General features: G+C 39.1%; 1 protein-coding gene and 1 pseudogene across 3 annotated transcripts; one reads left to right on the forward strand and one right to left on the reverse strand.

The window, feature by feature from the left end:
• Window positions 1–5059: 5059 nt before the first annotated feature.
• LOC134340128 (ceramide synthase 6-like) lies at window positions 5060–34172 on the reverse strand (annotated as a pseudogene).
• Window positions 33942–59697, forward strand: rundc1 (RUN domain containing 1). Of its 3 annotated transcripts, none has more exons than XM_063037008.1 (6): window positions 33942–34053; window positions 43983–44419; window positions 49186–49344; window positions 50939–51137; window positions 51581–51691; window positions 52323–59697. In XM_063037008.1, exons 2-6 carry the CDS (start codon window positions 44054–44056, stop codon window positions 53177–53179), a joined length of 1692 nt encoding a protein of 563 aa, XP_062893078.1. In that variant the 5' UTR covers window positions 33942–34053; window positions 43983–44053; the 3' UTR covers window positions 53180–59697. The 3 variants fall into 3 exon arrangements, with proteins under 3 accessions (XP_062893078.1, XP_062893077.1, XP_062893079.1); XM_063037007.1 differs by lacking the exon at window positions 33942–34053 and adding an exon at window positions 34108–34258; XM_063037009.1 differs by lacking the exon at window positions 33942–34053 and adding an exon at window positions 34275–34491.
• Window positions 59698–69331: the final 9634 nt, after the last annotated feature.

Raw genomic sequence — 69331 nt, forward strand, 5'->3', positions numbered from 1 at the left:
GCTTCCTCCATCTGGTCAGAGAGCAGGACTATGTCATCTGCAAAATCAAGATCTGTGAGCGTAACTGGTCTGACCCTTTTGGTTCGTCCTGGTTTTATGGTAAAACCAAGCTTGTCATGATCTTTGGTAGTTTGACGCAGAGCGTAACCAAGGACGATTATAAAGATGTCGGGTGCCAGAGTGTCTCCTTGCAGCACTCCAGCTAGGAGTTTTGAACACTGCTGTTTCCCTGTCTGGTGATACGACTTTCGCCATGGTTTTGGTATAACTGGACTCTATTGCTCTCAGTAGATGGTCTGGCACTCCGTAAGCTTTCAGGATCTTCAGCATTTTACCTCGGTGAATGGAGTCAAAAGCTTTGCGGAAATCGATGTAAATAAGCACGGCTGGTAGGTTGTTCTTCTTGACTTCCTCGATGATTCTACAGAGAGCAAGTATTTGCATCACTATTGTGCGCTTCTGCCAAAAACCATTCTGATTGAATCTTAGCTTAGGGTCAATGGCGGTGCGAATCCTGTTCAAGATCATCCGATTGTATAGCTTTGCTAAGATGCAGGTCAAGCTGATACTGCGGTAGTTATCTGTCTTCGTGAGGGATCCAGACTTGGGGACTGGGATAATGTTTGAGAGTGACCACTGTTCTGGTTTGTCGCCTCTCATCAGTGCCGTATTACATATGTCCAGCAAGATGTCGTCTAGGTCGCAATTCTTCAGGGCAACTGGTGGTATCCCATCTGGTCCAGTGCTCCTGCCCTGTTTGAGTGCATATTTGGCCTTCTTCAGTTCCTCAATGGTGAATGGGCCGTCATCGACGTTGAATTGCGTTAGTATCGTGGGTATGTCCTCTTCTTCTTCTGTGATCGTTGGAGGGCTTCCCAGCAGGTTCTTAAAGTGGGTAAACCATAGTCTAGACACGGTCCTCTGCTGTTTTATCACTTATTTGACCTGATGGGGACTTCTTCCGTCTGCTGATCTTGTTGACTAGGCGCCATGCTTCTCCATACTGCTTGTCTTCATTAGCAGCCTCTACCTCTCTAATCCTCTCAGCTAGTTCCCCTTCCTTCAACCCAACTCCTCTATGGTGACCAAGAAGTCTTCCAGATCTAGTCCCGTTAACCTGTGTTTGGCACAAATCCCTCTGAACCTTTCCTATTCACAAACCTGGCAAAATTCCTTTTAACTCGGGTAACTATCGACTTAATCTGGTAGTTCATGTCATATATTGACCATCCTCTGTTAAGAAGCGGCCCTCAGGCCCCCTTTAAGTCTCTCCTTCTCACCTTTAATCAATGCAATCTAGTTTCAGGCTCCTAGGCTCCAAGGAAAGAATATAAAAAGATATGGGAGTCAGGAATGAAATTAGAAATCTTACTTTCACATAACAGTGGTGGAAATACTTCACCTAAAAGCTGCTAGGTCAAGTACAGATGACACCGTTTACATTACGGCAGATCAGGTTACGAAAATTTGCCCTTATGGAATTTACAAATCACAATCAAAATATCTAGGTTTTGCATTACGGAAAACAATGTTAGTTTCCTCCACCCCTCTCCCCCAACAAAGGGAATGACTCCAATAATTTTACGGCATAAATCAAGATTTTTCATGGCATCATCCAGCAGGAATACAGGCCCTTTGGCCCACCAAGTCCATGCTAACCATCGAGTACCCATTTTATACCCATACCACACTAATCCCATTTTGCTCTCCCTACATTCCTTTTGGCTTTCTATAGTTTTTACCACTCACATACACACCAAGGAATAGTTAAAACAGCTACTTAACTTGCCTTTCGGATGTGGGAAGAAACTGGAGCATTCAGGAAAAAAATCAAAAAAAATTCAAGAATACTTTTCACTGAGGGTGACTTAATATTTTTAAGGAAGTGAAAATAGAAGTTGTCACTGTTCCTGCTCTAGGGTTAATAAGACCATAAGACATAGGTGCAAAATCAGGAATTTGGTCCATCGAGTCGGCTCCACTATTTCATCATGGCTGATTTGTTATCCCTCTCAACCCCATTCTCCTGCCTTCTCCCTATGACCTTTGATGCCCTTACTAATCAAGAACCTATATACTCAATGACTTGCCTAATAAAGCATCTGTGGCAAAGAATTCCACAGATTCACCACCCTCTGTTTAGATATATTCCTCATCTGTTTTAAAGTGACGTTCTTCTATTCTGATGCTGTGCCTTCTGGTCCTAGAATTCCCCAACATAGAAAACATCCTCTCCACACCCACTATATATAGGTCTTTCAATATTCAATAGGTTTCAATGAGATCTCTCTCATTCTTCTAAATTCCAGTGAGTACAGGCCCAGAGTCATCAAATGCGCCTCATACATTAACCCTTTCATTCCCAGGATCATTCTCATGAACTTTCTCTTGACCCTCTCCAGTCAGTCACTATGGCACTCCTCCTCTTCCCTCTTCCTTTCTGAACCACAGAGTCAGTCTCAGTCCTAAAGACCTGGTCCCTGCAGCTTTCCCCTGGTAGCTTGTTCCCCCTCAACAGTATCCAAAGCCAGTGTTATTAAGGGGGACTGCCACAGGGGTACCCTGCACTGTTGGCCGATTCCCTTTCCCTCTTCTGACAGTCACTCAGCAGCCTGGAGATGACTACCTCCCTGTAGCTCCTATCTGTCACCTCCTCATTCTCCCGTAAGAGCCAAAGGACATCCAGCCGCAGTTCCAGTTGCCTATCTAGGGAGTTAGATATGGCCCTTGTGGCTAAAGGAATCAGGGGGTATGGAGGGAAGGCTGGTACAGGGTTCTGAGTTGGATGATCAGCCATGATCATACTGAATGGCGGTGCAGGCTCAAAGGGCCAAATGGCCTACTCCTGCACCTATTTTCTAAGTTTTCTAACACAGTAAGTGCAGCCTCTGCAGGCAGCTTTCTGTTTTAACTACCAGCAAACTTGAGCACGTTCCTGCTCTTCTGCTAGTCAGCCCATGGATTTCTGTATTCATGCTATCGGCCCAAAGTCCTTGACATTGGTTGGGTAGCTGGGGGTATGGTGGGAGAGTCTGGTGAGAAAATGCCAGCAGTTTCCAAAATGTTTTTATCCAGTCATAAAATCTTAGGCTGTGAGCAGCCTTTCTTTACATTATACATCCAAAATGTTGGAGGAACTCAGGATGTTTCTGGCTGAGACATCCTGATGAAGGCTCTCAGCCCAAAACATCAACTATTTATTCCTGTGCATGGATGCTGCTGAATTCCCCCAGCATTTTGTGAGTTACTCTGGATTTCCAGTATCTGCAGAATCTCTCATGTTGACTCTTCCTTTATATTAACACAGAAATGACTACCTTCATTGTCCACATTAACCCGACAGGCAGTATCGATTTGTCAAAGGATTGCACCAGCTACTCAGAGGGCAGTTATTGACTTGAAGAGCAAATATTCGTTTCCACAATGTCATGTTTTACATAGAAAGCAAAGAATTTTGTTGAACTTTTGTGGCCAACTGCCACATATGTAGATTCATTTTAAATTGGGAACAATTTCTTCAAGTATATAAGTTTTATATAAATTGTTTGACTAGAAATTCAGTTCTATAATGCTGTGTTTTCTCCAGTGTTATGAGACTGAACAAAAAAATTCCGTGAATAGAATAGAAAATTATTTTGATTTGAGAAATTCAACAAGGTTTTTGCTGTCATGAGTCACCTTTACAATGTTGATGTGAGTTCCATGTCAGAGACTGACAGAATTATGCCATTTACCCTGAAGAACTTGGACCTCATTAACCTAAGGATCCCCATCACTGGGCAGTGTCAGCCCAGCATTACCTTTTGCGTACAGCTTCAGGACAAGGTATCTGCAAGTGAATGCAAACCGAACACCTGCGAACTCGACCCTACAAACAATCTACTCTGCATGTTCCACTCTTCAGTTCCACCTTACCCCCCCACCCTGACCCCACAACCAATCTCCTGGCTGCAAGTTCCCCCCACGCCCCACTGTAGTGCAAGACAAGTCTTGATCTTTCCCAGCTCCTGCATACCCACACCCACAGACACACTCATAAGCTGCAACATCAACAAAGTCCTCAATGTCCTTGAACAATACCTGAGGAGAGGAGGACCAGGCAACACATTTACAAATGCTAATATGGGCAATATTGCATTTGCTGACCCATTACATCAAAGTCAATTAGCAGAATGACCACTGCAATTTCCTCACCCTTCCCCATTTTATGCCTTTAAGATGTGCTAGAATTTGGCAAGGTTGGAATCCTTCCTCAGGAACCCCTGATCAGCTGGATGACAGAGATTTCAGCAAATCAGGTGCACCTGGGTGTATGCTTGTAAAGAAATCATTTCACCTTAATAAAACTTGTTACACCCTGATGATCCAGCATACTTGGACTAACCCAAGGAAATTTTCATTTTATCCTGTAGAAAATCTCTTCTTTTATGTAAACAATTGCCTTGCAAACATAGAATATTGCTTTCCTTGTTATTCTCCTGAGACATGTGGGGACTATTGTTCCACAGGAACAGGCAAGCATATGCTTCTTTATCCATGTGAGTGAATGAGTCTCGATGGTTGCTTGCCAAAAGTTCCATACAGTCATTGGTGGATAACAACTTACATCTTCACTTCCAGTGTCAACATAGCTCCACTTTCCATCTGAAGTCAGATACAGGAATCTCAGCTATATTATATTCCTGTTGTCACTCCCATCCAACCCCCACCCCTCAGAATAGAAGACTGAGACTACTTTTATAACGTCAAAACAATTTTTTTCTGATGTAATGATCCAACTTCAAAAACTCATTTTTACCTTGCTTATAAAGCAAATGACAAAGCTTATTCTTATTTAGAAACATATGCCTAAAGAGTTTATTTAAAAGTCAAAAGAATTTAACTCATGCTAAAATATCCACATTATTATTATTATTATTATTATTACTATAGTAATTTGGACCTTAATGATGTCGTATAATACTCTGATCTAGGAAATACATATATTTTTCATATCTTTGTAAACAGCCACAATGAATATTTTTCAGTCATTTATGTTGCAAACACATATGTAGTGAATAACAGTTTTTTTCTTTTTTTAAATAAAATGCTTCCCATTTCCTTCATAACTTGGACTTGCATCCTGAGAAAGTGTGGAATATCTTGGTCAGCCATTTCAGAAGGCTATTATGATGCTTTCTCATGGGCATTTTGTTCAGATTGCTCCTCCTCTTCAGAGCTACTTTCTACATCACTTCTCTCATCTTTAGATACCTGACCATAAAGAAAATCACATTTTAGATTTCAACCAAAAGGCTTTCATGAATGTTTTTCTGGTGATTTAGACATGAGTGCTTTAAAATAAATGATTTATCACTTAACTATGTTATAGATATTCTTAAGTACCTTCATGGATCTTTATATACTGTTGTTATACTTTTGCGGTAGACCTTGAATGCATCAAGGAAAAGTGGTAGTGACACATTGCCACCATGAGCAGGTAAGCAGCAAACAAATCAAATAGGAATGCTCTGTTGCAAGGTTAAAAATAAATAAGGAGAATGGTAATAGGACTGATGGGATTGCTCTGTAGTGAGCTAGCAGGGATCTGTGAGCTTAACAGCCTCCTGTGTTATAATAAGCAACCACAGAGATACCATAGGACCAATGAGCAAGGAGCTGAAAGACATTGACACATTCAAGGGCTTTGTACAGGAAGCATGAGGTTAGAGCTGGAGAGAATCTGCCCAGGCTTTGAAAATTAAAAATATATATGGATGCTGGAAATCAGAAAAACAGAAAATGATTAAAACACTGCACTGGTTCTTGGAGATAAGAAGTATGAGGGAGGAAATTATTTAAACATATTAAGATCTTAAAGGGGCTTGATAAGGTAAATATTGAGATGCTTTCAAAGTTCAAAGTAAATTTATTATCAAAGTACATATGTCACCATATACTACCCTGAGATTCATTTTCTTGCGGGCATTCATCATAAATAAAAAGAAACACAATAGAATCAGTGTAAAACCACACACCACAGAGTCGGTCAAACAATCAAGGTGTAAAAGACAACAATGTGCAAATACAAAGTGAGAAGAAAATAATAATGAAAAATAAATAAGCAATAAATAACAAGAAAATGAGTTGTAGAGTCCTTAAAAGTGAGTCCACACTGTAGGTTGTGGAATCAGTTAAGTGTTGGGGTGATTGAAGTTATCCCCTCTAGTTTAGGAGCCCGATGGGTGAGGGGTAATAACTGTTCCTGAGCCTGGTGGTGTGGGACTTGAAGCTCCTGCATCTCCTTCCCAATGGCAGCAATGAGAAGAAAGCACGGCCTGGATGGTGGGGGCCCTTGATAATGGATACTGCTTTCCTGTGACAGCACTCTGTGTAGGTGTGCTCAATGGTGGGAAGGGCTTCATCTGTGATGGACTGGGCTGTATCCACTGTTTATTGAAGTTTTCTTTTCCATTCAAGAACATTAGTATTCCCATTCCAGGTTGTAACGCAACCAGTTAGTTGTATTCACGAGTCACAAACAAGGGAACATAGCTACAAAATAAGGGCTGGTCATTTAATAGTGAAGAATTAGAAATTTATTCTCTCAGAGGTGATGAACCATAGAGCATACAGCACAGAAACAGGCCCTTGTCTATGCCAAACTGCTTTTCTGCCTTGTCCCATCAACCTGAACCTAGACCATAGTCCTCCTTAACCTCTGCTCTCAATGTACATATCTAAACTTCTCTTATATGTTGAAATCAAACCTGCATCTACCAGTTCCTCCAGCAGCTCGTTCCACACTCACACCATCCTCTGAGAGAAGAGGTTCCCCTTAAATATTTCACCTTTCATCCTTAACCTATGACCTCTAGTTCTAGTTTCTCCCAACCTTTGTGGAAAAAGCCTGCTTGCATTAACCCTGTCTATACCCTTCATAGTTTTGTATACCTCTATTAAGTTTCTCCATGTTCTCTTGTGCTTGAATCTCTGGAATTCTCTGACCCAGAGGTAGGTGGAAGCCAGGTCATTAGATAGATTTAAGATGGAGATAGATAAATATTTGAAAGATTGAAGTCAGAGATATAATGAAATGGCACAGAGATTTAGGCCAGCATAGATCAGCCATGATCACATTGAATAGCAGGGTAGACTTGAGGGCCCTGATGGCCTACTCTGCCTTTATTTTCCTGTGTTCTTGTCTTCTTATGGCAACATCTATAGAAAGGGACGTTCCATTCCAGGTCACCACATCAAAACCATTCTGATGCAAGCTTCTGGATGTCTCGGAGCAGACTCGATAGGCCAAATGGTTTAACACTGCTCCTATGTCTTATGGTAGTGCTAACTGCTTTACATTGCATAGATGGTGCCTGACCTGCTGAGTGCCTCCAGAAATTTGGTTTTATTTCAGAATCTAAAGATTCTGAATTAAGATAGATTGTCTGTTAATTAAGAAGCTGAGGACTCTTGTTACCTTCAACTTCCTGTGGACAGTTATGATGGAGAAAGATGAATCACAATGTCAAATGACATTGGATCTGAAACTGGAATGAAGGACTCACTGATAATGTGTTAAAAACCTCAACTATATTGTCTTCTGAAATGATTGAGAACTACTGGCAGAATAGCGGGTTTGCGATGACCCTCCAACAGCTCCAAAGATGAGGTTGAAGCATTGGCCAGGAAGAGCAAAGGGTATCATTTTTAAATCCAGAGAGAAGAATAAATAAAAAGTCTTCCCCAATACAGATACACCTTTCCATTATCAGTGGATGTGTTTACTCTGCTTTACAAATGTACAATGACAACTCAGTGTAATGAAGTTCATGTTTGATTTTTCATTTTCACATCTGTCCATAAAGGTAATCCACTAAAAATTATAAACTCATCAATATCCAGGGAAGATAAGTTACCTTTCCTTTATGAAATGCTTTAAGCACCATACGGATGATTAGGTATGACCAGTAGATGTGCATAATCAGCAGTGTGATAAGAAGAAGATTTATAAAGCCCCAGATTTTAAATGGTCCAATGATCTCCCAGCTTTCAAAAAATACAGATCTGATGCTCCTGTAAAATAAAATGTACCTTTAATTTTGAAATAGTTCAGATATGCAAGAAAAATTTAAATCAAAATTAGACAATGGGTGGATTTTGATTCCTACTAATCTACCTGAAAAGATCTTTCATCTATTTCATAAATTTATTGAAATCTGTGAAATGACAATCAGACACATTCCGTGAAGTTAGGGAAATCTACCCTTCCAGGTTACCGCACATACAGTGACAATAATGTATGCCAATTATTTGCTTCTCCCTATTAGTTAACTGAAATGAGCATGGGTAAAATGCCATTTCCAATCAAAATGAGAGTCCCATCCCTGAATGAGGCACAGTGACAATTTAAAAATAGAACAGGGGGCACAGCCTCAGAATACAAGGACATCCCTTTAGAACAGTAGCCAGAGAGTGGTGAATATGGGAATGCATTGCCAAAGACAGCTGTGGACACCAAGTCACTGGGTATATTTAAAGCGGTTTGAGAAATGGCACAGCAGACTCGATGGGCTGAATGACCTAATTCTGCTCCTATGTCTTAAAGTATTACATAAAGTTATTTAAAATAACTTTAATGCATGCTATATTTTTGCTACAATTAAAGCTGTGGCAGAAATCATTGGGCTCTTGAGATTAAGGGGTATTTTCAGTTCCTAAAGAATGCGTATGCTCTTAAAGTGGAAGGACAGATTCTCATCATTCCCTTTTCACCTCAATTGCTGACAACATGGAAAAAAGGGTCACAGGCATTCTTGCAACAGTTGTTCACAGGCATGTAACCTAAGGAATGACATTAATACGAACTCATTAAATAGAGCAGCTCAATAGTATCATGCCTCAGAACGAGTGAAATACAGAGCTAATATGATACATGAGTTGTTTTTCAGGGATGAGATCTTGTGAATTTCATTATGAACAAAATATGTATGTTACAAGCTATCCCTAAATTTGTGGAAAATTTTGAAATTCATTTACTTTTCTCATTGAGAATAATTGATGTCATTCCATTTGTGAGCAACTTGGGGTGGCTATTTAGATCAATGTGAGAACTACAGACTCTTCCACTGACAGATAGGTAATAGCCAAGAGGACAGGTGAATGGGGAGCTTGAGAGGTAGTCCACTCCTGCCATTCATACAGAGCTTCTGGGTGCTCTTAATGTAAAGCATCTAAATTGTCATATCATCTCGAATGCTCTTTCCAGAACGAGGGGTCACAGTTTGAGGATAAAGGGGAAGCCTTTTAGGACCGAGATTAGGAAAAACTTCTTTACACAGAGAGTGGTGAATCCGTGGAATTCTCTGCCACAGGAAACAGTTGAGGCCAGTTCATTGGTTATATTTAAGAGGGAGTTAGATATGGCCCTTGTGGCTAAAGGGATCAGGGGGTATGGAGGGAAAGCTGGGGTGGGGTTCTGAGTTGGATGATCAGCCATGATCATACTGAGTGGCGGTGCAGGCTCGAAGGGCCGAATGGCCTACTCCTGCACCTATTTTCTATGTTTCTTCACTTTGAGCAGTTGTGGCTCAGAAGCACCCAGGAAGCAGTGGAGACACTACACTTTTTCAGGGTAACCATGTTCTCTTTCCTCCTGGTCATCTCTTCTCATGACAGAGCTCAGATGGAATGACTGTTCATTTCGATTCAGTGGATGACAGAACTCCTAAACCTCTTTCACTTTATTATTTTGGGAAAAAAGGCACCATTGAGCACTCTCCCTCCTACATCTGACTGATATGTAATCCTCTGTGACTGGCTTAGTTATTTAAGGAGATAATTATCTCTTATAATCATCTTTAATGAAACTTTAATTATGACCTAAAACATGTGAAAAAACATGTTCCAGTACAAGTCACACATTTTTATTATGCTATTCCCAACCTAATTTACTTGGATTAACCTGACAAATAATATCTGAATTGTAATATGATGTAATTAAAAAGTGGACATGCCCAAATTATTTACGAATTTCAACTTCACTGAAGCAAATTTTGCAAACTAATTAAAATATTTTTTCCATTTCAGGTAGCATTCAAATATTTTATTTCAAAAAATTTATTCATAAGGTTTGCAGAAATGTGCTTCAGTAATTGTCATGTTCACAAAGTCCAAAAGAGACCATCTTAGTCAATCAATAATAAACTTTGGCTCTAATATTAGTCTGCGGATGCTACTAAATTTATCTTAACCTGTGTCTTTGACATTGCTCTCTCAAGCATTATTTATACAAAGGGCAATGAGCGAAACATCTTTAGTATTAATCCATCTTACTTTCAACTGCAAAAACTGAACGTTTAAAGTAAATATTGTGTTATGAGCATCTCAAATTTAATCCAATTACATGCAATGAAGATCTGTTACAATAGAAATATATCCTGTTCAAATGCAATAAATTGCCCTTGTTCACGTGTACCAGGTTCAATAGTACAAAATTTCAGAAGCTGCATAATTGTTAGAATGACACTTTTCACATATGATAAATTTCTATCTCATTGCCTTATGTGGTCTTTTATGCCAGTTCTGCAGCTGTTTGATCTGCAGAACTGGCATAGAACTTGAGCTATAGAAAATGGACTGTCCCAACTTTTCATTGAGTATGTGCTGAAGTAGCTAATTTCAGCCTTAGCTGGTGTGGGAAAAAGTAAGCACTTTGCTTTGAGTTTTGATCACTGAAAACTCGATGTATCCCTGTACCGAGTGAGATAAGAATTAGGCCCAATCTGACGTCATGGTCAAATAACCTAACAAAATTCCAACTCACACGTGAAAGCTGAACAGTAGCAAGGGTCTATGAAACCATATGGAAAGCATGCTCGAAAGAGGAAGCTAAGAATGAAAATTACATGGTCAGGAAAAAATGACATCCTGTATAAATTAATGATCTTACTTCCCTATAAGTAATATAAATTCAGCTGTGAAAAAGTTAAGAGGATATTACTCACGTGATTGGATATATTACCAGACGGGTCACAATGAAGACCACAGCGAACATCAAGAAGATAATGTTGCAGAGTTTTTGCCATTTAGCATAGTTTGCCATTTTAGCAAGCTGGATTTAAAGGAAAATATAATTGGTATCGTGAACCTATCAACAGATTTGAAAGAAACATGTCCATATCCAAGTGCAAAAGCATACAATTAGTAAGAATTAGTTATCCTTGGAATAAATCATTCAAATCATAGTCTGAGATGAATGGTTCTGATTGCCATATTACAGGAAGCATATCATTGCATTGGAGACAAGTTTCACAAGAATGTTGCTTCAGAAGGAGAGACTGGATAGGTTTGATTTAATTTCCAAGGGGTAGATGAGGAACTGCTGGAGATAAACAAAATTATGAAGAGAATAGATATAATAAGAAACTTCTCTCCACAGCAAAGATATCTAAAATTAGAGGGCATTAATTTAGGGTGAGCAATAAGAGGCTTAGAAAAGAATCAAGTTAGAACTTTTTGGTTGGAATCTGAATGCACTGCCTGAGTTGGTGGTGGATGCAGGTATTCTCACAGTATTTAAAATATAACCAGACAAGGCTTGAACTACTAAAGCATGCAACAGTATGGACTAAGTGCAGGTAAATGGTTGAAGAATAGATGACTGCTTAGTTGGTATGCACTTGGTGGACTAAAGGGACCATATACATGCTCTATGACTCTATAATGCATGGCCTTTCAGTAACCAGGTGCTTTCTGGACAGATGACATTCCTCATGTGCTTAAACCTAGGGTGCAACAAAGATTCTGATGGAGCGGCTTTCAGTTTTGTCCATTTATGGTGACAGAACTCAACACTACAGCCTGCTTTTACCTTAACTGTTTGTGAGGCAGCTAATTTCATTTCATTATGTAAATAATTGTCTTATGGAGGAACAAGGGAGAGAAAGATGATAGAGCTTAGGAAGTAAGTTCTAAAGCTCAGGTATTTGGCTGTTTACAGTGTTGTAATTAAATTCAAGGACGATCAACAAGCCAGCTTTTGAAACTGCTATAAAACTGATTACCATCTGGTAAAGTTTGTTATGAAAATTAACTAGCGTTACTACTGTATCTCAAGTAGGACACTGTTTTCGCCATTGACAATATCTTCAGATTCAGCAATCAAAGCCAAAGATCGAAGTGTCCTGAAGATAAATTAGCCAAAACCATCCAACAATTACAGTAATCCTTTTTTTAAAGATCCTTTTAAAGGGTTGGATAAGGAAGTATCCATTGGTCAAGAAACTAGCTGGTTTGCCTGGAATAAAGTGACATTCACACAAGGCTAATTAATTAGAAAGAATATCAGATAAAACAACAGATCAAAATAAATTTATCAAGCATTGAAGAATAAAATATTTAAATACTTCCTATAATGAAAAATCTACCAAAGACACAAGTTAAGATCAAGACTGAAATTCAACAAGAAAAATGTAATTGATCCACTCGTAGAAGGATAATAGAAAAAATAAGTATAAAACTAAGAGGAAAATTAGAAAATCTAACAGAATATGAAAAGATGGACAATCCACAAAAAATACCAAGTGCTTTTATGAACTGATAAATAAGCAATGTGAAAGAGGAACAGACCTTAATGAAAGGGTTCTAATCTATTTGTGTCATGGAATGTCAGAAATATTTAACCAGCATTTTGTCCTGCTCCTTAGCTTTTACCACTCCTTTTGAAAAAGGAAAATCAATTGGAAGTTCAAGTATCTGAGAACAGGTAGACACTATAAATGCACATAAATATTTAAGCAATCCAAGCTTAAGCAAAATGCATTGTAAAATATTGAGGAAGACTGAGGAATATGGCAGCAGAATCAGCTAAACATTTTTCACTAATGTTTATAAAATAGAAATCAAAATTTTTGGACAGCGGCAAATAATACATCTACATTCACAAAAAATGATAGAGACCAGACAGAAAATTATAAAAGTTATGCTAACTACAGGTGTGTGTGTGGTAATCTCAAAGGGCAGATCTTTACTTTGTACAGAAGTGCAAAATGATTTATAGCACGTTCATGGCCTATTTATATCTTCCACAGTTCAACAGAGAAGCAATTAGGTAATCTGGTTTGCAATCACCCTATCTATATTATAGCCTCTGCTGGAGGAACTCAGTGGGTTGAGCAATGTATGATGCAGAGTCACAGCCCTTTGCCCCACAACAGATGCTGCTCGACTAGTTGAATTCTTCCAACAAAGTCATTTTTGGCTTCAAATTTCAGCATCTGCTGGCTCTTGTTTCTCCACCCTATCTGTAGCTTTGCATGAAGACCAGATTAATACTACTGTTCATAATATGGGATGAAAGTGATGAAGATTTATATGACATCTGAGGAAAGTCAAGAATGGGGACATAGCAAGTGTCCAATGTATTAATTTGCCCCAACAAGAATCTAAACCATCAGCTCTGTGAGCTTCGCTGCTCCACGACCCCATGCTCACTAAGCCTCACTACCACAGCCACATGTCTTTCCTGGATATTTGTCTCTACTGCCATGTTGTCCCACTCGGCTTCCAGCTCCATCTCCAGCAAGGATCCAAGGTATTTTCCTATCAAATTCCAAAAACTTCAGCCCTTTATCACCTGTTGTCTATTAAATCCCAGCTTCTGATTCCCACTCTCACCTCCTTCCTCCCCCCCCATCAGTCTATCACCCCTCCCCACTTCCCTCACTTGAATCCAGCTGCCAGTTCTTGCTCCATGCCTCCCTTCCACCTTTTCATACTGGCTATCTCCCCTCTATCTTCTATCTTTCAGTTCAGATGAAGGGTCTCAACCTGAAATGTTGTTTGTCCATTCCCCTCCATAGATGCTGCCTGACCCACTGAGTTCCTCCAGCACTATGTGTGCAGTTACAGTCACCAATGGTCTGTAAAAACAAAATCTTTATAAGATACCTCAGCTGAACCAGAAACACAAGAGAATTTGCAGATGCTAGAAATCCAGGGCAACACACACAAAATGCTGGTGTGAACAGCAGAATATTGAAAAAAATCTTGTAGGTTTTAGTATGATGCCTATAAAATAGCCAGACATCAGGAATGGATATTATATTTTATTTTCCTTCTTTCAATTATTTAATATGATTGTATACAAAGTCCACTGTTACAGGAGAGTTTGGCCCACTAGGCCTGTTCTGCCCTGTGCTTTTCTATCATTTAACCTGACCTGCAACATGCCCCATTCACAAGGTGTCCCTTATTAGCTGGTAACTATAGAGGGTAAATAGAAAAGCCTATAATAGGTTAAATGAAAGGACTGAACATAAATACTTTTTTCTCCACAACTTCTTCTAGAATATATTTTGCTTCACTACAGCTGGCTTTCTGACAGGATTGTTACTGTTTAACAAAGTTGGTTAGATAAGAATCTGAAAAGAGATGGACAACAGAGAGAAGGGTTAGGGTATCCATTTAAATATGAAATAAAGAAACAAGTGTAGGAGTCGATGATCTTCTTCTACAACACTATTTCTATTTTTTTTTAAGTATCTTAAAAGGATGTATCATCTTCATTTTGGTTGAATGATAACAACACCGAGAACAAGTTAAAGTAATTTAACAATTCAGATGGATGCAGTGTGTCTGCTATTTTAAACAATGGTTTTGAAGAACTGCTTTCATCACTCTTTTAAACCGTAAGTGATATATATAAATGTGGATGTAATGTACACCCCTGTGGGAGTATCTGTAGAGCATTAGCGGAAAAAAAGCTGAGGGGAAATGACATTAACTGAATACAAAATCTGGCTAGTTGATGCCCATTCTTACACTTACCTCTAGAAAAATGTCAGCAGCATCATGCAAGAGGAGGATAATTGTTCCTACACGTGTCATGTTAGCAATGTAGGCAGTTGTCAGCAGCAGAATGGTGACATGATGATGGATGCACATAACAAAAAAATCCTAAAAAGCAGCAAGAAAAAGTTACCCCAGATTATTTGGATCTTAGATCGCTTTAATTTGCTTTTGTGAAGATCTTGAGTTTGATACCATTTCTACAGCTCTTGGCTCAGATAGATATGAGCGACAAAATGAAAGCTGAATTGCAGCATATAAGTTGCCTGTCTAGTAAGGTACTGAAGGAATGCAGGATCCACTGAAAATTTCCTTAAAATTCCACTAAAACTTTAAACAGTTAAAGCCAACCTATTCACTCTGTTGATACTATTCATTTAACTACACTATCTGATCCACAGTATACAATATATCATAAAGTAAGTAAAGGCATCCGTTAGTCTTGCGAGACCATGGATCTGCGCCTGGAAAGTCTTCACTCTCCAGGGCGCAGGCCTGGGCAAGGTTGTATGGAAGACCAGCAGTTGCCCATGCTGCAAGTCTCCCCTTTGCACGACACCAATGTTGTCCAAGGGAAGGGCATTAGGACCCATACAGCTTGGCATCAGTGTCGTCACAGAGCAATGTGTGATTAAGTGCCTTGCTCAAGGACACAACACATTCCCTCGGCTGGGGCTCGAACTCACGACCTTCAGGTCGCTAGTCCAATGCCTCAACCACTTGGCCACGTGCCCACACACAAATGCAAATAGTAATAAAGGGTGCAGCAACACTGAGGTTAAATTGTTGAATTAATAATTCAGAGGCTTGGACTAATGTTCCCAAGTCTCAGCAGTATCCGAATTTAAGCTCAATTAAATCTGCCATAAAAAGTAATGTCACCACAGTAACCCTGACTCTACTGAGCCTACCTTGTTCAAAAATTTCCTCTTGGAAAAGAAATATGCCTTCCTTAACCGCTCTGTACTATCTGTGATCTCGACCCACCGTGATGTGGTTTGCTCTTAACCCACTGAAATGTATAATGACAATTAATGATGCCTTCATTCATTGGATGTGAGCAAGAAGTTAGAACTATAGGGTATCTATGTAAACAGAGGATGTTAAAAGGAGATGGAAGAAAAAACATCAAGATTAAAATACAGAATTGGTTTTTAAAATTCCAAAGATTTTTATGATATTCCATTGATAGTTGATTCACATTTTATAAAACTACTTCTTTCAAATTATGTCCTTTCTTTCAACATATCCTTTCTTTCCATCTCACCCAACCCCAATTTCAGCACCTCCATCTTGCCACTTAAACACTGCCAACTCCGACACTTCCTGCAGGCAATGATGTGGTAGGGGATGCTCAATTTATTCAATTGGGAACCAGTTTATTGAAGCCTGTATTTTTTACAATTGGTGCATAGAACCTTAAAGTCTTGAGATCTTGCTATTCAGTCCATATAAACCCTACAAATAACTTGAAGCATTTTTTCCTTTGAATGTACACAAAAGGCATATACTTATGTGGGGCAGGTGCAATTTACATCCTAAGGCACTAAAAGAGAAAATATCTATATTTTTGGAAGATTGTGAAACTGAGGATTATGTGGAACTGACACAGAACAGGAGCCATGATCATATTGAATGGTGGGACACATTTAAGAAGTTAGATGGCCTACTTCTGCTCCTATTTACTTGTGTTCTTGTGCCAGCTCAAGATGGAATGCTGTCATCGTCAGCCTATCACATGTACAGAGGAACTTTACACTATGGTACTTCTCGCGAGCTACATGTATGCTTTGCTATGAAAATCTTGTGTTTGTCATTTGACCTTTCAGCAAAAAGAATGCTTCATAATCCAAAGATGACTCTTACTTCACATATTTATTCTTTTGTTCAATTCCATAGTGTCTACTTTTTTGTTCCCTGAAAAGGAAAGCTTGGTAAACCAATGAAACATGGCTCTGCTTTCGAGACAAAATAACATAAACAGCTTTCATTACTGGTAAAGGCAGAACATTTAGAGTGATAACAACCATAATAAGAATCAGAGTCAGACAAGTACTTGGAAACCAAATAAATTCCGAGTAAAATTTATGAAGCAATAGATAATGTTCTTTTAAAATAAACTTCAGAAACAATAGTGATCCTATATCCATCATCATAATTAAGATTTGAGGGTGGGAAATGAAGAATTACAAGAAATGCATTTCACTTGCAAGTGAAATAGCCATATTGAATGGGCAGGTTATATTATAACTCATTAAAAGAAAGGACTAAATTATACTCCATCATATTAGTGTTAATTATTTATTTATATTCATAGTTTTGATATAACTGTTATACATTTTCAAAACTAACTGGATAGGATACATCATTAAGTTTCAGTTGGGTAGATGAATAAATATAGCATTATATTCCAACGGTACAGATTCAGGTTTCATCTACCACGTGTTTTCCCTCCTAAAATATAGTAACTATTCTAGATATCAACTGTCTAATGAGTGACTCAATGATCTTGATACCAAGCTTGCCCCAAACTCAGTCAACAAAAAGTTGCTTTACACGACCTGGACTAAGCATCCTATTGAGTAACTCTGCTGATAAGTACTGGAAAAACTCAGCCCAAAACACTATAAACAAAAGCTATTTGAATAATACACACTGGTATAATATCATCAGAGATACCAAAATAATGTGAGTCTTACCTTTCTTTTAACATCAAAAAACTGTGAAAATATCAGAGACCCATAAAAAGCAAATTCCATCATGAAGTGTATATAGACTTCAAATGAAAGTTCCTTTGAACGAAAAGATACAGAAGTTAACTTTGTTTTTATAAGGAATACTAATACTTCCTTAAAATGGGCACTAAAAAAGACAGGAAAAATACCACATATCCTTTCTAACTGCGTAGAAAGTCACACCAATAGATAGTATTAGAAGAAATATATAAGCAGTGACCTTGCATTCCACTTTGCTTTTGAAATATTGCTCAATTGACTTCAATGGAACTAAATTTTTTATGTTGTATAGAATATGAAGTCACTACCTCATAACCTACCAGAAATAGGACAGAGTTAAGATCAGGGTTTTTGACCATAGTAAAAGGTTAATCACCCAAATGTTAAGCAAACAGTCGGTCAATAATCGGCTAACAATCTATTCTGTTTTTATTTAGTTACAGGTTAAATTAATATATTTCAAAATTAGACGAAATCTTTTTTTTCCATGAGTTGAATTATTAACTTCAAACTTTCTGCATAATCGCTCAAAGAGTTGAACTGCATGTGCATGTAATGAGAGCTGTTCAAGGGTAGCAAGGATAGGCTGGTGAGCCTGGCTTCAGTTGTAGAGAAGTTACGGGAGGGAATTCTGAGGGACAAGATTTACCATCACTGGATAATCACGATGATAGATCTCGTCCCTCAGAACTCCTGATCAGAAATATTCAGCCTGGTTTTGTGCATGGGATGTCATGTCTGATTAATCTTTTGGAGTTTTTCAAAGACGTAACTAAGGGGATAGATGAAGGTGGACAGTGAATGTTGTCTATATGGTCTTTAGTACTGCCTTTAGCTAGGTCCCATGTGGCAGGCTGATCTGGAAGATTAGGTCACATGGGATTTAGGGGGAAATAGTGAGGATTCAGAATTGACTTGATGATAAGAGGCAGAGAGTGATGGTTGAAGGTCAATTCTATGACTAGTGGGGTGCCTCAGGGGTCAGTGTGGGACTTCTTTTATTCATTATTTATATAAATAATTTGGATGTGAACATACATGGCAGGATTAGCAAGTTTGCTGATGATTATAAATTAGGGGTTTTGTTGTGAAGCAGGTTACAACAAATTATAAAAAGTTCTGAATCATTTAGGGAGAAAGGCTGAGAAATGGTAGATGGATTTCAAAAACACAAAAAAGAATAAAAAGGTGGGGGGAAGGGGTTAGAAGGATGGCTAGAAGGTGATAGGTGAAGCCAGGTGGGTAAGCAAGGCCAGAATGGGGATTGGAAGAAGAGAGGAGATGGAGGGAATTTTTTTTACTGGAAGGAGAAATCGATGTTCATGCCATCAGGTTGGAGGCTATCCAGATGGAATATAAGGTATTGCTCCTCTACCCTGAGAGTGGCCTCATCGTATCACAAAAGGAGGCCATAGACCGGCAAGTCAGAATGGGAATGGGAATGGGAACTAAAATGTTCGGCCACCAGGAAGTTCTGCTTTTGGCGGATGGCGTGGAGGTGCTCAACAAAGCGACCCCCTAATGTACAGCGGGTCTCACCAATGTAGAGAAGGCCGCATCAGAATAGACACAATAGACAACCCCAGTAGTTTCATAAATGAAGTGTTGCCTCACCTAGAAGGACTGTTTGGGGCCCTGAATGGAGGTGAGGGAGAAGGTGGATGGGCAGGTGTCGCGCTTTGGCTGTTTGCAGGGATAAGTACAGGGAATGAGATTCGTGGGGAAGGACGAATAGACAAGGGAATCACAGAGGGAGCGATCCCTGCAAAAAGCAGAAAGAGGGGGGAGGTAAAGATATGTTTAATGGTAGGATCCCTTTGAAGATTGCAAAAGTTGTGGAGAATGATGTGTTGGATGCAGAGGCTCATGGGACCCAGGCCCTGCTATTTTAATACACTCTCGGGCCTGGGCCTAGCACTTAAATCGATTAAACCTCAGAACTTTCTTCGCTCTCAGGCCCAGACCCTGTTGCCTTGACTCTGCCTTGCCTCAGTTCTGCTGCATTGAATCGCCTCCAAGTTCCCTCCAGCATTGGCTCATTCCCTGCTCTCAGGCCCAGGGCACACCACTTCAACTCAGCCTGTACATGCCACGCTGCAACCATCCTACACCTTCGAGACTTCAGGTCCCACTGCAAAAATGCCAGGTCGTACAGGCAGTTCAAAAAGCCCAACTCCAAAAGGAAAGTTACAGACTATTGATCACAGTGATCGTTTACCAGAAAAAGTGTGATTAATAAAGTAGTTAGTAGTTTTGTTTGCTACCAGCAAGTAGGCACTGTGCTTCACCAGCGCCATCTTAAACCGGAAGTGGACATCAATCAGCTTCAGTCTGTGGAGGCTTATTCACAGACACACACTGCTCATTACTATGCTGTAGTAGTATGGTTACCACATCAAGTGATTTGTGTATTTTCCAACCTGTTGACAAAATCATCTTGTAAGCGTCTGTAAAAACAAAACCCAGGGATAACCAGTATATGGAAAAAAACAATTCCAATTTGCGTAGGTTGAGCTGGAAACGATTATTTATTAAACTTTAATGAACATGCAGAGTTGACTACTATGATTAAGTAATGAAATACAATTTGCACATTGGACTGAAGCTGGATTTAAGCTACAATAAGTAAAAGCAGTTCACAAATATGATAAAAGCTCCAACTATTTGTTTTAGAAACCAGCTCAATAGGGCAACAACTCTCCTCAATTCTACATCTCTGGTCCAAGTGGAATTTGCAGCTCTGAATCATCCTTTCCAGGTGCAAGAGAATGGTGAATTCCCTCTTTAATTCTTTTAATAGAAGCTAATTTTTATCATGTATCATAGGCTTTCTTTTACACAAAAGTTAATTATTACATAACAAAACAATTCTTACGTGAAAGGGATAGTTGTACCAGTACTCTCTGCTATCCCACATCCAGGGAGTCTAGAAAAGTACATAATAAGTACAAATTAAAATGCCATCGCATTTTACAGGGGAAAGTACATTTGCTTAAAATAATTTTTTTTCTGATAAATGTAATAATGGAGAAGCTTCACTCATTCATATGTTTTGGACATGCCTAAGTCTTGGAAAATACTGGAAAGAAGTATTTCAAACTTTCTCGATACTTTGTAAATTAAACTTTAAGCCTAATCCTTTGACCGTTTTATTTGGTATTGTTGGAGGAAAGGATATTATTTTGGAGTCATCTGACTTGCACATTTTGGCTTTTATTTCTCCTATGGCCAGAAGGACGCTCTTGCTTAAATGGAAAGATGTGGCCCCTCCTATTCACGCCCAATGGTTACGTAATGTGATGTCATGTTTAAATTTAGAGAAGATTCGATGTTCAATCTCTGAATCTAGTCAAGACTTTCAAACATTGTTGGGACCTTTTCTGAATTATTTTCAAAACCTTTGATTTGTTGTTAAAGCACAAATGATGACTAATAATTTTTTTTCCTTTTTTTCATTACTAATCAGCTTCAGTTTTGGTAGTGGGTTAGATTTTTTTAATATAACAAAATTACTATATTTCAATGCTCCAAATTAATTAACCTGTATGAATATAGGGTAAGGAGTCTTTATACGTGATTTAGTATAATGTATTGATATATGTTTCCTGTGCTCTGTATTCTTATATGTAAATTAATAAAAATATTGGAAAAGAAATAATCTTTTTTCTAAATGTATCTGTGAAATAAGACACAGGAATAAGGTGGATCAAAAAGAGCAAATCCAGGTACTAACTTTAAAACTAATCACAAGACCAGTGATTAAAGTGAACAAGGAAACTGAGCTGCACTTTATACATTGACTAAAACCATGCGGAGTTCTTAAAATCCTATTAATGCACTATCAAGACATAAATCACTGGGACAAAATAATCCTTCAAACTTCCAGTGAGCTGCTTCCTTCCTGCATGCCATGACCAGTGTTTGTACTGGAGTTGTAGATTGCAGAGTGATTATAAATTAACCAATCTGTAAATTTGTGTAATTTATCTGCTGAGAGCATAGTTGAGCTTTCAAAATCAAAGATTCTAGGGGAATTTATCTACAGTTTACTGAACCACGTAGCCCATAAAATGCCAAAGTTGATCCCTGTTCTGTATTGAGTTGGCAGATAGATGGTAAATAGAAAACAGCAAGGCTACTACCTAGCTTCAACCTATTATACTGTGATAGGCAAGGAAGAAAAAAATCCAGGGTTCCTAATGACTTCCAACAACTGCTGATGAACATGAAGTATGAATGAAACATGATCATATTCTGAGGTGGTACCCCTGGCCATAAAACAGCTTGCTGACAATCACTAGTGAGGTTTGCCTTCAATAATGATCACTTAGGTCAGATATCAAATCATACGAACCAGAATCCAGCAAAGAATAAACATTTTCAAGATAGGAAAAGTCAAGAGCAAAGAAAAACCAACAGAGACAAATTTAAAATTATAGAATGTAAAATTTACATCACACTGAATAGTCTATTTCCACACAATTATAATCCATTGCCCCTACATATTTCAACATAAATAATAGTAATGCTTGCTTACCTTTGACAGGTAGTAAAAACTGAACGTGAAGGCCCCTAGATAGAAACTGAACTTCCACCTACAAGCAGAAAATTAAAACTTTACTTACACTGTAAAACATTTGTAAGTAGAAAAATATTTTCCTTTCGATGCCTCCCTTTGTGTTTATGTACAAGCGTATATATTAAACTGCTCTTCATTGTTTATCATATGCTGTTGGGCAATTGCATTCCATTAAATGATTTTATAAAAAAAAAAATTGAAAGTGTTTCATTCCACAGTTTCTCAGCAATTTTCAGTCTCAGTGAGGCCTGCTTCTGGTTCAAAGTGGTCAGATGTTGGGCTGGTAGACCAGAAAGAATGAGGGCTGGTGGTTCCCTAGGTCAGCAAGTCATCGGCAGGTTCCAGGATTGAAGTTCTATGTGGGCAGGAGGCATAAGGGCTAGTGACCCGCTAGGTATGCAAATTGGCAAGACTGGAGTTCAAGCCCTAATGTTCGGGGTCCGGTCATCAGTGAACCCAGGGTTCGAGACCTAGTGTTTGGGGTCTTCATTTGTCAACATTGGTGAGTCCGGGGGTCAATAATGAAGATCAAAGTCCAATGGTTGATCAATAGTCTGGAAGTCTGTGGAAACCTAGATCTGCAGATCTCTGTGAGTCTGCTGGGGAAGATGAAGACCAATGTCTGTGAATCCACGAGTCCGCTGGAGGCCAAAGATAGCCTGTCCAGGGGGTAGAGGACTGTGGTTGGTTTTGTTGCTTGTTGTGTCCTGTGTTGTTCTACCGAGCATTGTGGGCATTCTATGTTGGCACCAGAATGTGTGGCGACATTTACGGGCTTCCCCCAGTACATTATTAAGTTGTGTTGGTTGTTCATGCAAACGACGCATTTCGCTGTATGCTTTGTCAATCATGTGATAAATAAATGAATCTGAAAATTCAAAGTAAATGTGTTATCAAAGTATGTGCTGTATGTGTTACCATACGATTCATTTTCTTGTAGGCATTTACAGGAAAAAAGTCAAAGTTTATGGTGCATGCCAAATCTACGCAAACCTCTAAGAAAGTAGAGGTGTTGTCGTGCCTTCTTTGTGTTGACACTTATAGACTGGTCTCAGGACATATCCTCTGATATGTTAACATTAACAAATTTTAAGGTTCTGATTGTCTCGGTCTCAGTTCCCCTAATGAGGACTGGCTCACGGACACATAGCTAAAGGCTTTATCATATCTCCTGCCTCCAACCACTCCATCCCTCAGTTATTCATCAGCCACCATCTCTTCATGTGAAACAGATATCTTTAGGACTATTCATGCCCATTTCATTATTCTCGATTGTCAAACAAACATTTCCCTAATAGGTCCTGGTGAAAGATCTTAACCCAAAACATCAGCTATCCATTTCCTTCCATTGATGCTGCCTGACTCGCCAAGTTCCTCCAGACTTTTGTTCATTGCTCCAGAGTTCCAGAATCTGTAGTCTCTTTTTATTCCATCAATCCATAAGACTGTAAGATATATGAGCAGAATTAGACCATTTGGCCAAGTCTGCTCCATTTCCAGTTTCCTATATTTGATATCACCACTTCTAAACAAAAAAAAGCACCCATGATAATTTGAAAACCACTATTTTTAACACCTCTCTGATTTTTTCCCTGGGAAATAAAGACTATAAGACACAAGAGCTGAATTAGGCCATTCAGCCAATCGAATCTGCTCCGCCATTCAATCATGGCTAATTTATATTCCCTCTCAATCTCATTCTCCTGCCTTCTCCCCATAACCTTTGATGACATTACTAATCAAGAACCCATCAACCTCTGCTTTAAATATACCCAATAACTTGGCCTCCTACAGCTATCTGTGGCAATGAATTCCACACGAGGGAGACTTTGTTGAACCCATGGGCACTGAATCTGTGTCCACTGCAAAAATAACATGAGGACATGGTGGCTGATGAATAACTGAGGGATGGAGTGGTTGGAGGCAGGAGATATGATAAAGCCTTCAGCTATGTGTCCGTGAGCCAGTCCTCATTAGGGGAGCCGAGACCGAGACAATCAGTAGCTTAAAATTTGTTAACATTAGCATATCAAAGGATATGTCCTGAGACCAGTCTATAAGTGTCATCACAAAGAAGGCACGACAACACCTCTACTTTCTTAGAAGTTTGCGTAGATTTGGCATGTACCATAAACTTTGACTTTTTTTTTGCTGTAAATGCCTACAAGAAAATGATTCCCCTAAATAAATTCCTCCTTATCTTTGTTCTAAAGGGACATCCTTGTATTCTGAAGTTGTGTCTCCTGGTCCTAGACTTTCCCACGAAGGGAAATATCCTCTCCACATCCGATCTATCTATGCCTTTCAATGTTTGGTAGCTTTCAATAAGGGTCCCCCTCCTCATTCATCTGAAATCCAGAACGTACAAGCCCAGAGCCATCAAATGCTCCTCATACCTTAACCCTTCCATTCCCAGAATCATTCCTGTAAACTTCCTCTGAACCCGCTCCAATGCCAGCACATCCTTTCTTAATATGGGCTTAAAAACTGCTCACAGTACTTCAAATGTCATCTGATCAATGTCTTACAAAGCCTCAGCTTGTTTTCAGCTGAGTCTCAGACAAGTCTCAGCTGGTTTGCTTCAGGATGCTTGCTGTCATGTCCTGAAGATATCAGTGCGATACTGGGAGAGTTGGCAGCCTCAATCCTAGTGGCACTTAAGCTGCCTACAACTGAGGAAGTAAGTCTAGTGAATTGCCTGGATGGCTCTTGATTACAGCCAGTACAGTCTCAACAGGCAAAGCAGCCCCTTCCCATGCCATAACCATTCAGATTCTGTGATCTTTAGTCAACATTATTAAAACTTATTAGCTGTCATTATCTTAATGCTATTTGCATTAGCTTACTTTGCACAAACCAGGAACCACATTTTTTATATTGCATTACTTCAAGGAAACCTCATTGGTTGAAGTGTCTTTGAAAGGAACTCTATATATTTCTTTATATACTAATGTACATAATTACATCCAATTTCAGCAATGTTTTTCACATTTAAGAATGAAAATTTTAATTTTCCATACTTAAAATCTTTTACAAAAGATTACCTTTTTTAAAAATGTTATAGATTTATCTTATTAATTATCTCATTTACTTCCAGACCCAAAATTTTATTTTCAATTTCACCTTCTTAAGCACTGGAAAACTGATGCCAGAAATAACTAGGATCACTTGTGACTATTGCATGGAAAATTTTAATTTTTAATTTAGAGATACAGTACTATAACAGGCCCTTCTGGCCCAACAAGCCTGCACTGCTCAATGGTACCCATGTGACCAATTAAGCTTCTAACCCATACATCTTTGGAATGTGGGAGGCAACTGGAACATCAAGAAGGAAACACATGCAGTCACGGGGAGAATGAACAAACTCCTTACAGACAGCGTCAGGAAAACCTCAATTTCTTTCCAGAGCTCTTCTCCCAGTTTTTGCCCCAGCCTTTATGTCTCAGATCAAGAAATGCAGGGAGCAATATATTGAATCTACATCACAATTGCACATTTCCACCAATCCATCTTAATTTGAGAAGCAATCTACACCAATGAATACCATGCACTACATAAATACTATTCATCAAAGGCACCAGGTGTAGTACAGATTCTTTGCTCTTGGAAAGCAAAGGAAATCAGCATTAGAATCATGAGCATTTCTAGAGGAGTGCTGATAGGGAGACTTTGGTAGCCGCTCCCACTTGCTTTAGTTGGAGTACAAAATGGAGAAACAAAATAACTCATGTTACTTTGGAAAAAAGGACAAGGAAAAATCAGTTACATGCTCTCGCAGAACTTCGTCAAGAGACTTGGCTTGTCCTGGTATCGCCGTAGCTTGAACCATTGTATCACTTCCTTTGTATCCCAATCTAGCTGTTTTGCCAAACGAGTCAGATGGTTTTTACTGGGTTCCTGAAAGATGATTAAAATTAACAGATAAAATCAGAAAATATCAAATAACTTACCTGGATTACAAATTCCCAGAAAGCACAGTTGTAAGTGTTTAATACATGTAATTTGAAGTGTAGAAACTTTGGAAATATTTTGACATGGGGGAAGAAGGGAGAATGAAGGGCAAATAAACAACATGTTACTTGTCCTTTATAGTTCACCATACAATATACACTGATTAGTATCAACACTAATTCCCATATTTTTTCTATTTTCACTCTGCCCAAGCACAATGTTTGCAGAAACATTGAAATGCCTTTGTGACATCCAGCCTTAATGGTTTTAAACTTCCTGAAGAAGTTTAAACGTCAACTGTACTCTTTTCCGTAGATGCTGCCTGACCTGCTGAGTTCTTCCAGCGTTCTGTGTGTGTTGCTTTGGGTTCCAGCATCTGCAGACTTTCTTATGTTTGTGTTTTAACTTCCCTGTCTGGTTTCCTATCCTCCAAAATCTAAAGGATTATGTTTTTCAAATTTTAGCCACATCATATCCTCACCAAACACTCTGTCCTTGTTGACCAACACTTGCTTCCCAAGACCTCACATATACAATTTTTTTACACCAAACTATGTTCTTAACTGGGAAAGGAGACTGTTGCTGAACAGCTTCTAACTAGCATTAGTCACGTGCACTTGCGTGGTTGTTAGACACTACAAAGCAGAATGAATGGTTTTTAAATAGCGTCAGGTGCATGTACTTGTGTTCAAAAAGCAGTGATTTTTGTTACTGATAGTTAATGAGAAAGAAGCAGTCAGACATTCAGAAGTGTTTTGCTCACTGAGGTTTCAAGCAAAGGAACTGCAGAGAATTTGAAGGTATCAATAACCATCTTGCTTGTTACAATCAAAATGAAGATTTTGAAGATGCAATCGGTGAAAGCATTGTATGAAGGCAGTCCATTATCTACAATAGGTGTCTGCACTGATTTTGTTCACTTACAGTCAATCAAAAGAACACAGCAGTGTACCATTGATATCACTGTATGAAGGCAGTCCATTACTTGCACTAAGTGTCTGTGCTGATGTTACAGTCAATCAAAAGAATATGGTAGCATACACTGAATAAATTCCTCTGTCAACAATTATTAGGAAACAATAAAGTTTTATAGCACTGTAGAAATATTGGTAATGTTTTAATTTGTTCAGTATTTCAGTTAAATACATAATTTGTTACTCAGTTAAATGGTAGTTTGTCTTTTTTATACCTTTTTAACTATTTTCATTGAACTTCGACTATTTGGAGCAGCTGCTTAACTGGGCTAAAATGTACTGGTCCTGATGTGTCCCAATTAACCAGAATCCACTGTACTGTGTATTCATTATAAGCATTATAATTTAGATTAGATCATATGATCTTACCGTGGTTATATCTCTAAACACCTTTTCGAGAACAATGTTTTGCTGAGCCTTCTGGATAGGCTTACAGTCCACTCCAAGGGATTTAGCAAATGGTGCTGCAATAAACCTAAAATATTAAGAATTTAAAAATTGAACATACACCAATAAAAAAGTAAAACTCCACACTGCCACCATACAGACGTAATATGGTAAAAATTACCTCATTAGTGTACAGTTCCAGTCTAATAGGACTGCATTTAAACCTTCTAAATATGACCATAGCAACTGCCAGTGTCAATCAATAAATGCATCAGATACAGCTACACTTATGGAACATACATCAAACTATAACTAAGACAGTGTTGCACACTTTAAACTTCTCAGTAATGTTGTACTATATTCATATTTTGCAATTATATAAATAGTATCCCTATAAATTCATGATTTATTTTGCTTCCATTGTATACATTGTAGATTTATTACAGACATCATTATGAACACATTAAATTTAAATTGGTTGTTTTCTCTGCAGCAGTGGAGGCTGAGGAGAGACCTGATTGAAGTTTATAAGATTATGAGAGGCATGGAGAGAGTAGACAGCTGGTATCTTTCTTCTAGGATTGAAATGTCTAATACTAGAGGGTATGCATTTAGAGTGAATGACAGTGTGTTCAAAGGAGATATGTGGGACAAGTTTTCATTTTCCCCTACATTGAGAGTGGTGGGTGCTTCTGGGGGTGGTGGTGGAGGCAAATATGACAGATGTGTTTAAAAAGCTCTTAAGAGGCACATGATAGGCAGAGAATGGAAGAATATTGACATTGTGTAGATTGTGTAGGCAGAAGGGATTAGTTTAGTTAGCTGTTTAATTACTAGTTTAATTATTTCAACACAACATCATGGGTCAAAGTGTCTGTTCTTATGCTGTACTGTTCTTTAATCTATGTTTTATGTAACATAATATTGAAATAACAAGCATGGATAACACAATGGCAGCACAGTAGTGAAGTGGTTAGCACAATGCTTTACAGTACAAGCGACCTAGGCTCATTTCCGCCCCCCCACCCCACCCCGCCGTCTGTGAAGAGTTTATACATTCTCCCCGTGACCACGTGGGTTTCCTCTGGGCGCTCTGGTTTCCACCCACAGTCCAAAAACGTACCAGTTAGTAGTTTAATTGGTCATTATAAATTGTCCCGTGATTAGACTAGGATTAATCCCAGCCAGGCAGCGCAGCTCGAAGGGCTGGAAGGGCCTATTCTGTACTGTATCTTAACAAATAAATCACAAGATTAAATTCTAATATTTGTGAAGAAACATTTTTCAAAAACAGGCAAAGACAACTAGGTCAAAGGGTCTTAAGTCTGCTATTGAAGGAGTTGATGGAATAGCATGAAGCAATTCCTTTAAACCTCTTAGATGGATCTGAGGTGTCGGGTACAGAGCAAGCATTTTCCAAACTCCTTCATCTAGATAAGGGCAACTGTGACAAAAGATAAAGAGATTAGGAAAGTTAAAAAGAGCAGAATTGGAAAAGAAACCTGTGAAACTAAATTAAAAAAAGAAAAATAAGAGATCCTCCCTGTAGTCCTTCCTCATAATTATTGTTTAAACAAAGTTGTTATAACTCATTACCTTTTTGTTCAAGCTTGTTATGCACAAATTGGCTGCCTTGCTGAATGTATTAATTATAGTGACTTCAATAAAGAAACACTAAAACACATTGCCATGTTAAAACATTTTGAAAGTTCAAAGTAAATGTATTATCAAAATACATATATATTACCATATACTATCTTGGGATTCATTTTCTTGCAGGCTTTTACAAGAAGAAAAGAAGTACAATATAAATACAAGCTGTTCTTCACAAGGAAGAAACCAAAGCCATTGAGAGGGCACAGGTGTGACGTTTTAAAAATCTATGCATGGGTATGAAGAGAATCTGGGAAATCAAGAGATCTCAATTGATCAGAGGAGATTAAGAAGAAACATGAAAAAACATTATTCGAAACTGTATATCATTTTCATAAGCTGGGAGTTCATAAGGAGGAAAGCATCTTCACTTGATGAGTGCTAATAACAAGACAAAGTTTTCTTAACCAAAATAAATTTTATTCAGGATAAAGATATATATCAATGAATAAACTCTACAAAGTATTTTCATTCATACACAATGTGTTAAGTAATGTTAACATATATTTATAAACTAATAGCACCACACAGGAAGTCCCTTGGGGTGTTACACTAACACAATAGTTAAGAAGCCACTAACTAGAGAGAATAAGTTTAACATTACTGAAACTGACAAAAATGCTAGTAAATGCCAGAACTGGTAATCACTCTACTGTCAGCAGCCACACCTTTCTTCAGCTTATGACTCCAGCTTAGACTCGGCAGGCAGTTCTCTCACAAAATAGCTAATTTTTCTCTCTTCCTTTAAGATTCTCCTTAAAACTTAATTCTATCACACAGTTTTCACGCAAATTCTGTAAGATAATGCTCCCATAAATCACCTTTCGAGATTTTATCAAACTAAGAGGCACTACGTGATCGCATGTTGTTGCTGGCAACTTTTTAAAAGGCAAGAAAAACTTAAATAAGATGTGTATACACTTGCCTTTCTCTTTCAAAGATGGACCAGATGGAGCACACTGTGTGCTCTGAGATCTGCTTAACCTTAGGTCACTTCAATCACTAAAAATGAAATGATTTTACTGGAAAATGGGAGGATGTACAACTCAGAATTGTTATCATAGTTCCTGCTAGAACTAGTTGTGTTTTAAATTTTCAGGACCCGGTTTTCAAATATTTTCAAGAGTCTCTCTCTATCTTGACTGTGGAGGTTATTGTGCAGGAATTTATGCTGATCAAGACAAATTTATTGAAAAATATTAAATGCATAGCTTAACACTCTAAAGTAAATTAGAAATTATTTTCCATGTCTTTGCCCGCCATATCTCATATTTTCTTTTGTAGCTGTTCTTTAGTGTCCTTACTGATTTTATGTAATGCTGTAACGCTCTCTAGAAGTATACAACCATCCACACACCTCAAACACTTTTTGAAATTGATAATCATCCTCGATTGTCACGTGGAACTGAATGCATGGGGATATGCAAACCCCAATGTACAGGCAAATTCGATGTAACCAGACGTGTACTTTGACATTAATCAGTGTGGCAAACTTTGTGGCTCTCCATGTTCAAGCAAATTTACACAGGAATTGGATGGCAGAGGAAGGCCTTCAAAGTTGGATTTCCGATTACATTAAGGGATTGCTGCTGATGCGTTAGTTGCCAATTCAGGTGCAAATTTGGTACAAGAGATAAATGCAAACAGCAAAGACCACAGCTTAGAAATTAATTTTAAAAAACACACACACAAGACACAGAGGCTAGGCTTAGTGCCCTTCTGACTAACCTCCACATATCTGAGCCAATATCTTAATTGTCTTCACTTCTGCGCCCACATTTATATTGTGTTATAATCTGAGTAATGCTGGCTGCTAGTGCTTCAAGACACAAGCAGGAACACAATTTCTCATGTCTGCTCTAAGGAATATAAATCAGACTGGTGCAAGAGATTATCAACATTCAAGCACAACAGTTTCTCTAATGATCTTTTAATAATCGTTTGACTAATAATTACTTCCTTCAGTTCCTCATTCTTACCGAGATGTTTAGTTTTACAATATATCTGGCAGATTTTGTGCATTTTCTTCCAATGTGCACAGATGCAAAATAATTATCTAATACTTAAGCTATTTCTTTTTTTGCCCATCACTGTTTCTAGGGGTCTCACACTTGTCATCCCTATTTTTCTTTGATCTACTTATAAAACCTCCTGCTGTCTGTTTTTATCTCTTTTTTTGCCACTCTACTCTCATATTCTGCCTTGCCTTTTAAAATCAATTTCTTGGTCTTCCTTTTGCTGACTTTTAAAATGCACTTAATCCTCAGGCCTAGTGCTTTTTCTGCGATAGTATAAACCTCTTCCTTGGATTTAATGCTATTTTTAAATTATCACATCAGCCAGGATGAATTGTTTGTCCGTTTGGCTTTTTAGTGCCTTAAAAAAGGAATATATATTTTTGCAACTTCTGCAATATTTCTTTAAAAGTTGCATGTCCACATCAAATCTCCCAGTGCATTCTCCCAGTCATCTGTAATCAATGCTCCTTTTACACTGTTTATTTTTATCTTTGAAGCTTAAAATCTTAGCTCCCTTGTTTCACATTCAGTTAAAATCCATTCTTTCCCAAAGGCCCATGGCAAGAAGATTACCAATTTGCCCTTTCTCAATGCACAAAGCAAGATACAAATAGTTTTCTTTCCTTTGTTGATTTCATCACATATACTTTTTCTGAATACATTGCGCACTTTATTACAACAAAGTTGATTCTCTCTATATGTCGATTGGAACATCTCATTGTATTACCATGTTATATATATTTCTAATTTCTTGACATGGTACGCCTAATATTACAACTATTAGGCATAATTATTTGAATGAAAATTTTATTTTTTTTTCTGTACTTTGACTCCCTTTACTTATTGACTTTGATTTTTACTGGCCACTTATTTCACTCACTGCTTCATTAATTCTGCTGCTGTCCTTCCCAAATTCCGTTTGAGGTTTCTATCTCCCAACCAAGCTAACTTAAAACTTCCCATCTGCACTGACAAACACCCTTGCAAATATATTGCATGCTTTTTCCATCTACGCCATGAATTCATACAACAGATATTTAATCCCATTGATGCTGTTCAGCAGGATTTCCTCTGCTCTGAATACAGTTGTTGTACGGACATGGTAATATTTTGACGAGTGGGGTGGTGCAGAGATTGAGGTAAGTAACATGCTCTGGAATGGAGTAAAGGACACTTAACACAAATCTTCAGTCTCAGTTCATAAGTTATTTGAAAAGCTCCCTTCTAGCAGAGTCTGGCTGCTTCCCTGTCTTTCATAAGCTCTCCTCTATTTTTGGCTACTAGTGGAGATTGTCTTTGTGCCATGGATGATCTTGACAGATGCAAAGTCCACAAGTGATTATCAACTAGTTGTTGGCTTCCTATGCTTTTTCAACCTACTGTTTCTTGCTCTTGGTGGAATTCAATATTCAGATGCAAGTAGATCTGTTTTTCCCCCTGGCTGAGAAATGATATTATAAATCGCAGAACATTTGGTGCTTATGATTAATTAGCTCTTGGACCTCTGGTCATGCTCATCAAACCAATCTCAATATTTTATGTTAAAGAAGCCAAAAGGTTCTTTACAAGAAATAATTATAGCAGACAAGGAACCACGGAGAGTCTGTTGCACATGCTGGTTAGAAATTATCAGGTTGTGTGGGAGATGCTAACCAAGTAGAACTTTGGAGGGTTTCAGTACTTAACATTTCTTTTCCTATGGCAACACTGTCATAGGAAAAGCTTATTCTTGATGGCCTAGCCTATGCCATGAAGACAATTTGCCCTTCTGTTTTGCCAATCCTGAGAAACACATAATCATGATTAACTTTTAAAAAATAAGCCTTCCCCTGCTCATGTCTCACATTTGACTTCCAGACTAAAGTTCAAAGTAAATTTATTATCAAGGTACATATATGTCACCTGATACTACCGAGGTTCATTTGACTATGAAAGTAGAGCAAAATTCATATCTGCTCTTCTTGGGGTTATCTGTGATGGTCCTAAAGTTCCAGTTCCCAAAATTCACACTGCAGAGTGGAGGCTGTGTGTGTGTGAATTCTTTTAAAGTGCGATACCCGTTGCATATCAGCTACTGCAAATCTTGTCACAGTAACGTATTAGTTCTTCAGCAATTTGGTCCAGGCTTACTGCATTGACTTAACATACTACACAAGTGGCCACATACATACACACATATACATACCAACTCTCCTACCCCTAATCTTTCTGCACTTGTAATTACCCTCCCCTCTCCAAATTAATTTTAATTAACAAAACCCTTTCCCTCTTGCGATCACTGACAGCTCTCCCTCTGCTCTCCTTGCCCCTAATTAACCTTCCTTCACTTCTCCATTCAACTGACATTCTCCCCTTCCCTAATTATTCTATTCCAGCGCTCCCCCTTCCCTTTCTCCAATACCCGGCCACCCCGCTACCCCAAGTTTTCTGCCACTAACCACAATAGCCTCGCGCCGCCTATCGGTAGCACATTGCCGCGACGCGTATTTGCTAAATTGGGAGTTCCGAGCTGATATGACACCCGTCTCCCTTTACAAATTTATGAGGACTCTAAGAGGCACTGACGTGAAATTACAAAATAACATGCTTTTCAAAAAAAATCCTTCATTAGAACTTGTCCATAGACTAAAAATCTTAGCAGCAAAAGAAAAATCCACGTATTGCCCTGTCTACTCGTGGATGCACTTCCCTCTCCCTTTACCTCTCAAAGAGAAGTCGTAACACGTAGATAGCCCAAATCCAGGGCAAAAGAAAGTACAGATCCTTGAGCCGGGGGTAGACTGGGTTCTGCGAGTTTTCTAACTGTGCCCTGCTGACGTTGTGTGGAAGCCAGAAGCCCTCGTCCCAGACTGAAATAGAAAGCCACAGCGGCAGCCAAGCGCTGCCTTCCATCGTCGGAGCTGCCAAGCGCACACACTCACACAGTAAGTCTACAACGAACGTGACCTCTGCCGTTCTGTACCATCGATTGGTTAAACATATTCGAAAACAAATTCCTGCCCTCGAGTTCCACAATCCAGCGCACCATTTTGTATCAAAACATTTCGGATAAATTAAAGAAAGACGGGTGTACGATAGCAGATAAGATAGCTGTCTATGAGGTTAGATAATATTCACGTAATCAAACAGGTAAGAAGAGTTAAACAGTAGCTAAAATAAAACGTTCGTCAAAGGGTTTTGCTCTTGGCGTTTAATATTAAAAATCCAATAGTTCATTGATTCAAAAATATAGTATTTTAATAAGGCATAACGGGGAGGTTAATTAGATCGACAATAGGGCGGTTCCAATTTAACACACAAGACTAAAACTTCAACAGCCGTGTACAGATTCTCACACAAAGATGATTCATTCACTGTGCCTCGTAAGTTTCCAATGCTTCGTTGTTTTTGAATCATGGTGTGTGTATATATACAGTATATACAGAGCGTCATTTTAGCCAAACTTTATTTTAAAACTGAATCTCTAAACTTGTATTATAAATACGTTTAGATATTTTTGCAAAAGAATATTTAATAAAATGTCCAAAGAGGTACTTTGATTTGCTATTAACAGCAGATAGCACGGCTGGTTCGGGAAGCCATTTTTTCGTCAACCACTGACTTAGCAGAGTTTAATGCATATGATAAAGCCTTTTAAAATTGAATATTTTTTCCATCTGATCTGATTAATTTGTCAGCTCTTTGACGTTCTTCACTTGAAAGATGCTAAACAAATATATCAGTAGAATATGGAAAACTGTGAAAACCAGTTAAATCAAATGTTGCAGGGCTTGGAGGCTACTAAAAATCATTTTGTTTTTCTTTGATATTGGTTAAAGACAAAAGTTGCCAGACAAAATAGTTTAAGATGAGCTGGTGTTTCTGAGCACCACTGTTGCAACAGTTTTATTATATCGGAAAAAAATCTTCAAAAGAAATAAACTTTTAAAAGGTACCTTTTAACATTCTCTTAAGAGTAATTTTCTGCTGTATGCCCAAATGTTGTATTAAATAACAATCTTTTTTCATGACTATTTGAAGATTTTAAAAAATGTGGATCTTTCTTGCTTAAAATGCTTTCAATTAAGCATTTCTGCCACTAGGCTTCGAGAGTTTTCAGTTTTGAGATAAAGAACAGAATGAAAATATTAGTGCATCTTATTTAATTCAAATACATTTTACTGGTTCTAACTGAGCAGTTTATTACAGAGTATACAGAACATTGATTTAGTTTTGTGAGTCATAGTACTTGATTATGTTTTTAGTAACCTGCAGCTTTTGCTTTGTTTGCACACCCATGGGTGAGGTTCAATTTTCAGTATCCAGAGCAAGCGCTTGTAAATTAGTCAATATCACAGCAGACAATATCCACGGACAAATGACAAGAACACGAGAAAATAAAGTAGATCACCTGGTCCTTGAAGCCTGTCCTGACATTCATTATGATCATGGCTGATTCACCCCAGGCCTCAACTCTTCCTTTGTGTCTGCTTGTATACAGCAGATAATAATGTATCTGCTTCCTTATTAAATACTAATGAGATAGTGTCCATAATCTCTGGGACAGAGAATTCTAGAGATTCACTACTCTCTGCAAGAAGATGATTAATCAGTTGATGAGATGGTCAGATAAATGGCAGATGGAAATTAATACTGAAAAATGCGAGTATTACTTATTTTAGAAATACTGATAAGGCTACAAACAACTCTGGAGAAACTCAATATGTAAAGTAGCATCTAAAGTAGATGTCTTGGGCCTTCATCTGGACTCTGGAAAGATATGATTCAAACAATTGGCTGAATCCTAGGTATAGAGAGGAACAGAGAGATCTGCATGCACAAGGACCACCAAAGGTGGTTAAGAAAGCATATAGAAAAATTCTGAGAAAAATTCTTCATTAGTTAGGGAATAGAATGCAAGAGAGGGTATACCCATTTATTACATCAGTTATGCCACAACTGGAGTACTATGTACAGTTCTAACCACCACACTTTAAGAAGTACGTAATTTCACTGGAGAAAGTTGCCTGGGATGAAGCATTTTGGCTTATGCAAAGCCTGGAGAGATTGGTTTAGTGGACAAGGAAAGTAGGGGATGGAGGCATAATCTGATAGAGGTTTGCAAAACTATGAGCAGTGTAGATCATAAGAAATATTTCCTCAGCTGCAGTGTTTACAGCCAGAAGGCATAAATTTAAGGTACGGGGTATGACATTGAAGGCTGCAGACTGAATGTTGGAAACTGTGATTAGTATAAGACCATAATATATTGGAGCAGAATACATAAGTACTTGATGGCCAGCAATTACACAGTGCGCTGAAGGCCCTGTTTTCATACTGTATGACTCTTTGACTCTAATAAAAAAAATGGGTTACAAACTTCAGACAAATACTACCCAGGCCTATGTGAAATCATACAGTTTTGATCATCTTTAAGTATCTTCTGCGTCTATAATCCTTGTCCTTTCTTTCCCAGCTCTATTAGCCCAACACCCCAACTCCTGACTACTGATCTGAAACCCTTAACCTTAATTATCAAGGTTACCATCCAAATGCCAAGACAACTTCATAACTAGTATTTTTTACACCTCCAATTCTATCCCAATGATCTTGGACTACCTCACTTCTGGTTCTAGAATTATTGTATTTTTACATGCAATCCACTGATGGAGCAGGTGGAATCTTGAATCTTCCATTGATGGGTTCTTGAATGGAATGTTACTTGGCCAAGTGTGAGTCAATTACACCTTTACAGACACCAACTGGCCTCCAGGTGCTTGATGCATGCATATGCAGTGTTATATAGTATATTCAGAAGGAACGAATCACAATGCATTAGGAAGCAAATTCAATAAATTTCCAGTACCATACATCAAAGTTGCTGGTGAACGTAGCAGGCCAAGCAGCATCTATAGGAAGAGGCGCAGTCGACGTTTCAGGCCGAGACGTTTCTCATCACATGAACAGTGCTGGAAATAATTTGTAGATATTATTTTTTAAAAAGTATCTGTTCTGATTTCCACAATCAGAATTACTTTAACTAGATGTTATAAAACCAATTTTAAAAACTTAAGCAATCAATCACATCCAGAAATAAAGTCAAAGTCACAATTGACTCAACTGTAACATTCTCATCAGAAGTCAGAAGTTTGTGGGTTCAAGTCCCACTCCGCTATATTAAAAATTAAAGTCTGTCAGGAGCCTCGTGGCCCATCAGGCCGGTGCTTATGCCATGGCGTGAAGCGACTGAGAGTATGAGACTCCCCTCCCCCCCAGATAGGACGCCAGTCTATCGCGAGGTTAACTCATTGCCAGTACCCATTCTCAGCTGGGTAGACTGTAGCATTGTGTGGTTAAGTGCCTTGCTGAAGGACCCGCTGCCTCGGCCAAGGATCAAACCCACGACCTTCAGATTGCTAGTCCAACACCCTAACCACTTGACCATGCGCCACACACTCCACTGTATAATATAGGTTAACATTCTAGTGTAGTACCAATTGATTGGTTTTTTTTTCAGTTGGTGCATTATCAAAACTACTTTGTTTTACATGAGAAGTGTTAAAAGTTCTGTTTGCCATTTTGGATGGATGTAAAAGGTACTTCAACTAAGCTTAGGGAAATTCTCTCTAATACCCTGACCAGTGTATACCTTTCAAATATGACCAAAATAGATTGTCTTTTCATTGCTATTTGGGACGTACAAATTGGTTGCTTTTGTTTACATGACAATAGAGAAGATATTTTAGATATACTTATTTTTTAAAGTGTTAGGCTTTCAAAAAAAGTGTAAGCAAATGTTTCTTAATGTCTCATCTAGGGTGACGGCAGGTAGCACAACATTAGGCTCGAAATCCCTGAGCATATGAAAGAAAAACAAAATTGATATGGTTTCCATGCCTAAATACTATCTAGGGACTCATTGTTAACTGATTGTGTAACAACAAGATTAGCTCATGGCTATTGCTTTCCTGCAATCATAGAGTCTTGTGACAGGAAAAGATTTGGGAGGGATGTGTGGCAATTGCATCATAAACCTTAAAGAAACTTATTTTCTCTTGACACCAACACTACTCCCTCTGGAGGTTGTGTGAAGAAAAAGCTACAAAGACGATTACTAACATTCAAGATCCCAGATACAAGTAAATATTTAACAATAGATCTAGAATATCATATAATATAGAGGTGGGGAATTTCATAATAATATGTAAAGGTAAACACAGAAGATTAATTTTAAATTAAGAGGAGATGGTTGTTGTTAATAACATCTGAATAGACCTTGCCATGTTCCCTATAAGCACCAACACTACAAAAATCTACATTACCATCACCTTTTTATCATCTCCAAGGTCTTATTTGTCATGCTACCTTCCAAGATCCAGTACTGGATAAGCACAAGTTTTGTTACGTTAAATGTTGGAAGCAAAAAACCATTATCTTCATTCCATGATGTAAACTCTGATCCCCTCACAACAGCACTCCTCTTCCTGGGACCGGACTGTTCGCAACCTGTTTGAATATGATCCAAGTTCATGACTCCACATCTCCTTCATTCCCAAGTCTGTCTACTGCCTCTTGCTGTGACATGGATCGTTTTGCCTCAAGAAGGGATGAGGAAAGAACCTAGACTGTGTTCTAGGAGCCAGTCACACTCATCAGATTAATTTCTTCATGTTTGATCAGTGATTAGGAATGGAGGGGTGTAACTGTGAAAGAGACAAAAAAAAAGGGATAATCCTGAGAGACTCAGCCCTTGCCCTTGTGTAATAGGTATGAGTTTCCCACTCCCTGTTTGGATAAGGTCAAGAACTGCAGGAAAGATGTGCAAGCTGCCCATGGCACCATGACAGAGAGAGCCATTCAAGTGGGGACGGGGTTTAAGAAAACGGTAACATAGTAGTTATCAGGTATAGCATAATTAGGAGAACAAATACTGTACTATGCAGTAAAGGTAGAGTGTTCTGGAGACTATGTTGCCCATGCACAATCAGGGTTAAGGAACATAAAATGCCGAAGGAATTCAGCAGGTTAGGCAACATGTATGCAGGGAAATGAACAGTCAAAATTTTTGGGCTGAGACCCTTCATCAGGACTAGAAAGGAAGGGACTGGAAGCCAGAGTAAAAAGGTGGAGGGAGAGGGAAGAGCACAAATGATATGCAAGTCCAGGTAAGGAGCAAGTGGGATGAAAGGGAATAATGTGAGAATGTAGGAGGTGATAGGTTGAAGAAGAAGGAATCTGATAAGAGATCATGGAATATAGGGAAGGAGGTGGGGACTAAGAGGGAGATGATGAGCAGGTCATGGGGGCAGGGGAGGGAAAGAGAAGGGGTGAAATATCCAGTACCTATACACGTCCATCACTCATCAGGAAGTCCTTAAGGCTCTCCATCTCTTTCATGACAACAGACCTAACTAATTGCCCTCTACCATCATCATTCTCTGCCTCCCAGAACTGGTACTTACCCTCAACAATTTCTCTTCCAGCTCCTCCCACTTTATCCAAACTAAAAGTGCAGTCATGGGCAAATGCATGGTTTCCAGCAATGTCTGCCTTTTTGTCAGCTAATAGTACAATCTAAGCAGTCCAGGTTCCAAGCCTACACTAGTAACACTCCATAATTCTTTCTCCACTGTGTTGAAGACTGTATTGGTGCTGCTTCCTGCACCCATGCTGAGCTGGTCAATTTCATCAACTTTGTTCTCTACTTTCACCCTATCCTCAAATTTACTTGATCTTACTCAGCCGCAACGTTGACTGTTCATTTCCCTGATTTGATTCTGCCTGCACTGCTGAGTTACTCCAGCATTTTGTGTGTGTTGCTCAAGATTTGCAGCATCTGCAGACTTTCTTGTGTCAGGGATAAGGAACATGCCTTCTGGGCTGAAGAAGAACTGAGTGGGAAAGAGAATATCCAGTTGCCATGGTTTAGGTAGGCGCTAACAATAGGTAGGATCTTGAAGGTGGTTCTGATGAGGGATTATAAACAATTGAGACAAAATTGAAAAGCAGAACCACATACAAATTGGCAAAAGGTAAGTAAGATTAGAGAAATAAGCCCATGGTACAAAGAATGGTGTGAGAGAAATGAGTTCAGATTCATGGACATTGGCATCAATATTGCTGAAGGAGAGAGCGGTTTCTTTGGGATGGGACTAATCTGAACAGTGCCCTGGTGAGTTGTTCAAAGAAAAGGCTTTAAAATAACTAGACGGGTCTAGTGGTGAGAAGTTCAATAAATCAAGCAGAAATTAAACTTTGGGATCCCTGGAAAACAAAACTGGGAATTAATTACAGAAAACAAAGAAGTACATGCTTTGCATCAGTCTTCACAGTAGAGGACACTACAAATATCCCAAATATTCAGTTCTGGTCACCTCACTACAGGAAGGATGTGGAAACCATAGAAAGGGTGCAGAGGAGATTTACAAGGATGTTGCCTGGATTGGGGGGCACGTCTTATGAGAATAGGTTGAGTGAACTCGGCCTTTTTTCCTTGGAGCGATGGAGCATGAGAGGTGACCTGATAGAGGTGTATAAGATAATGAGAGGTATTGATCGTGTGGATAACCAGAGGCTTTTTCCCAGGGCTGAAATGGCTAGCACGAGAGGGCACAGTTTTAAGGTGCTTGGAAGTAGGTACAGAGGAGATGTCAGGAGTAAGTTTTTTATGCAGAGAGTGGTGAGTGCATGTAACGGGCTGCCAGCGACGGTGGTGGAAGCGGATACGATAGGGTCGTTTAAGAGACTCCTGGACAGGGGTACATGGAGCTCAGAAAAATAGAGGGCTATGGGTAACCCTAGGTAATTTCTAAGGTAAGGACATGTTTGGCACAGCTTTGTTGGCCGAAGGGCCTGTATTGTGCTGTAGGTCTTCTATGTTTCTATATGTTATGTTTTTGTTTCAAATTAAAGAACTTGTAACAATCCCTAACATGGAAGAACAATTTGTAGGAAAACTAATTATCATTAGATCCCAGTGACCTTTATCTAAGGCTATTAAAGGAAGCAGTTGCAGAGATAATGGAGCCAATGCTGAATTTTTCCAAAGCTCATTGAGATCCAGGAACATCCTATCAGATTGGAAAATTGCAAATGTGTCTTCAATGTTCATGGAGGAAACAAAATGTGTACAATTATAAGCTTGTTAACAACCTCTGTTATGGCAAAATGTGGGGGTTTATAATCAAGGAAGAAGTAAGTTAGTAATTTAGAAAGCTTAATGTAATGACACCATTGGCAACATCATTTCATGAAAGGTTTGACAAATTTGTTTAAGCTTTTCTTGGATGTAAAAAGTAGAGTTAATAGAAGGAAATGAAAGGGTTAACATATAAGGAATATTTGGTGGCTCTGGGACTGTACTTACTGGAGTTTGAAAGAATGAAAAGGAGGGGAAATGGAGAGGATGGTTCCTATAATGTGGGAGTTGTAGGACCAGAAGGCACAGCTTCAAAATAGAAGGACATTCCTTTAGAACAGAGACAATGAGGAATTCATTGCCACAGACAACTGTGGAGGGCAAGTTATTGGGTATATTTACAGCAGAGGTTGATAGGTTCTAGATTAGTAAAGATGCCAAAGGTTACGGGAGAAGGCAGGAGAATAGGGTTGAGAGGGATAATAAATCAGCCATAATGGAATGAAGAAACATACTCGATGGGCCAAATGGCTTAATTCTGCTGCTTTGGCTTATGGTCTTACAGTCTAACCTGTACATGTAGTACATTTGGATATGCAGAAATCATTTGGACGAAATGCCAGCCACATAAAAGGCTAGCACACAAGATAACAGCGCATGGTATTGTGTGTCGGGGGGGGGGTCAATTATTAACATTGCGGATTGGCTATCACATAGCTAACAGAGTCAGAATAAATTGGTCTCTTTCAGGCTGAAAGGAAGTTACTTGTAGAGTCCCTCAAGCATCAGTTATTGACCCTCACTGGTCTCTGATCTGGAAGAAGGAGTAGAGTGTAAGTTGTCCAAGTTTACCAATGACACAAAAATAGGTGGGAGGGCATGCTGCAATACAGAAATTTGGACTCTGCTACAGATATGGATAGTTTGTGTATGTGGACGAAAATTTGACAAATGTAGTTTAATATGGGAAAATACGAAGTCACACACGTTTTGTAGGAGGAACACACGTTACATGAAGGAAGACTGTAGATGAATAATGGGATCTAGGTATTTTATATGTACAAATTGTAAAAGGTCAGTAGGTAGGTGCAGTAAGTAATGAGGAATGTGAATGGTGTATTGGCCTTCATTGCAAGAGGTTTAGAGTTTAGAAATAGGGAAATATTATTATAGTTCTACTGAATACTAGTGGGGCCACTCCTAGAGTGGAGTACACTGATCTGTATTCTTTGCATAAGATATACTGGAGGTAGTACAAAAGAGAGAATCACTGGGCTAATTCCTAAAATGAGAGGGTTGATCTATCAGCAGTGACTAAAGAGATTAAATCTATATTCTTTGGAGTTCAGGAGAATGAGGGATGATCTTATTAAAGTATATAAGATCCTGAGGGAGTAGAGCAGGGTAAATGTCAAGATGTTTCCACTCGTGGAGAATCTCTAATCTGGACATATAGTTACAAGCTTTAGAGCGGGTCATGGTCATCTAGATCTAAGGCGTGTATTTGTTTTCAGACACTGCAGACATTCTCTCTTCTTCCCCCTCCTCCCATCAGTTAGAAGAAACAAAAGCCTTTAAGCATATACCACTAGTCTCAAGAACAGTTTCTATCCTACTGTTATAAAATTATTGAGTGGTCCTTTCAAAGAATGAGATAGACTCTTGACCTCAAAATCTACCTTGTTATGGCCTCACACCTTACTGCACTTTCTCTGGAACTGGAACACTATTCTGCATTCTGTTATTGTTTTCCCTTGTATTACCTGAATGCATTGATGTGATGAAATAGTCTGTACGAACAGCATGCAAAACAAAGTTGTTCAACATACCTCAGTACACGTGACATTAATAAACCAATTTACCAATTTCAGAATTGGAGTTATTGTCACTGACATTGTGAATTTGTTGTTTTGTAGCAGCAGTACAGAGCAAGTCATAAAAATTATTAAAATTCCAAAAAGAAATAAATAAGAGAAACAAGATAGTGTTCCTGAGGCTTATGGATCAAGGAGGAAGTCAACAAACTTTTGAAAGATATGGATAATTGCAAATTTACACAGAAGAGGAAATGAAGCTATGATCTGATTGAGGCAGGCTTTCTTCTTCTGGTGCTATTTTGTTCTGTTCTTCTTCAGCTTATCAGGTGCTTAAAATATCATCTGTGTTTCTGCATTTAACCATTCCGAAGGTCTCCAAGCTGACTCTGTTGTTATCTTTAACTTACTGAAAAATCTGGTACCCCTATCCTTACTCGCTGTAAGTTCTGCTCACCCGTCTTCCATACTCTCGATGGCCTACATTGGCTCCAACCTGCAATATACTAATAATACAATCTCCCAAAGTACTGAACCTCTTCCAATTCTAGGTACTTGCATCTCTGTAGTTTCCTTCATTCAACTATCGTTGAGGCGTAAGTTTCCAGAATCTGTCCACATTTCGCACACATTTCCTCTCATAATATCTAGTTATTTGACCAAGGTTTTCATTTGGCTTGTCACCTAGAGCGCGTCAATAGCAAATTCTGTTTGTAACACCAAATGTGCCACATAAGTGCAGTTTGTTCCGGGAATCACTCAAGGAGTAATCAAACTGAGGTTCTGGGACAGCAAATAAAGATAATAGTTTTGACATGAAGATCATTCTATAGAAAAGTGGTACACTCACCTAGACTTACCTGACAACCAGCCGGTTGCTGCTCACTGACGTTTTTATGACGTCGTGTGTGCTCGGTTTCAGACGGAAGTTGACGCCAAATGGCGGTCGGTCAGAGTGGCTCTGGAAGAAGCTGCGGGTGGTGACGGAGAAGGATGGACGACGTGTCCTTGTCGGATTCGGAAAGGGTGGCCGGGGAGCGATGGGCGCCGGTGGGGGCCGTGGCGAACCCCGAGGAGGAGGAGAGCAGCGTGGCTGGAGTGGGCCTGGCGGGCGGCGCGGCGGTGGCGGTGATGGCGGAGAAGATGCAGCGGCTGGAAGGTGAGCAGGAGCTGCTGAACTCGTCGCTGCTCGCACTCACCTCGCACTTCGCCCAGGTGCAGTTCCGCCTCAAGCAGATCGTTAACGCGCAGAGCGATGAGAAGGAGCGGCTGTTGAAGGAGCTGGAGGACTTCGCCTTCAAGGGCTGTCCGCAGCCCTTCGTAACCCGGGCACTGGACGGACAACAGCTGGACAGTGCGGTAAGGACTTTCCTGCAATATCTGCTTCATGTCAGAGTTCTTGTTTAAAGCCATGGCCCAACGTGCACGAATAGTTTTTAACGTAAATACCCAACTTCTAGAAAGCGAATTGTGTTTATTGTATTTCTGATGCTATGTGCTGTTGATGTTACTGTAAGCTTTACATTGCACCTTTACATGCAGACGTACACTTTTGCGGATGACGAACTCGACTTTGATTTTGAGAAGTTCAAACCCATAACTTAGCGACAAACTTTATCCCATGATATGGGACACCGGCCTCAATCAATGAAAATTGGGTATTACTTACTCAGTTTAAAACAAGCTAGGTACACGAGGTGCATTATCAATTTGAGGACTCCATTTTCTGTATTCTCTGCACATTCCTTTTGACTTACTGCTAAGAAGGCCCCACCTGTGTCTTTTGTTAAACAGCTGTTTGACCATTCCCACGCCCATGTATAACTGCATGTTCTGAATAGCAAGGTCACTGTAACAAAAAAAATGCTGCTCATTTTTAAAAATTACCTATATTGAAAGAAGCTTTTGACTTTACAATTGAGATTTTAGCCAGTGTATCGGTTATAACAGAGCTTTGGATGGCGAGACTGTTAAATTTCACCTGACATAGCATATGGGTTGCATCTGCCAGAATGCCCCAGTGTAAAACTCTGTAGTTTATGTAATATTACCTCTTACTTCACCTTGCGTTGTATGAAACTGGGTGAGTCAATATTTTCATTAGTCTTGTGTTATAATTTCCTCTGTTTTATTTAATAGATATTACAGCATAGTTATTTGTGGCGCTTAGCCAGATGTATATCACTATTCACAATTCAGTAACTATAATTTGTGACTATTTATAGTTTGGTAGACTCTAAATCCATTTATGAAATCGGCATTCAAGATCAAAAGCATACTTGTGTTTCTATTGTACTGTTATTTTTCTCCATTAATTCCTCGACAAGAAGCTTGACATGTGACTCTACTAACAAAGTTATGAAGACTGAAAGTTTTGTATTGTGAAACTCATTGCCTGTGGTTAATAGCTATTGTGAATGAGCCTGATACAATCCTGAATGTTTCACATATAAAACCAGGCCTTAATTGTGGATGTATCCCAGCACTAACAAAGATCGCCATTAACAATTTCTACAAATACTAATTACAGGATAATCCAGCTGACAAAATTGTAGAAGGCAAAGTTTATCATTTTGATTTGTAATCAGTCATTAAGTTTTTAAAAATTACAATTGTAGTATGGCATAATAAATACAGCCTGAACTTTGTGTTCCAATTTATTAAAAGTGATCAAGCTGACCTGTAATTTGAAGCAAGTGATTGTAACATATCAAATTAATCTCATCTTCATTTAACCATCCAAAATAAGTGTGTTTTGTAAGCTTGCAAAACATTTTTTATAATCAATAAGACATTGTGATTGTGATCATTTGTGTGCAGCAACATGGAAAATTAATGCAAAAATTACATAATTGAGGTTTGACTTGCAGGCATTAGATGATGGCTCAAATCATAAAAATGTATAACTTGTATCTCATCATTGTGTGCTTTGAAACTAAGCTGTAAGCATAATGCATTATCCTTATTTAATGATTCTTCAATCCATATCTGATATTATTTCTCAAAGTTTCCCTTTAATGCATTTTTGTTACCCCCAATGCTTTATTACATTCAATCATTTAGAGATTTCTTTTCAGAATAGATGTCTATTTAATTGAAATAATTGTGAAGGTTTTTATGATGCAAAAATTATATAATCTATTCTCTCAAAATGGAAGGTGAAACAGAGCAAGATCGGTTATTGTTTTGAGTTGTGCACTGCGGGTGAATGACTGGACCTGATGCCAAGGCAGTAAGTATGAGCATCCTAGAGGAATTGAACATGGAAACAGGCCCTTTTGCCCAACTCATCAGTGCAGACCGAGATGCCCATTTAAGCAATTTGACTTTATATTTAAGCAGAGTTAGGAAATATAGCACTACCTCAGAATGCATTGTAAGTATTCAATAGCTTGTCATTCTATTGCCTGCATTTGACCCACATCCCTCTGAATCTTTTCTATTGATGTGCCTTTGCAAATTTCTTATAAACATTGTTGTTATACCTGCCTCAAATAGTTCCTCTGACTGCTCATTCTATACAAGGCGTTTGGGAAGATGGCGACACACTTGGATGCAGCGGCTTCCACGGGGCCAACCGAAGGTGGTATTGTCTTTTTTTAAATGTATTTTTTTACGATCACAAGACCCTGCTGGACATTAGGAACTTAAAGTACTGCAGGTCTACCCCATCAGTGAGTTTATTTTATTTATTGCGATACAGTGCGGAATAGGCCCTTTGAGCCACGCCGCCCTGCAATCCCCAGTTTAACCCTGGCCTAATCACAGGACAATTTACAATGACCAATTAACCGACCAACCGGAACGTCTTTGGACTGTGGAAGGAAACCAGAGCACCTGGAGGAAAGCCATGCAGTCACAGGGAGAACATACAAACTCCTTACAAACAGTGGCAGAAATTGAACCCAGGTTGCTGATGTTGCAAAGCAATGTGAGTTTCAGGTTAGCAGTGAAACTGAAGGTGCTGGACTTGGCGTGGATCATTCTGCTGCCTGCATCGGAGTGGGTGCGTGAGGAGTGTGCAGTCTAATAACAAATGATCATCTTAGTCACTTTTTTTGTGATTGTAAGGCCCTGTGGACATTGTTAATGTGAAATGCTGCAAGTCTGATTCACCAGTTTATTGGTGAACAGCGGGGAATCTACATGGCCTCGGTTGTAGCAAAAACTGGGCCTCAAGCTGCAATGTCGCTTGTTTGCAGCCACCAGGGGAGCAGCATCGGAGTCGGTGCTGCCCTCCAGTGTTTGCTTGGCTGAAGACAAGACAAGATGTATTGTGTTCAACTGCTGACTTCTCCAACTTTCATGGACTCGGGGACTTGGACTAGCTTATTGTATAACTGTATTCTACTGTTATTTTGTGTGCCTTGTTTTGTGTAGAACTGTTGGTACTGTCTCTTGCACCTTGGCCCTGAGTAATGCTGTTTCATTTGGCTGTTTTCATGGGTATTCATGTATGGTTGAATAACAATTAAACTTGAACTATATATACACCACCATCTGCTGGTTCAGCCCACAGATATTTTTAAATCTGTCCCCCTCACCTTAATTTTATGCTGGCTAGTTCTTGATTCTATTTTGGTGGGTAAAAGACTGTATGCATTCATTCCACTCTTCCCTCCCCAGTCTCCTGTGCTGCAAGGAATTAAGTAATAGCCTGCCCAACCACCTGATTTATTGCAGCAATGGAAGAAGGAAAATCCTCACACTCTCCAGCCATGTGAACTCTGTAGTTCAATGAAGCTTTGAGAGTTGTACAAGAATAAAAGAAGCTGAAGTATCCTTAAAAATACTGTTGTCAAAACCCAAAAGATAAAAAACCAATTGAAAGCTTCCATGCAAATTAACAAATTGCAGTTTATGAAGCAGAAGGCATTCTATACAAGCATTTCTTGTTGGTAATTTCAGATATTAGCTCTCCCACCAACACTTCATGTAGACTTCTCTTCATTTACATGCGCAATTTATGCCTTATTTGCCTTGAACCATCATTCCTTTTTGAAAATTAAAGAAAGAAGCTAGATGTGAACTGTTTGTCCTGTTATCCTATCCTATCACAGCCTTTCCTTGCTCCCGTTGCCTGTCACACACTCTATCTTGCGTTCTCTCCTTCAAACACCTGTGCAGGTGATACTGTCTAAACTTGAAGCTAAGATAGGTGAAAATGTTGTCCCGTAGCCCTAACCATTGTTATTGTGGGATGGGAGTATCCTCCTGATTTGTTCATTCAACAAGTGTTCGTTCATGTTGAGCCAGGCAGACAAGGCACAGGAATGCAAATGGATCATGTGCTGTGTGGTAAGAGAAAATAGCTTGCAAGTGGTTGTAGCTATCATTGAGATCCATTGATGTTCATATGCCTATGTCTGTGGAAATCAGAGAGGGCTGGTGATAGCAATTAGGACAAAGCTACATTCATAGGTAAAGGGGGAAGTAATCACAGACATGGAAAAGTGCCAGTGCAAAATTAGATGACAAAGACAGAAGTGCCAGTATGGAGGTGCGACAGAATCAACCATTTTGGCACAAATCTACACCTGACCGAAGAAGTGCTAGGTGGTAGAGGTTTGCACCAGTTTGTTCACAGTATGGTGTGAATAAGAGCTTTTGTGCTGTTGGTCATTATTAATTTATTTTGCAGTTAATAATTTATAAATTTCAGCATTGTGCTTCTCTAAACTGTTTACCTAAAAACTATATTAATCTTTTTAAAGTTGTTTGAATATTCAGAATTGAAAGAATTAAGTACAACAAAACTATTATGAATCATTTGGTTTAGCTAATAACCTTGCTATTACTTTGATAACTTTTAGTAACTTGCATATATTTGATTTTCTTTTCCTCTAGGATATAGTTCTGTTTATTTGTAATTATCACTCAGCCTTTTCCGACCTCATTTAATCTATTTTGCTTTTCAGCCTTTGAGCTTGTCTTTCAAGAGTTGTCAGTGGAAAAAATACTTCAAATTGTTTCTTTGCAATCTATTATGCATTTGTTTTTTGAATGTAAATACATGGTCCTGAACTGTTTTAGCCATGGGTCAGACTGTAAGATGTGTATTTTTTTAAGGACATTTTAAATAAAAACTGAAAATGAGAAATATATTTTTGTTGTGTTTCCTTCAGAGTGAAAGGGAAAAACTTGAAAGGCTCGAGGCCCAAAGACAGAAGCAGAAGGAACTGATTATACAACTAAAAACACAGTTGGATGACTTGGAGACATTTGCTTATCAAGAGGGCAACTATGAGTCTCTCCCACAGTCGATTGTCCTAGAGCGCCAGCGGGTGAGGCTTGTAGCTATGTGCTATAAATTATCAAGGTGTACCTTGGACATTACCTCATTTCATGTGTGATCAATTTCATTAAGAAGTGTACTTGGCCAATATTCCTAGCGTCCTCAAATATTTAGACATGAAGCCACTTTGGCTCCAACACAGCTAATGAAGAAAATTAAAAGAAAACATTAATACTGAATTTGGTAGAGAGAGAGGGGAAAAAAGCAGTTTATCTTTCACACCTTTCATTGAGTCAACAGAGTCATCACCCTAGAATGTTATTGAGGAGTATGCTAATTGTAATTTTTTGATAACTTTTGGTTAGCAAGGATATTCAGGGAAATGAAATTGAAGGAAAAATTAACCATACACCAACTGAAGGTGGGAGTATACTGAGAAGAGCTTTTTTTTCCCTTTGCGTTTTATTATTTATGGAATCTGGGTATTGCAAGTGACCAACATTCATGGTCTATCTTCATTTGCTGTTGTTGTAGTTGTGGGATGCTGTCTTTTTAAACCATATAGTGTTTTGGTACAACTATAAGGGTGATTAGGAGTTATTCATGTTGTTCAAGACCTGGTGTTCCAAATAGCCAGGCCAGCTCTACCTAATGCACTGGGGGAAAAAAAACATAAATGTTGTCTCTGCAAAACGCTTCAGATTCATTGACAGGGCAAACAAACAAATGTAAGTGTTCTTCTCCTAGTCGATATCCTCAAGTGGAGGTTCTAGTTCCCTCTAATCAACTACATTGGACTGCTATGTTGTATACGTGTCCAACACCAGGCTGGTGCAGTGGGCCTTTTATTCTGAGCCCTGTCTTGGGAAGGGAAACTAGCTGGACAAAGAAAGACTCAAGGACCTGCTCAAAATAACCTTGAAGAAATGCAACCTACTCACTGTATTCTTGGGGTTCCCTGCCTATATCCACTCAGTGGAGACGCAGCGTTCAGATGTTATTGCTATTCTAGTCCATGCATCATAACACATGGAACGGCCATATTAATAGCAGAGGAAGTGCACCGCTACACACAATACCCAGTTGGTTGCCCTGTCAGGCACCTCTGCCCCATCTGGCATTCCCATATTATCCTTTACAAGGCACAAATCTGGAAAGGAAGCAAATCTTCCTTGATCCCAAAGGATTATCAAAGAGGGATTCCACAACACATTACAATTGTGGTTACAATCGTGGTTACAATCAAGGAAGTACTTTTAATGTAGGGGGAACGCTGTTAGCCTGTTTGTGCAGAACAAATTCTCTCTAACAGTAATGAAATACATGGCTAAATTATCTACTTAGTAAGTGTTTGAGGGTTAAATTTTCTCAGAGCACCATATAAACTCCAGTTCTTTCAGTAATGTATGGGATCTTTTATATTTTTCTGAAAGACAACTGTGGCATTGTTCTGATGCCTCAATGGATGATATATTTGATATGCAGCATTCCCTTATTATCTACAGGAAGAGCTGCTGAAATTTTGCACTCACACTTGTACGGAAGTTAAACTTGCAGGGACAGATGTTCAAGGGGTAATTGTACATGGAGCCTATAAGTCATTATGGAAGAGAGCTTGCATTGTTTTGTCTTTTTATTTTTAGGTGATCATTGATGAATTGATTAAGAAGCTAGACGTGAACCTAAATGAAGACTTTAGCAACTTGTCGCCAGATGAACTCCGACATCGTGTTGATGCAGCAATTGCTCAAATAGTGAATCCAGCAAGAGTGAAAGAACAGCTGGTGGACCAGCTTAAAACACAGATTAATGACCTCGAAATGTTCATTAATTTTCTCCAGGGTGTGTATGTCTATTGACCCACACTCCTTGATCTTAAAATTGGTTGGGTTGAAGTGTGAATTATGTATGCTTCAAAAGTTAGTTCAAAAAATTCTGTATCATTGTGCTCTTGTGAGATAGAGCAAATAGTTCCTCCTCGCTTGAACAGGAACAAAAATGTTTGAATATCTATGAATTTTCCTGGATTTGTGTGCCATAAGTAGTTCACAAAGAGTTTTGTTTCTAATAGCAAATCAATATGAGCCTTCAAATATTGATTTGCTCTGTTGAAACCTTAAATTGGAATTGAATTCAATTAACCTGGAATTCAAATCTTAGCTTTTATTTTTGCCCCAAGTAAAAGAAATGAATGTAAATTCTGAAAGCATTACAAAAGTTCACTTCATTCACTGCCTGACAATTTTATCAATTTATCATGGTCTTTACACATGTTTATCACACAGGTGAAGTTGGCAGTCCCCCACAAATTGAGATTGGGAGGTGTACATGTCCTGTACATGGAGTAAGTGGCTCCAAAGCATCAACTGCAAAATTATCAAGCGGAAGCCATCACGGTGAGGTCCAGTTTCTCTAAAGCACTGCCTCTGTTCTGGATTTATGGGCTCTTTTGATAGTCCAGACAAACTCCTCTTCTATAACAAACTACTATTATACCATCAAGTTTTACCACTTGGTAGGAGGTTACTTGAATATATAGTATACTTGAGGAAAGTTATCCTGTTTATAATCAAGACTGACTCAAGGTATCAATTATTGGCTTTTGTATTGTGAAGAAAAGTCACAATTAATTCATGATTGAGTTTATTTTTACTATTTTCAAAATACTTTTGTGTCCAAAAGCAATTTTAGCTGACTTTGCAATGATGCTATGTTGTTTTTCCTTCTCCAATGTTTTTGTAGGTTGAAACAATTGTTTCTTGTTTAACTTGACTTTTGAAATATGTTAAGTTTTTGAAAATCCAATGCAAATTTTTACATTTGTAGAAAAGAAACTTGAGAAAATTCAAGTAGCCCAACTGTGAACATAATCCTTTATTCCAACAACTATTTCTGATTATTATTGGATTTAAGAAGCAATTCATTTTGAGACACAATCATCAGATGTGAGTAGGATTGCATGCAGTATATCATCCAGGAACTACTTTTGTTGTTTTTTTTTGAAAGGTTGACTTTTCTGTTTTGCAGTGGATCCAGAAATGGCGAGAAAAATGAGGGCGACTGGGCTAAGTCTCATGCGCAGAGCCCTGGCAGTGCTGCAGATATTTGCTGTTAGTCAGTTTGGGTGTGCGACTGGTCAGATCCCGCGTGGATTGTGGCAGCCTGATGAAGCTAACAAGGACTACAGTCCACTGCTACTGAAACTAGAAGGAGCTGTGGATAAAGTAAAGCATCTAGCGGTAAGCTATCAGTCGGAAGAACATGTGATTACCTGCCGTGACCTCAGTCTTAATAGGAAAAATGAGCTAACAACTGCTGTTCGAAAAGAGCTGGCAATATCTCTCAGGGACCTGATGAGCCATGGTTTGTATGCTTCTTCTCAAGGAATGAGTTTGGTTTTAGCTCCAATTGCATGTATTTTACCCTCATTCACAGCAGCCCCGCAAACTATACATCCATGGCAACTTTTTGTGAAATACTACACCACCAGAAATGGCAGAGCCTTTGTAGAGTCTCCTGCTCGTAAGCTGTCTCAATCTTTTGCCTTGCCAGTGTCTGGAAGTGGTGTTGTGACTCCTAAACAAAGTTTACTCTCTGCGGTTCACACTGTGCTTACTGAGCATGGCCCCTACAAGCGCAGTGCAGATTCAGAATTTAAGGCCTTGATATGCATGGCATTGAATGAGCGGCGTTTGGTTTCCTGGATAAATCTGATCTGTAAATCTGGAACACTTATCCAAAGTCACTACCAGCCATGGAGCTACATGGCTTCAACTGGTTTTGAGAGTACACTCAATATTCTTAGTCGTCTTAGCAACCTGCACTTTGATCTGCCGTTCGACTCTGCTGTTCGACAATTAAAAAACATCAAAGATGCTTTTTAGTGTTTCTTGATCGGTATATTTTATTCAAAGCATTCTATTTTCTCCTATTTAAAATTAATTTAAATGTTACTTACAAATTAAACTATGCTACTCCTTTATGAATTTAAAGTTTTAGTTGAGTGGTTGAGGCATGTTTAGAATTGATTGGATCATTTTCTTCCCCCAGTGATCAGTTACAGTTCTATTTTAATTATTTAAGTGGCGACAGGTATCCTTTTATGAAACTCCAGAATTAAAAATTTATAAGAATATTGCAGATTGTTCACTGAATTATAGGATGTACTTCCATATGTCATCAGCAAAGTATAATGGGATAATTGCAAGGAATGTGACATTTGGTTGAAGTGCATATATTATCACAGATTAAATTGGTCTTCTGGACAAGTTACAATTGTTTTTGGAAAGCATGATTGTGAATTTTGTACATAAGCTTGAAGCTGGGTGAAGGTTGAATGTTTTTTCACATTTTTGTCATTTTTAAGAGGAATGTCTGCTAATGAAAGCTGAGGCATTGCTGCAAACTGGTTAAGTAAAAGAACAGCAAGCCATATATTTAATGAGACCTCTTATGACAGAAAATCGTGTTCTAAAGCAAAAATTTTTGAGGGAGAGCCTTTGTCAAGTTTAATGGCAAAGGTACAGTATTTTCTCCATTCTTGATCTGTTGGTTAATTTTTACGTTTAATCATTTCCTAGTCTGCACATCAGGCTTCAGCCTAGAAGTAGCCGAGCTTTAGATCTGTAGTCGAAAGGACTTATTCAAGCTGGAGGTCTGTAATTAGTGGTGTTCTGCAGGGATCTATGGTGGGACCTCTGCTGTTTGTGATGTATATAAATCATTTGGATGAAAATGTATGGGTGTGTTCGTAAATTTGTGGATGATACCAAGATTGGTGGAGTTGTGGATAGTGTAGAAGACTGGCATTAGAATACAGCACAATATAGATCAGTTGCAGATATGGGCAGAGAAAAGGCAGATGGAGTTTAACCCAGATAAATGTGATGTGTTGCACCTTGGTAGGGCAAATGCAGGGAGACAGTACACTGTTAAGGGCAAGATCCTTAATGGTGTTGCTAAGCAGAGAGATCTTGGGATCCAAGCTCTTTGAAAGTGACTGCACAGGTCGATAGGGTGGTGAAGAAGGCCGATGGAATGCTTGCATTTTATTATTCAAGGCATTGAGTTCAAAAGTCAGGAGGTTATGTTGCAACTTTATTGAAATTTAGTTGGGGCACATCTGGTGTATTCCATACAGTTCTGATCGCCCCATTATAGGAAGGATGTTGAGGATTTGGAGAGGGTGTGGAAGAGTTTTACTAGGATGCTGCCTGGTTTAGAGAGCATGTGCTATCATGAGAGGCTGGTCAAACTTGGGTTGTTTTTTTTTGAGGCGCCTGAGGGGAGATCTAATGGAGGTTTACAAGACTATGAAAGATAGAGTATCTTTTTCTGAGGGTGGAAATGTCTCAAATCAGAAGGCATGAATTGAAGGTGAGAAAGGGGATGTGAGGGGCAAGTTTTTTTACGCAGAGTGGTGGATGCTTGGAATGCACTGCCTGGTATGGTTGTAGGAGCAAGTACATTATGGACTTTAAGAGACGTTTAGATGGGCACTTGGAGGCCATTCATTCAGCATTTTCATTTGATGTAATTTGATCATTTCCAAACTTGTTTTATCTTTCTGTACTGTTGTTGGAGGGGAATGGAGTCGTCGACACTAAGGTTTTCTTCTTTTCCATTTTTAAGTTGTTAGTTTTGCCCAAGTCTTTTAGTTTAGTTGATTAATTCTGTTTTTCTTTGGGGATGGGGTTTGTTTGTTTTTTTTTCTTTTTCATGGTTTTTTTTTCCAGTTTTTTGCTTTGTGTTATCCGTTGTTAGTTCTACATGATTGGGAGCTTTGTTAATTTACACTATTTGGTTTTGCAATTACTTTTTTAAGTGTAACAATATATCTCCTACTATTTGTATTATTGCTATGTTTTGTTTCTATATTTTGAAATTAATAAAAAGATTGAAAAAGAAAAAGATGGGCACATGAATGTGAGGAAGATGAAGTGATATGGACAGTGTGAAGGTGGGGGGGATTAGTTTTTCGGGGGGAGGGTTTGGTTTACTTTTTAAGCTAGTTTGACACAACATTATGGGCTGAAGAGCCTGTCCCTGTGCTGTACTGTTCTATGTAAAAGATTTTTTGACACTGTTCTGACATTGCTCCAATGTATCTCCCTTTTTGTATAAAAAGAAGTTATGAAGAACCTGCCCTTATGCCTAATGTTTGAGCTTGTTACATGGGAAATTGCTGTTTAAGCCCACACCTACCATTGTTTCGTGTGTTCCAAATGATCATTCTGTATTTTTGTCTTGCATATTAATTTTGTACTGTCTGGATATTGTATATGACCAATGATGTAATTGACTACTGTAAGTGTTTGATATGGGGTGTGACATTTTCTTTAATTTCTTGTGTATTAATTGTTCTTGCTACCAAGAATATCTATTATTACCTGATCATTATGATCACGTAGCTAAGTAAATATAAATCACTAATATCTTAAATTTAAATTGTTTATTTGTTTATACACATTAAGATGTAATGTATTCAATTAAATCATGATTGCCTAGGAGGTCATGAGAAATCATGGAAATCGGCTTTCATTAACTGGCTTTGCATTTTTTTGCTGAGGTATTATTAACATAATATTATACTTTTTTTCCTGGTCAACACTTTTCTGATATGTAGCATTTGAAGGTAACATGTTGGATGAAATATATTGACATCTTAGTTATTTTCTGTCCAGTAATCCCATTTTCTCTCAATTATCTTAGAAGTTATGTATGTCATATTCATTTTATGTACTTAATCACTTCATTGTGAAAATGGGATCACTTGATAACGGGGCCAATTGAAAATGGGACCATTGCACTGTTTAACTTATAATCTGTGGCAAATTCTTTCTTTAATTTGGGTTAGGTTTGGAGAAAGGTCTAGTCATTTGAGTGCAAATTTTCAAAGTCTTCAGTTATGCTAAGAAAAAAAATGGATCAGGAGTGTTTTGTTCTTTTGAAAAATTTGAAATGCGCACTACACCAGAGCACAAGAATGGAAAGAAAATCCTTGTAACATAACAATGCCCAGACAATATTTCTCATCAATCTTCATTTTGAAATGGGAGCAAACCTTAACTAAACAGAAAATTGTTATTTCTTTACCTCATAAAACAGGAAGGTATGTAATCCATATGTATAATCTGTGTTGTAGAAAGTTGATAATTTGATCAGTTTGATTTTTATTTTGCTAAAGGTTTAAGCAAAGAAAGAGCTGAAACTTTTTTTCAAGAATCAAACCAAATTTGATGCCTTTTGATAGCCGCTGTTAGTTTGATCAGAATTCCCTTTGGCATTTGTAAAGGTGAAACTTACTAATTCAGAATTTATTGGTTATTGTACTGTCTTGTATTGTCTAGTTCAAATCACTGGGTAATTAGATTTTTTTAAATCATTCCCCAAAGTCTCTATATCTCAGTTACAAAGGAGTATTTGTAACTTCTGTCAGAACCTTGATTCTATTGAATTGCATCAGTTCATGAATGTACTTGCCCTGGGGTTAAATGAAACATTTTCAGAAAAATATCAATGTTGTATGTTTTGCATTATTTTCCACTAAAGCCTGTCAGAAACTTCACCCAACTACTTGAAATCCTCACACTTGAATATTGGCTTCCTCTTTAAACGGCTTTAAACAAATTTGTAAAGTATGGTATTAAATCTGGAGTCAAATTCTACTTTAGTCCATCGGCTATGGGGGGGGGGGGAAGGTGTGCGTGGCTTGCACCTACATGGTTAAGATGTTGAGTTGCTTGAGATGAGAGTTTGTTCACTTTTATTCAAGTGCCCTTAGGTGGGTGTTCCCACCATGACATTTTTGCATTTCCCAATGAAATGTGTTTATTGGCTTTTGTTATTTGCGGTCACTTCAAAATAATATCCTGCAGTTACTGCCAGTTGTGTTGGATATACTTTCTGTCTCCTGGTTAGTGAAGTCGTATCAGAGACATTTGACAAAAGTATGTGCTGACTTTGCCTGTGTGGCTTCTGCATACCTTCCCTGCCACCCCCAACCCAACCTCTGACAGTAGAACAGTACATTTACAATATTGATGTTCTTGGTATGGACAACTAATAGAATAGTTAATCTTGATATAACTTCTACTTGAAGTGACTCCAGATTGCCATTCAGGTCTGTTTTAATTTCTGTTTGCATTACCATTATGGAATAGTGTTTTTTGTTTGAGCTGCTTATTCTGCAGGTAACAGGATACTATATTTACGTCCTGAGACAAGTTAGTTTTAATTGGCTGTCAAAGGCAGGTGGATTCGAATCACCTGTGTTACATGTACACTTAATCTGTGGTTGCTTTGTTTGATTTATGGATGCTTTGGAGTGATGTTGGCACTCATCCTGGTTTGTATTGTATTTTTGCTGCTATTCTGAGTCTTGACACTCAATTATAAATTTGTACTTAAGGGATGTTACTGAGGGACTGCTGTCTTTTTACTGAGATTTAACAACAAACCTGGTCAGATCTTTGATAAGATTCTTGATGTTCATGCCAATGTTTCCCACCAGCAATCACCTCCGAAAGCACATGAACCAATTAAGCATCACAATTGATGTTACTGATTCACCACACTTCAATTCATGTTGAAGGGGGCTTGGGAAGTCATATTTGATGATGCACAATGCCAAGTATATTTCCAAAGATGAATGGAATCTTGAGGATTATCCAGCTCAGTAATGAAACACTATCAGTTTCTGGAATTCTTCAAACTGATCTGGTTAATTTCAAACGCTATAATGCTCCTGCATTAAATCCTCAGCACACAGTTTTTTTTTGGTCTAATATTTAACAATTTCAGTTGCAGCGACAGTTGTAATTGGTAAATTGTGTGTCTGGAACAAAATAACAAATTGCAGTAAATACACAGCAGATCAGGCAACATCTGTGTAGATGAGAATACATAAAGTAGAAGTTGTGAGCAGGCCAGCAGATCCATTCAAGCCTGCCCTGGCATTTACTTTAGACAATGATTGCTTCTGTGGATCATCACCACACACCCTGACCCACTTCAGGTTGATGACCCAGAGCTTTGGATCAGTGCTGCCAGATCTGAGTATTACCAGTGCTTTATTTTTATTGAACTTTCCAAAATCTGTATTTTACTTTGGTCTGAAACTGAAGATTATACCAAACCTTGTTACTTTTCAAGACCCCAAAATGAATAAAGTCTTGTAATTGGTAAACATGTTCAAAGTAAATTTATTATCAAAGTACATATTTGTCACCATGTACTACCCTAAGATTCATTTTCTTGCGGGCATTCACAGTTGATATAATGGATTCACTGGAAAAACTGCGCACAGCATAGATGGGCAAACAAACAATGTGCAAAAGACAAACTGTACAAATACAAAAAGGGAAAAAACAAAATAATAAATAATAAATATTGAGAACTTGAGTTGTAGAGTCCTTGAAAGTGAGTCCATAGGTTGTGAAACCAGTTCAGTGTTGAGGTGAGTGAAGTTGCTCCCCTCTGGTTTGAGAACCTGATGGTGGGGATCCTTGATGGATGTTGCTTTCCTGCGACAGTGCTTGTAGATGTGCTCAATGGTGGGGAAGGCTTTACCGGTGAAGGACTATGCTGTATCTACTACTTTGTGTAGGATTTTCCATTCAAGGACATTGGTGTTTCCATACCAGGCTGTGATGCAACCAGTTAATATGCTCTCCACAATATGTTTTAGATGATATGCTGAATCTTTGCAGACTTCTAAGTAGAGATTCTACTTTTATTGGTATGAGAGAGGAAATCAAGATTGGTTGAGTGTTAGACTATGGTTGAGTCACTCAGCCATATTGTGTAGTGTTACAACATGTAATTTTAGATCTGTATATCAGATAGGAGGAAGATTATTATCTTCATAATTTCCCAGGTTTTAAAAAATACTAGTTTTTATTGAAAGCTGTAAAGATAATAATTACCAGCTCACATTTTATGCTACTGGTCTTAGTAAATTATTTTGACTGCACTACATGTATCAAGGAAATGCCTTTACTCGCCAAAGGATATTGACAATTACATTAAAATGAGCAGCATTCTGTTATTTGAATGTAACTATGCAGTCAATACACACATTTTTAAAGGCCTTTGTTCATCCATGAAAAAAGCTCAGATCTTGAAAATTTTTGTGAAATCACCAAAAAATATTGATAAACAAGGTGAATGAAGACCAATTGACTGTGCTATATCACTTGAATAAATGTAATTTCTTTGCTGAAATCTTTATTTGTCATGTCTAGGTTATAAATTTCAGGATGATGGTGAAAGCTGTGGAATGTAATTGTATATAAAGCTAATTGTATATTTTGGAGTTGTAAAATTATGCAGTAGCGTAAATAGCATGAATTATAGTTCTGTCATATTCTAAGTATCAAAGATTAAGAAATAAAATTCTGACTATTCCAATATTTGCAGTCATAGTTTGTATTACTATAGTTATAATGTTTAATCTTCAAAAAAACATATTCACCAGTTTGCTCTGGTTGAATTCAGATCTTCTGAATTAAAATTTCATAACACTTACTTTCATTTGCAATGTCAGGTGGAAAACTGACATTTGGTATTCTATGCTTAAAATGAAACAGGGTCTCAACCCAAAACATCAACTGTCCATAGATGCTGCTTGAGTTCCTACAGCATGTGATGTTGCTCCACACTTGGAATGCATTGCAAACCATTTCCAAAAATCTTTTGTCAAAACTTACTGTAGAATTGTCTTACAAATGGCAGCGTTCACTGTAGGCGCCCTTCAATAAAAGGTCTCGCATTCTATCTGGTTCCTGATAGCACAAATAGATTCTTGTCCTCTTAACTAGTTACATTTTAATTATAATTATGTTAGTGACATTTTACTGCTCCAGGATTTCCAAATAGGTTTTTAAACTATACTTCTGTGAAGAGGTACAGGAGTCTGAAGACCCACACTCAAACATTTTATGAACAATTTCTTCCCCTCTACAACACACATCAAAGTTGCTGGTGAACGCAGCAGGCCAGGCAGCATCTCTAGGAAGAGGTACGGTCGACGTTTCAGGCCGAGACCCTTCGTCAGGACTAACTGAAGGAAGAGCTAGTAAGAGATTTGAAAGTGGGAGGGGGAGGGGGAGATCAGAAATGATAGGAGGGGGAGGGATGGAGCCAAGAGCCGGACAGGTGATTGGCAAAGGGGATATGAGAGGATCATGGGACAGGAGGCCCAGGGAGAAAGACAAAAGGTGGGGGGGGGACCTAGAAGATGGGGAAGGGGTATAGTCAGAGGGACAGAGGGAGAAAAAGGAGAGTGAGAGAAAGAAAGTGTGTATAAAAATAAATAACGGATGGGGTACGAGGGCTCCCCCTCCTGTCTTCTCCTATCATTTTAGATCTCCCCCTCCCCCTCCCACTTTCAAATCTCTTACTAACTCTTCCTTCAGTTAGTCCTGACGAAGGGTCTCGGCCTGAAACGTGGACTGCACCTCTTCCTAGAGATGCTGCCTGGCCTGCTGCGTTCACCAGCAACTTTGATGTGTGTTGCTTGAATTTCCAGCATCTGCAGAATTCCTGTTGTTTGCGTCTTCCCCTCTACCATCAGTTTTCTGAACAGTCCATGAACACTACATTATTCACAGTTTGTACTATTTGTTTATATCTGTAACTTAGTCATTTTATGTCTTGCACTGTACTGTTGCACTTATAGGGGAGTCCAAAACCACAGACAAGAAAAACACAAATCCATCAATAAACCCAATGAGGAAATGAGTAGTGATTTATTTTTTTCCCTCTGAGGTGGTAAGTATTTTGATTGTATTGCTATTTATGTGAATAGCTGATTTCCCAACACACGTTAGTGAAAATAAACCTGATTCTGATTCTAATTCTTATCAACAAATCTGTATTTGTTTTTCACACTTTCTCTTAAGTGCGTCTGTTATTCACCTAAGTGGTGGTACCTACTTCAATCAATGTCATCACTTTTTAAAATCTCCATCCTTCTGCTGGGAAGATCTTGGAGTGTAAACATTTTTCCTCCACTCGCTGATATTTTGAGTTCATGTAAATCTGTGCCCCTTAGACTTGGATTCCAACAATGGTAACTACAGTTAACGATTATAGCAGTTTAGGTTTTCCCTTCATTGTTTCTAAAGAAAACTTTTAATTTTTTTGTGTAATTATGATCCCCACATGTGTTTTTACTCTTGTTCACTATCATGAAGGAAGTGCTCACATACAGGATTGTTCAGTGGTCCTGGAGCCTTTTGAAAGCTATGTACACTATTTTCTACTCAAAATGTAAATTCTAAATAGTTGACATCTAATTGCTGATGGATATTTTCATTGCTGTTCAAAAGAATCTGCTTTTTTTCCCCCAAGTAGGCTCTGGGTGTTATGTTTCAACTGGTTAAAATCAGATCTTGCAAAGAAAAGTAAAGGGCTAAATATATTGTTTAATTAAATACTTCAATTAAAGTAAGACGAAAGAGAGCCATTGGGCAAATTGTCATTTGCCTTGGCTGCGTCTTGAGAACTACTGTGCCTTGTCAATCAAATGATTTCAGAAAGTAAAACAAGAAGTTGTCCAGTCAATTAATTTGCCACTTGGATCTATTGGAAACTGGGATAGTAAGTGACTCATCCTCTTTCTGCATACATTTGCAGAATAGAAAGAGGTATAATCTTAATGTACAGCATAGTCCTGATGAAAAGTCTCAACTTGAAACGTCAACTGTTTACTCTTTTCCATAGATGCTGCCTGGCCTGCTGAGTTCGCCCAGCATTTTGGATTTCCAGCATCTGCAGATTTTCTCGTGTGTGTTTTAAACAAAGATTTTGACCTGTTTTGCACTGCCCATTGCTAAGCTTTGTGCTCAGTTGTCATTCTTTTTAGTTAACCCACAATCTGATTTTATTTAATGTCCTCTGTAATAAAGCTTATTTTGAATTGAACACAGTGTTCTCTGCTGGGATTAATCTGGGCACAGTTTTACAGCTGCATCATTATGCAATCACCCGTGTAAGAATTTCATTCCTAAGCAAGCACTGCCATCTGCTGACTACTGCGGGTGTTGACATAATCCAGTTCACTGAAGAAGTGCAATTACATAGTCACGAAATGTTATTAAGAATGCTGAGAAAACGCAACAGGTCAGGCATTACCTGAGAAGATGTTTACATCATCTGAGAAAAAGAAACAAGTTAATCTAAGTAGCAGAGAGAGTGGGGAGGTAATGTATGTAGCAAAGGGAATTTCTTTCCTTAAATAATCGTGCAGTTGAGATTAAATCTACAATAGTGGCTGGCAAAAATAGCTAGTTCTAGTACAAACAGAAAGAAAGAGTGAATTCTTTAAAGTTAATTTTTTTTGTTGAGTCAACATTCTCAGACAGAAGATGAGGAGTTGACCCTTAAATTTGTGCTGGGCCTCATAACGCTGAGAAGAGGAGAGCTGTCGTAGTCAGGGGAGCAGACAGGAGATTTTGTGGACGTGAGAAGGACACCCGCATGGTTTGTTGCCTCCCGGGTTCCAGGGTCCAGGATGTCTCTGACCGGGTGCACGACATCCTGGTACGAAAGGGAAAGCAACGAGAAGTCGTGATACATGTTGGGACCAACGACATAGGCAGGAAGAGGGATGAGGTCCTGAAGTGTGAGTTTCGGGAATTAGGCAGAAGGCTGAAGAACAGGCCCTCAAGGGTGGTGTTCTCAGGATTGCTGCCAGTGCTACGTGACAGGGATGGTAAGAATTGGAGGAGATGGCAGTTGAATGCGTAGCTGAGGAGTTGGTGTAAGGAGCAGGGTTTTAGATTTTTAGATCATTGGGATCTCTTCTGGGGAAGGTGGGACCTGTACAGATTGGATGAGTTGCACCTGAACTCGAGGGGGAGCAATATCCTTGCAGGTAGGTTTGCTAGCATGGTTCGGGAGGGTTTAAACTAATTTGCGAGGGGGATGGGACCCAGAGCAATAGAGCAGTGAAAGAAGTGCATGGAGTAAAGCCAGATCTAACATACAGAGAGGCTTTGAGGAAAGAGAAGCAGAATAAATGGTGTAAAGACAGTAAGGTAGAAGGGCTGAAATGTGTGTACCTCAATGCAAGAAACATCAGGAACAAAGGTGATGAACTGAGAGCTTGGATACATACATGGAATTATGATGTAGTGGCCATTACAGAGACTTGGCTGGCACCAGGGCAGGAATGGATTCTCAATATTCCTGGATTTCAGTGCTTTAAAAGGGATAGAGAGGGCGGAAAAAGGGGAGGAGGGGTGGCATTACTGGTCAGGGATACTATTACAGCTACAGAAAGGGTGGGTAATGTAGCAGGATCCTCTTTTGAGTCAATATGGGTGGAAGTCAGGAACAGGAAGGGAGCAGTTACTCTACTGGGGGTATTCTACAGGCCCCCTGGTAGCAGCAGAGATACAGAGGAACAGATTGGGAGGCAGATTTTGGAAAGGTGCAAAAATAACAGGGTTGTTATCGTGGGTGACTTTAACTTCCCTAATATTGATTGGCACCTGATTAGTTCCAAGGGTTTAGATGGGGCAGAGTTTGTTAAGTGTGTCCAGGATGGATTCCTGTCACAGTATGTGGACAGGCCGACCAGGGGGAATGCCATACTAGATCTAGTACTAGGTAATGAACTGGGTCAGGTCACAGATCTCTCAGTGGGTGAGCATCTGGGGGACAGTGACCACCGCTCCCTGGCCTTTATAATTATCATGGAAAAGGATAGAATCAAAGAGGACAGGAAAATTTTTAATTGGGGCAAGGCAAATTATGAGGCTATAAGGCTAGAACTTGTGGGTGTGAATTGGGATGATGTTTTTGCAGGGAAATGTACTATGGATATGTGGTCGATGTTTAGAGATCTCTTGCGGGATGTAAAGGATAAATTTGTCCTGGTGAGGAAGATAAAGAATTGTAGGGTGAAGGAACCATGGGTGACAAGTGAGGTGGAAAATCTAGTCAGGTGGAAGAAGGCAGCATACATGAGGTTTAGGAAGCAAGGATCAGATGGGTCTATTGAGGAATATAGGGAAGCAAGAAAGGAGCTTAAGAAGGGGGCATGAGAAGGCCTTGGCGAGTAGGGTAAAGGAAAACCCCAAGGCATTCTTCAATTATGCGAAGAAAAAAAGGATGACAGGAGTGAAGGTAGGACCGATTAGAGATAAAGGTGGGAAGATGTGTCTGGAGGCTGTGGAAGTGAGCGAGGTCCTCAATGACTATTTCTCTTTGGTATTCACCAATGAGAGGGAACTTGATGATGGTGAGGACAATATGAGTGAGGTTGATGATCTGGAGCATGTTGATATTAAGGGAGAGGAGGTGTTGGAGTTGTTAAAATACATTAGGACAGATAACTCCCCAGGGCCTGACGGAATATTCCCCAGGCTGCTCCACGAGGCGAGAGAAGAGATTGCTGAGCCTCTGGCTAGGATCTTTATGTCCTCGTTGTCCACGGGAATGGTACCGGAGGATTGGAGGGAGGCAAATGTTGTTCCCTTGTTCAAAAAAGGTAATAGGGATAGTCCGGGTAATTATAGACCAGTGAGCCTTACGTCTGTGGTGGGAAAGCTGTTGGAAAAGATTCTTAGAGATAGGATCTATAGACATTTAGAGAATCATGGTCTGATCAGGGACAGTCAGCACGGCTTTGTGAAGGGCAGATCATGTCTAACAAGCCTGATAGAGTTCTTTGAGGAGGTGACCAGGCATATAGATGAGGGTAGTGCAGTGGATGTGATCTATATGGATTTTAGTAAGGCATTTGACAAGGTTCCACACGGTAGGCTTACACAGAAAGTTGGAAGGCATCGGATCCAGGGAAGTTTGGCCAGGTGGATTCAGAATTGGCTTGCCTGCAGAAGGCAGAGGGTGGTGGTGGAGGGAGTACATTCAGATTGGAGGATTGTGACTAGTGGTGTCCCACAAGGATCTGTTCTGGGACCTCTACTTTTCGTGATTTTTATTAACGACCTGGATGTGGGGGTAGAAGGGTGGGTTGGCGAGTTTGCAGATGACACAAAGGTTGGTGGTGTTGTAGATAGTGTAGGGGATTGTCAAAGATTGCAGAGAGACATTGATAGGATGCAGAAGTGGGCTGAGAAGTGGCAGATGGAGTTCAACCCGGAGAAGTGTGAGGTGGTACACTTTGGAAGGACAAACTCCAAGGCAGAGTACAAAGTAAATAGCAGGATACTTGGTAGTGTGGAGGAGCAGAGGGATCTTGGGGTACATGTCCACAGATCCCTGAAAGTTGCCTCACAGGTGGATAGAGTAGTTAAGAAAGCTTATGGGGTGTTAGCTTTCATAAGTCGAGGGATAGAGTTTAAGAGTCGCGATGTAATGATGCAGCTCTATAAAACTCTGGTTAGGCCACACTTGGAGTACTGTGTCCAGTTCTGGTCGCCTCACTATAGGAAGGATGTGGAAGCATTGGAAAGGGTACAGAGGAGATTTACCAGGATGCTGCCTGGTTTAGAGAGTATGCATTATGATCAGTGATTAAGGGAGCTAGGGCTTTACTCTTTGGAGAGAAGGAGGATGAGAGGAGACATGATAGAGGTATACAAGATAATAAGAGGAATAGATAGAGTGGATAGCCAGCGCCTCTTCCCCAGGGCACCACTGCTCAATACAAGAGGACATGGCTTTAAGGTAAGGGGTGGGAAGTTCAAGGGGGATATTAGAGGAAGGTTTTTTACTCAGAGAGTGGTTGGTGCGTGGAATGCACTGCCTGAGTCAGTGGTGGAGGCAGATACACTAGTGAAGTTTAAGAGACTACTAGACAGGTATATGGAGGAATTTAAGGTGGGGGGTTATATGGGAGGCAGGGTTTGAGGGTCGGCACAACATTGTGGGCTGAAGGGCCTGTACTGTGCTGTACTATTCTATGTTCTATGTACTACAAGAGGCCATAGGTAGACAGATTGCAGTGGGGTGGTGAATTAAAGTGGCAGGTAACCAGAAACTCACGGTCACTGACTGAAAGTACTCTGCTAACTAATACAGAATATGGTAAACTAGAATGGGGGGAAAATACAAGTGAATTCCTCTTTTGCCTGGAAAGATATTTGACTTCCTCAGTGGTGGAAAATGGTGGGAAAAAGAAGTGTTGCACAGAAAAATACTATACAATACATTGTACATTGGGATGGAGGGACCAATAAGTCACAAAGGAAGAATATGTGTGCCTAATGGTGGAAACTTGTTGGGGTTGGCAAAAATAGCAAAGGATGATCTGGTGAATATGGAGGCTGGGGTGGAAGGTAGGGAACAGGGGAATTCTATTCTTGCTCCATGCAGGAAATAAGTTGTCTGCAGTGATAGAGAGAAAGCACGATGAGGAAGGGAGACATTTGCAGTATGTAGGCACCCACTTCAACATGAAGCATTGACTCTGCTTTTCTTTCTCCACAGATGTGGCTTGAGCTGCCATTATTTCCAATATTTTCAGTTTATATTTCGGAGCTCCTGGGTATTTGGAAGTCTTGTGCCTGAAGAGTCTTAAACCACTGAGTACATCTACAAGCAACGCTGCCACAAGAAAGCAGCATCCATCTTCATAGACGCCCACCATCCGGACCAGCTCTCTCCTCACTACTGCTATTGAGAAGGAGGTACAGCAGCCTTAGGCCCCACACCACCAGGTTCAGGAACAGTCATTACCCTTCAACCATTAGTTTCCTGAACCAGAGTGGATAATTTCACTCAGCTCAACACTAAACTGATTTTTCAACCTACAGACTCACTTTCAAGGACTCTACAACTCATGTTCTCAATATTATTTACTTATTTACAGTACTATGCAAAATTTTTGCACAGTACTGTATTTGTCAACATGGAGCAGAAAGGGAGCTTGTAAATCCGGCGGGAGCAAAGGATGTTGGGAATGGTGAGGGAGGAGCACCACGGGAGGGATGTGGGACAGGTGGCAGAGAAGGTGTGCCAGGGGGTGTCGCGGGGAGTGAGTATGCAGCCACACCCAGCCCTGAGACACCAGGAAAGGTCATTTGATTCCTAACAATTGGTTTATTGGTCATTACAGAATGTCTCTCTGGTGTTTCCCGCTCCCTCCCCTCTCCCTTTCCCTTTTTCCAAACCATGATTCCCTCATCCTGCCCCCTTCCCACTCTCAGTCCACAATAGAGACCCATATCAGAATCAGGTTCATCATCACTCACATGTCATGTTTTTTTTTTTCGTCAGCAGTACAGTGCAGTACAAAAAATTACTACTGTACTGTGCAAAAGCCTTGGGCTTACACGCACGCGCGCCTTAGACTTTTGTACTGTATGTATTTACTTTTCTATGTGCATAGTTTGTCTTTTGGATATTAATTGTTTGTCAGTCTTTGTAGTTTTTCATTGATTCTAATGTATTTCTTTGTTTTACTGTGAATGCCTACAAGAAAATGAATCTCAAGGTAGTATATGGTGACATATATGCACTTTGCTAATAAATTTACCTTAAACTTTAAACTTTATGAGCCCAGTAAAGCCTGTGTTGATATTATTCTAAGTAGAAAAGATGTTCCCTAGTTATCATGTGTGTAACGTTCAGGGATATTCAATATTCAGGAGGGATAGACATGAAGGAAGGGGAGGTGGGGTGGCGTTGCTGGTTAAAGAAGAGATTAACGCAATAGAAAGGAAGGACATAAGCCGGGAAGATGTGGAATCGATATGGGTAGAGCTGCGTAACACTAAGGGGCAGAAAACGCTGGTGGGAGTTGTGTACAGGCCACCTAACAGTAGTAGTGAGATTGGGGATGGCATTAAACAGGAAATTAGAAATGCGTGCAATAAAGGAACAGCAGTTATAATGGGTGACTTCAATCTACATATAGATTGCGTGAACCAAATTGGTAAAGGTGCTGAGGAAGAGGATTTCTTGGAATGTATGCGGGATGGTTTTTTGAACCAACATGTCAAGGAACCAACTAGAGAGCAGGCTATTCTGGACTGGGTTTTGAGCAATGAGGAAGGGTTAATTAGCGATCTTGTTGTGAGAGGCCCCTTGGGTAAGAGTGACCATAATATGGTGGAATTCTTCATTAAGATGGAGAGTGACATAGTTACTTCAGAAACAAAGGTTCTGAACTTAAAGAGGGGTAACTTTGAAGGTATGAGACGTGAATTAGCTAAGATAGACTGGCAAATGACACTTAAAGGATTGACGGTGGATATGCAATGGCAAGCATTTAAAGGTTGCATGGATGAACTACAACAATTGTTCATCCCAGTTTGGCAAAAGAATAAATCAAGGAAGGTAGTGCACCCGTGGCTGACAAGAGAAATTAGGGATAGTATCAATTTCAAAGAAGAAGCATACAAATTAGCCAGAGAAAGTAGCTCACCTGAGGACTGGGAGAAATTCAGAGTTCAGCAGAGGAGGACAAAGGGCTTAGTTAGGAAGGGGAAAAAAGATTATGAGAGAAAACTGGCAGGGAACATAAAAGCAGACTGTAAAAGCTGTTATAGATATGTAAAAAGGAAAAGACTGGTAAAGACAAATGTAGGTCCCCTGCAGACAGAAAAAGGTGAATTGATTATGGGGAGCAAGGACATGGCAGACCAATTGAATAATTACTTTGGTTCTGTCTTCACTAAGGAGGACATAAATAATCTTCCAGAAATAGTAAGGGACAGAGGGTCCAGTGAGATGGAGGAACTGAGCGAAATACATGTTAATAGGGAAGTGGTGTTAGGTAAATTGAAGGGATTGAAGGCAGATAAATCCCCAGGGCCAGATGGTCTGCATCCTAGAGTGCTTAAGGAAGTAGCCCAAGAAATAGTGGATGCATTAGTGATAATTTTTCAAAACTCGTTAGATTCTGGACTAGTTCCTGAGGATTGGAGGGTGGCTAATGTAACCCCACTTTTTAAAAAAGGAGGGAGAGAGAAACCGGGGAATTATAGACCAGTTAGCCTAACGTCGGTGGTGGGGAAACTGCTGGAGTCAGTTATCAAAGATGTGATAACAGCACATTTGGAAAGCGGTGAAATGATCGGACAAAGTCAGCATGGATTTGTGAAAGGAAATCATGTCTG

Source organism: Mobula hypostoma, chromosome X1 (assembly GCF_963921235.1).
Source record: "Mobula hypostoma chromosome X1, sMobHyp1.1, whole genome shotgun sequence".
NCBI classification, from domain to species: Eukaryota; Metazoa; Chordata; class Chondrichthyes; order Myliobatiformes; family Myliobatidae; genus Mobula; species Mobula hypostoma.

Excerpts from the sequence above, each read along its gene's own strand:
- rundc1 (XM_063037008.1), top strand. The coding sequence starts at position 44,054 with ATGGACGACGTGTCCTTGTCGGATTCGGAAAGGGTGGCCGGGGAGCGA. Across the intron at positions 49,345-50,938 it reads TTGTCCTAGAGCGCCAGCGG|GTGATCATTGATGAATTGAT; the intron begins GTGAGGCTTGTA and ends TTTTATTTTTAG. Across the intron at positions 51,138-51,580 it reads GTTCATTAATTTTCTCCAGG|GTGAAGTTGGCAGTCCCCCA; the intron begins GTGTGTATGTCT and ends TTTATCACACAG.